This window comes from Chrysoperla carnea, chromosome 3 (assembly GCF_905475395.1).
Source record: "Chrysoperla carnea chromosome 3, inChrCarn1.1, whole genome shotgun sequence".
Taxonomy (NCBI): domain Eukaryota; kingdom Metazoa; phylum Arthropoda; class Insecta; order Neuroptera; family Chrysopidae; genus Chrysoperla; species Chrysoperla carnea.
In genome coordinates this window covers 381882-453970 of record NC_058339.1, presented here as the reverse complement: position 1 = coordinate 453970, position 72089 = coordinate 381882, and the positions used below count along the sequence as shown (strand labels likewise).

Below are 72089 nucleotides of genomic sequence, written 5' to 3'. Positions count from 1 at the left end.
CTGATAATTCCTGTTTCATATTTATATGGTCTTTTGGGTAGGGTGTCACGCATAAAAACACCACGAAAATACGGAATTTTAAATTGTTTAGCATACGCACGTAGCTCCGTATCGTAAAGTGCTCTACGTGGTAGCGTTTCAATTAGTTTTTTAAAGTGAAACTTTTTATGGGACGTTTTGTCATGAGAGTTAACTCGTAGTTAAACATATGCTTTAAATATAATCCCATGCCTCTGTTGTGCGGTCTTAAATACAAGCCTTTACCCATTGCTATAGCTTCCATAGGGAATCCATAGGGAATTAATGGAAGTACACCACCGGACTTTGGAACTGGTATAACACGTGTGGGTGCTTTAATATGTTGACCACGTATAGCTGCTTTTGCAATTTTTACTGCTGCTTTTAAGTCTGTTGGTTTTGATTTTTTCAATGCATTTCTTGCCTTTCGCACTGATGCTGTAAAGTTTATAGTTTTCTTTGTCTTCTTCTTTTTTAATCCCATACCAAGTGAAGTTTTTGCCTTCATGGCGCCTGCAACGAATAGAGCGGATGCTTTTTCACCAATTGTTGAATCAGATGCTTTGGTACGTTTCCAAGCGGCTTCAGCTAATTGTTTATCAGCTTGATGACGTTCCTTTAAGTCTTTACTTTTTGAATATGCACCATACAAGCCTGATCCAATGGGTTTTTTTGTTTATCACCACGCGCTAATCGTTCTGTCAGCTTAGTTCCAGGTCCACAATATCGATAAGTTGGTATGTGTAACTCAAACGGTAATTTATTTATAAGTGTGTTAACAATACCTCTTCCTTTGTGTTGTTGCTTCTGATATGACATACTACTAAATGTTTTAAACAATTAAGTTCACATATATTTAAATGTTTATAAAATAGGTTGTATTGAAATTTTAGTCTTAGTTACATTAAAAATGCGTTTTCATAAACAACAACCCGCTCTGAGTGTTGAAAATTTAATACCAGAAAATACAGACACACAAACATATCATGGTCCTCTATTTTCAGATTCACTACGAACAATAATATGTGGCCCTAGTGGTTGTGGTAAAACCAATGTTATGTTGAATTTAATTTATGATGAAAACGGTTTACGCTTTGAAAACATTTATGTGTACAGTAAATCTCTTTACCAACCGAAATATCAATTACTAGAAGAGACTTTAAAATTAGTGGAAGGGGTTGGCTATTTTCCATTTAGTGATACTAGTGAAATTCTTAGTCCGAATGAAGCTCGAGAAAAAAGTCTTTTCATTTTTGATGATGTGAGCTGTCATTCACAACAGAGAATTAGAGAATACTTTAGTATGGGCCGTCATCGAAAAATTGATTATTTCTACCTATGTCAGAGCTACGCACGTGTTCCAAAGCATAAAATAAGGGACAATGTTAATTGCTTGGTGTTATTCAAAACGGACGAAATGAATCTAAAACACATATTCTACGATCATGTTGGCTCTGATATGAATTTTCAAAAATTTCATGATTTATGTCGACATTGTTGGAGTTCACCAAATGGATTTGTTGTCATAATGGAAAAATTTCTCTATGAATGCTGGTCGTTATAGGAATGGATTTGATGAATTTATTGAACTGTAGTGTCACCCAATGTGTTTTTCAGATTCATAAGAATATTTTTTTTTCTGTTAATTTTTTTTAATGTTAATTTTAATCATTAATAAATACAAAAAAATATTTATAACTTACATTACATCGTATTACATAAAATATAGTCGTAGCAACAAATCTTATCTGCACAAAGTCAAATGTTATCTATTTCAACATATTCTATATATATATATGGTGTATCGGATTTCTAACACAGATTCACATAATAACATAAACTGAATTATTTGAGAATTGCTAACTAATCAGACTCCCGTAATAATATACAGACATGTCTATTCAAACTAATTATTTTTTCCTGGAATTCAGACATGTTCATACTTGCAAATTATTATCTAATCTCATAACACGTGTAAAATTATTTTAAGATCAAAGTCGATTCAAACAAGTTTGAACTTGTAACAGGATGATGATATCTTATTTTTCAAGGTTAGATGTTATCTATTTCAGCATATTCTTGAGAATTGCTGGCTAATCAGACTCTCATAATAATATTCAAACTAATTATTTTTTCTTGGAATTCAGACATGTTCATACTGACGGATAAGGATGACGTCATAGTATCGAAGTCAAATGTTAACGCCCCTTAAACATGCAAACACGCCCAGGCGCCATATTTAAATCAGGCATGTTCATATTTGCATAAGGATGACGTCATAGTATCGAGGTCAAATGTTAACGCCCCTTTAACATGCAAACACGCCCAGGCGCCATATTTAAATTTACCACCCAATTATCTCATCTAACGTCCAATTCCCGCCCCCTTTAAGCCCCACTTCCAAGAAACACACTAACGCCCTGTCAGCCACGCCCACTTTCGTGTACCATCCAAGGTTTCCTTCTCAGTAGGTTTGCCTTTTTGTCTACCATCAAAGCGGGGTTACTTGAGGTCAAACTGCGCCGGAACCGGCATGACTATACTACTAAAAGCATTCCTCTTAGTCGAGGGGTTATGGTAGAGTGGTTCTCGCAATTTAACCTTTTTATCTACTTCTTCGCTCATGATATTTTATCAGCAAGTGAATTGTTTTAATTTTTCGCTCTTGCACACGTTAGTAATAAATATTTACTTGACATTAAAAAAATATTTGTAATAGATATCTTTCGTATATCGACGGCTATGATCCCGTTAAAATCGAGTGTTTCTGCATTCCAAAAAATGTACTTTATTCAAGGTCCGATTTTGGCATCAAAAATTAAAAAATTTCAATTGTTGCTAGAATGATCGAAGAAGTCTAGACGAAGAGCCCCGCAAAAATGTTCTACCATAATCCTTCGACCCAGAGGAGAATTTACAAAAGGTGTTTTTTTCGAAAAAAGGGATATTTCGAAAAATTTTCAAATGCTTAAAAAAAAACTGAAGATTTTTTATCCTATAACTCATAAATTCACCAGTTTTCTGCGCACCTACGCATCCAAATGGAACTTACCATACGTCAATCGATAGGTTTTTTTGAGGTCTAGAATTTTCCCATTTTATTTTTTCGCATTGTTTTTCAACTTTTTTTTATAGCAAAAAAATCGTTTCTTTGACTTTTGCGAAGTTTTTCGGTTAACTTAACCATTGATTAGCCGTAAACAAAACACGATATGTTTCTTGGCTTCTTTTCTTCAATAACAACGTACATTTTATTTTCTGAAAAAAATTTTGTCAAATATGACATTGGGTCTCCTTGATTAATTGGATTATTATTTGTATTTGAAATACCCAAGGCTTTTTTTGCTTTGAAATTCCATGTGCTTAAAGCAATAAACTATAACTAACTATATACTAACTATACAATAAAAAACTAATTTTAAAAAAAAGCATTTTTTTTTTTTTAATCTAGAATCAATTTTATTAATCCAATTTTAATTTTATTTACATTCAAAGGGCTAAAGACTTAACTTTAATTGACTTTGTAAATTAAAAAAAAAATTTTTTTACAAATTTATGTTACGATCCTGTGTGAGGTTATTATTTTTTGTTAATATTTTAAATTCGTGTTTATAAAATGTGAAAACCAAAGTCTTTAGCCCTTCTAAATACAATTTGTAATATGAGTAAGCATTTTTTTATTAAAAATTTCTCGAAAATTCGATAGGAGCTTCGATGAAAACACTGCCTAAAATTTATAAGTTTAATAAGGTTCTAGTATAAACTATTAGTCAATGACCTAACCTTATTCAATGACAGTATAGAATATTGTTGGCGACAAGCCATAGATGGCAGCTCATATACCACATGGAATTAAAGATATTAATATAACTTAGCTTTCAGACTGTTTATTAAAATAGCATATATAAAAAATCAGTGTAGTGAAATGATTGTAAACAATTTAGTTTCAGGGAACACAAATTATGTATGGAAATAATTTAGGAAATTTTGGAGGTACTTTTTCTTGACTAATTGTTATAATTATTTTTTGCTTTATTTAAATTTATATGTAAAAGTAGATTATTACGATCGGATGTCGAATAACATTTTAATGTAAGTTATGATTTGGATAAAATTATTATTACCCGAAAAAAATTTTGTATTTTAATTGAAAAAAAAAAAATAGAAATCTGCACATGACATAATACCAAAATATCTTCATAATGGTTTGTTTCCATATTATATACATATATTATTTGCTTGTCACTAGATGTCAACAATAGGAAAAAAACATGGCCGTGCCCATATGAAAAAGAAATATTATTACCCCTTAAATCTAATACCGTTAAAATATTATTTGTATTATGCATTTAAAAGTACCTAATAAAACTTAAAAGTAAATAAAAAATCTATTCGAATAATTTTCAATCATGGTTTTTAGCAAACTAAGTCGAAGCATTTTTGAAATATTTTTCGAAGATTTGAATTTGGGTTCTAGACTAGATGTTTTTTATTAACGATTCTAACGATACACCTTATAATAATATAAATCATTTTTGCAATAACCAATTATTTTTAATGTAAGTAGGTGTGTATTTGCTTACTGTAGAAATAATTTCAAAATTTCCTAATTTCATTGGCGCATTTTCTTCTCTACAATATTACTTGCAGAGCCCGGCAGGTAGTTAAATTTCCTATAAAATAAAAAAAAATTAAATTATTTAATTTTATGCGAATTTCTTTTTACTGCAGTAAACGAAACAAAAAATGTCACAGTTGTAAAATACTGATCAAAGTGGACAAAATGCTAATATATTGTAAAATGGGAAAGAAACTTATTTAAAAAGGCATTTTCCATCTTAAAAGCATCATAAACCCCAATAAAACCCTTTTTTTTATATATTTTTTTTTTTATAAATATTATACTGCGTGTCTTTTTCCATTTTTCATCTTAAAAGCATCATAAACCCCAATAAAACCCTTTTTTTATATATTTTTTTTTTTTATAAATATTATACTGCGTGTCTAACTACTATGGTCATATACGCAGTGTCAGCAGGTAATATATTGTCAAATTATGTTTATTGCTATTATTGATTAAATTTTCTTAAGATCTACAACTGTAAATTTTCCATTTGCTGTTGAGAAGTGGGTAGTTTTGCCAGTGTTCAAGAGAGTTTTCGATGTCAGAGGAGTGGAGATGTTTGTTTGGTGGTATATATATATATATATATATATATATATTGAATTATTATTCATTTTATATTGAATTGGATTATTTTTGGTGTTCATTGTTGTTCTTTTTTGTTTATTTAAGTTAATCAGTTGTGATTTCGGAGACCGTGAAGACTATTTCTGCGTCTAATTTGTGTATTAATTTGGTTAATTGCGTTTTTGCAATTCTGCCTGAGGACATGGAGTGGATTGTTTGTAACATTTCTGATAGATGATATGGCTGGGTTGAATATTTGGTTAGTAGATGTGAAATATTTGTATTTCCTTTTGAGTCCGAAATAAATTTTTGTAGTTTATCAAAGCTTAGTGGGTAACTATCTGGATCGTTTTCAATATATATTCTTAGAGGCTCAATTAATTCGTTCAGCTGTTCTTAGTATTTACCATTTTTGTTTTTTTTTTTGGTTTTAAGAGAAGGAGCTTTGATGGCTGTTTTTGGTACTGGTTCTATGGTTATTGACTGGGATGGTAAAATCTTATCGTGAGTGACTTGTATAATTTTTTTTGAAGTGGAGAAGGATCAGAGTCGGCTTCTTGAGAACTAGCTGATAAATGTCTTTTTTGTTTTGAGTGAGCAGTTGAAGTGGTTAAATCCATTTCTACGGATATTAATGAAGAGCCGTTTGTGAAGATATGTTTTGAAGGATTAGTTTCTTCTGATTCATTAATATTGCTTGAATGGAGTATTGGGTTTTGTTGAAAATATGTAATTATAATATTGCTTAATTCAATGAACTTACACGCGCTAAGTATGTATGTCAAATTATTATTTATATAATGCTTTGACTGCATTTATTCAATATATATAGATTCACATTTATGACAATAAACCACTTCTAAATATTTAACCACAAGGGCTTTATTTCGATTTCCTCAACATGGTAGCAGAGCGTAGTTTAAGCCTAATTGTTGGTTAATTTAAAATAAGAGGTCTATCTTGAAATGATATAAAACTTTCAATTGGAATAAATTATTTTGTGTTCAAAATAATTTTATGGAATCTTGCAGAAATAATTTTTGGTAATTATTTATTTGATTTGAAGTTAATCAGTGGATTCCTGCAGAAATAATTTTGATAATTATTTATTTGAATTAATTTATGGAAAATTAATAAGTGGATTCTTGCAGAAATAATTTTGGAATTATTTATATGGAATTAATTTGTGGAAAATTAATTATTGGAATCCTCTAAAAATAATTTTTGTAATTATTTGAATATAATTAATTTGTGGAAAATTAATTATTTGATTCCTGTAGAAATAATTTTTGTAATTATTTGAATATAATTAATTTGTGGAAAATTAATTATTGGAATCCAGTGGAAATAATTTTTATAATTTTTTGAAGATAATTAATTTGTGGAAAATTAATTATTGGATTCCTGTGGAAACAATTTTGGTAATTATTTGAATATAATTAATTTGTGGAAAATTAATTATTGGAATCGCGTGGAAATAATTTTTGTAATTATTTGAAGATAATTAATTGTTGGATAATTAATTATTCCATTCCTGTGAACATAATTTTGGAAATTATTTATGGAAAATTAATCTGAGAAAAATTAATTGTTTGATTCTTCTTCGTGGTAAAATAATTTTATTTATTTTTATGAAAAAAATAATTTGAAGAATCATTTTTGGAAAATAATTTTTATGGTAAAATTATTGATTGGAAATAATTTTTTTGGATTTTTCAATTATTGGGTTCCTGTGAAAATTAATTTGTGGAAAATTAATTTATGAAAAATTATTTGGATTCTTCTTTGCGGTAAAATTATTTTTATTATTCCTGGAAAAATAATTTGAAGAATCAATTTTTGGAAAATTAATTTAGTATTTAAATTATTTGTTGGAAATAATTTTTGGATTCTCCCTGGAAATTTTAATTTGGAATTTTTAATATATGCGTATCAATATTTAAAGAAAATGTCGACAGAATTTGGTATCCAAAAATTAAATGGGAGTGAAAATTATCATACCTGGAGTTTTGCAGTCAAGAATGTGATTGCATACAAAGGTTTTTCTGGTTGTATAACAGATCCAGTAACCGAATCAAGGGTGGACAAACTGGAAAGCTGTAAGGCATTGCTGCCGCTGTGTGTTGAATCATGTATTTATGCTCACATTGATTCTTGCGATTCAGCATTGGAAATTTGGAGTACCTTAAAAAGGTTATACCAGGACAAGGGATTGTCACGGAAAATTGGATTGCTTAGAAGTTTGATATCAATCAGATTGGAGGACACCGACCATATGCAGTCGTATGTGGACGAAATTATTTGTTGCTCGAACAAGTTAAGTGGAATTGGTTTCACCATAACAGATGAATGGCTTGGCTTGCTATTGTATTAGCAGGTCTAAGCGACGCATATAAACCATTCATTATGGGAATCGAGGCATCGGGAAGTAACATGACTTCCGATCAAATAATTTCAAAACTGATTGATACTCAGGAATGCCAACAAAGTGGCATCGAAGCGTTTTTTTCGAAAAAACAAAAGAACGCATATCAGAAGAAGCAGTTTAAGAAAAAGTGTTTCAATTGTGGGTCGACTAAACACTTAAGTTACAATTGTGACAAGTCCAAGAAATCTCCAAATGGAAAACCGGAAAAGGAGCATTTGTTTCAAGCTATGTTGTGTGGAAAACAAAACTCAAACGACTGGTACATAGATTCGGGAGCATCAAGTCACATGACACCGAATGTTGATGTATTCAGAGAATTAAGGTCCGCAAATGTGAATAAAGTAATGGGTCCAAATGGTTCGAAAATGAAAGTCAAGAGTGTTGGCAATACTACAATTAGAACGAATGAACATGATATCGAAGTCAAGGAAGTATTACACGTACCTACATTATGTGGCAATTTGTTATCGGTTAACAAAATTGTCGAAAAGGGAAATGTTGTAATCTTCAATAAGGACGGCTGTACAATACGCAATAAATACAACAAAATAATTGCAAGAAGTACACCTGAAAAAGGCATGTATAAGATTCGTTCGATAAGTAAATGTATGCTGAGTCAACAAAATGAAACTACTATGAATGGACGTAGAAAACTGGGTCACATGAGTTTGAATAAAAAAACGCGGAATTATACAAACAGTATAAAATGTGCTGATGACAACAATAAATTAAAGAATTGTAAAACTTATGCTTATGCTAAGCAAACAAGAAATTCTTTAAAGGTCAACGAAACCAAGTGTAAGGAAATCTTGAAATCAATGGAATCTGATTTAATGGATAGTATGGATCGTAAATTAAATCAAATGGTTTTTGTTGCGGAACCAAGGGATATAAATAACTGTAGTGAAGCAGCTGATATGAAAAGGGAATCAGCTAAAAGTTTAAAAGATACAGTTAGTGTCATGGATGAAAGTCTACCAATTATGCCTGTAGATACAGGAAAGTCGAAACGAAACGTATTCGAAGGTGATGAATATGATCGTATGACAAAATTAGTTATGGATCCAACAAGAATATTCCGGAAAAGGAATAATGTAGATTATAGAAATGCGATGGATATGTTGAATGAAAAAACACATATCAAGAAGAAAATTTATGAACAATGCAGTTTGGATTACTATGATGATAACGTAAAGGAAACTGGCTTGACATTAAAAGAAGTTCAAAATATTGAACAACTTCGTAGACCAATAAATCAACGATTACCTGTTGAAGAATATGAAGATTCATCTAAAGACGATGAAACGCCTAAACCAACTACAAATGCATTTTGGGAAGTTCCAATGGTACTTCAAGCACGGGTTAAAGAGAGGCGCAAGCAAAAATTTCAAAAGAAGGGTGATCAGAAACCTATGCAGAAATTGAAGGTTGATATGGTTGGTAATCCTAACGAACAAGCTCAAGATAAAAATGTTTTAATTAGTAGAGCAAAGAAAAGGAGCAAAGATAAATCATCGAATTCTGAAATTGCTTACACAATTTTTAGTGTATTTAAACAGACAAATATTTAAATTAGAAATGTGATTGTTTTATTTCAATAAATTAGATATATACTGTTTTGAAATATGATACCTAATATATTTTTACTATTGTAAGCAAATTTTTATTTTTGTGAATGCAGTGTCTTGGTCATTTTTACACTGCATAATTATATATTTGTAATAATTTTGTAGAATTTATGATTTATATAATTTTTGTTATTTCGGCTTATCAGTTCATTGTTTTTTCGGTAATATTAAATTAAGGGACGGTGTTGAAAATATGTAATTATAATATTGCTTAATTCAATGAACTTACACGCGCTAAGTATGTATGTCAAATTATTATTTATATAATGCTTTGACTGCATTTATTCAATATATTATATATAGATTCACATTTATGACAATAAACCACTTCTAAATATTTAACCACAAGGGCTTTATTTCGATTTCCTCAACAGGTTTGAGGGTGGTGTTGAAATCTGACCTGTGGTATCAGTCAGACTTTGCAAGATTTTCAGATTTACATCTAAGGTAATGAAAACACGGTATTTTTCATTTTTGTGTATCATTTCTATTGAGTCCGGGATCGCAGGATGTTGTTGGGTGAACAAACATTTGCCGTCGAAAACTCAAAATAGGGTTAGTTTTCCTGATGAATGCCAACAGAAAGATGCTGTATTCCAGATTCTGGTTTAATTCCTAGGTTTTCAAGTCCTTCGATTAGTGCATTATCAGGCAGAGTGGGAAAGGCCCAGATAAGGAGTCAGTGTGTTGGAGTGACGTAGTTTATTATAAGTATCATAAGTATGAACTTTTATTGTTTTATATTTTTGGGTTAGATCATCTGCGGTTTTTTTGAATCTAAGTAAATACATATTCTATTGTTTGAAATTCTGGAGGCGAATAAGATTTTTGTCGGTTGAAGTACTTTTCCAAGAGCAATAACATATTCTTTTAAAGGAATTCCTTGGACTGGAGATAGAATGATGGCCTGGTCTTTTTTTGGGGTTTGTGTTTTTATTTTTAATTTATCAGAAAATGTTGCGTTTTGTACTTTGCTGATAGGTGATGGGAAAAGACTGGAAATAACGAACACACTATTTTTCACAGATTTTCAAGTTTATTTGTTGAGACACACATCAAATTATATAATCTGATCGATAGTTCAATTTAATGTTTACTCACAAATAGTGCTGTTACTAGGTAACAGCAACGATTAATTATATTCTTACTTCGGAAATATATTTTGTTTAATGTTTATTTTGAATAATTAAAAATTAATAAGTTAAATTACATCAACGTCGTGTATAATAATTTCCACAGCTAAATGGTTGATGATACGCACATCGAAACTCACTTTCACTTACTTCAGGGGGGAGGGAACCCCAAAATGTTCGTACTTCTTTCAGTTTTTCGCCTAAATCTCGTTACTTAGGCCTATTTTAGACCTAAGGACTTGTTAAAACTTTAAAAGTATTTTTTATTTTTTTATTTTTGAGGCTGTATAAAAAGTTAGTAAGACTTTTTAATACATTAAAAAGAATTTCTTTAAAAAATATATGCGGCTGTTTAAAGAGTTATTTAGAGTTTTTTTAACTTATTAAAACTTCCTGTTGAAAATTTGTGCAGCTGAGAAAAGAGATAATTTGAAATTCTAGTCTATGGTAATATTTATTGCGGATTACATTCCCCGTGTGCAAAATTAATTTAATGCTGGATACTTAACTAGTTAATTCTTCAACGGACGATTTAAAGAAATGCCGACGATATGTATAATGGATAGATTTTTTCAATTCCTTTTAGATAATTTTAAAATTAATATATGGGTTGAAACAAAATGAGGCATTCTACATTTTGGTTTTAATGTTAGCCATACAACCAAGAATCCAAAACAATCCTTTCTGAATGAATGAATGAAAATTATTTATTTATATCGTCAGTTTACAATTGTCAATTACAATACGTCTTAGAATCTATACTTCCTAGCCTAATCTTTACCTATAATACGTCATCATATGAATTAAATACATCGAAATATATAAACACTGTACATCGTTTCTTAAATGGGAAAAACTTATATAAAAAACCATTGATATCTAAAATTAACCTACGTTGGATGGATAAGCCATCCCTAAAACTAGATCTTAAATAAAATATATACAATTTAGATTACACCGAATCAGTTGTAATCGACATCATGTGGCATGCGATATCGTTTCCTGAAAAGCAATGTACGCGGGTCAAATTGGCCCAGTTCATTGATTTCCGGAAAAAGATTTTTGAGGGAAAGTTGGAAATAGGATTTTGAAATGGTTTGCATGAAGGTTTTGATTGTGGATGAACAGTTTTCTATGTAGAGCTTCTACCGGATATCGTAGGGGCACTTTCGAAACCGTCTGAAGCCAATGATTTAGAAATTTTTGCTTTTTCGCAAGCTGTGAAGGTGCAACGTTCGACCAGATTGGGGTAGCGTACGTGCGTACGGGCCGGATACATGACTTGAAAAGTCGATGTTTTAGACGTTCGTCCAACTTACTCCTAGTGTTGGGTAATGGGTGCAACCCAGCAAAGGATGCATTTCCAAGGGCAAGACGTTTTTAACGTTTTGCGTCCAATTCAACTACCTTTGGAGGGTTACACCCAAGTATTAAACCCTTTGAGTCTGCTGAATTTCAGTGTTAAACATCTTCAATTCAAGTGGATATGATGAAAATTTATTCTTCTGTGTGAACAAGACGGACAGAGTCTTCGTAGGGTTGATTTCGATTTTCCACTTCTTGAAATAGCTTTCAAGCGTGGATAGGTGAGACTGAATGCAGCTCGAAATGAGTTTCGGCTGCCAGGAGGTACAGTAGATTGCTGTATCGTCAGCGAAGAAGGCGGTTTCGGTAGCTCGATCCCTCGGGATATCGTTTATGTAATATAGATAGAGGCGGGGTCCGAGCAAAGACCCTTGTGGGACACCAGCTTTGACACAATATTTGTTCGATGTACTTTGTTGGAGATGAATTCGGAATTTTCGGTTCGATAAATAGGAAATCAGGAATTTTAGGATATAGGTAGCTATGTCGAATTTGGAAAGTCTGTGGATAAGTCCATTGTGCCAAACCGTATCGTAAGCCTTTTTGATGTCCAAAAGGACCATGGATTTATTCCAGGTAAATCCTGAAGAAATATGGCCAGTGAGCCGATGAAGCTGTTGAGTTGTTCGATCTAAAACTAAACTGTTGGAGAAATAATTCTCCGTGGATATCTTCATGCAACTGATATCGGTTCAAGACTACTTTCTCCATGACCTTGCTGAGAGAAGACAGCAAGCTGATGGGTCGGTAACTAGAAGGCGACTTAAGTTGTTTTCCCGGTTTCGGAAGAGCTAGCACTTTGGCAGCTTTCCAAATGTCAGGAAAATAAGCAAGTCTCAAGCACGCAGTATAGATAAAACTTAGCTGAACGACCGTCTTCCGAGGAAGATAACGGAGAACAACATTAGTTATTCCATCATCACCCGGAGCCTTCCTACACTTAAGTTTCCTTAAAATGCTTGAAACCTCCTGAGGTGATACGCATTCGACGTCGATTGCGTTCATCGAGATATTTGTATAGTCGGAAACTATTCCTGAGAATACTTCCCGTGTTTTGTTGAGTCTTGTAATTTTAATGATGATGTAGATGATTGCACTTTTAATGGTGAAATAAATGAAATACTTGATTTTTTGGGGTTGTGAAATGAATGTTTATTCCCCAAGAAAGGAAAATTTGTACCAATAATAACTGGACAAAAAAGAACTCCTCGAAAATATGTTTTGGTACAGAAATTACATAAGATGAATTACACAATGAGTATATATGATGGTTTGAACAACAATTAACAGATTGAAAAAATATAATTACTTGGTGTTTCGCAAGCTTATAATAATAAATTATTTGTATACAATCAAAAGAAAATTACTTGGTATTTCACAAGCTTTATTGGGGTGAGCTCAACCGCCGAATTAAATAGTGATCACTTAAATAATAATGCTAGTGTGAGAACTAGTTAAATGTAATTCACGTCTTAGAAACTAGGAATTACTTTTATAACACATGTAATTCACGTTTTATAAACTAGGAATTACTTTTATAACACATGTAGTTCACGTTTTAGAAACTAGGAATTACTTTTATAACACATGTAATTCACGTTTTAGAAACTAGGAATTACTTTTACTGATTATAAGTTATTTTGATAATTATTCGATAAATGAATATAACACAGATTTACACAATTTTGTTGAATAATATTTGATATTTTTAATCAAAAATGGTCAAAAGACGCTGAGACGTTTGTAATGGCTGTTGTCTTAATCAGTCTAGAGACGCTAATAATAATGGCGGTTGTTTGTGAAACAAAACCAATCTATGTATTAATGGCCGCTATGGCGCATTAATACATCATTTTAATAATTAGATTACATGAAATTAATGATTGTATGATAAACAATTCCTCACAAGATTATTATTCAGTTTACAAATAATAGTTAACAATATTTATTAACAAACAATGTTTAGAATTAATGAACAAAAATCAATTAATTAATAATATAATAAGAACTACTTTTTTGTGCATGCGCATTTATAAGAATTTATGAATTAATTATTAATTTAAATCAGAGATGTCACCATGGGTCGTAACAATATTCGTCGCCATCGATTAAGCTGTGCACCTTGGAGAAGGTACCAACAAGAAGTTAAGCTTTTTAAGGGATTCATTTCTTGTGATATTGACATAGCACTAATTTCTGAGACACGTTTCACTTAAATCTAAAAGTTTACTCCCACAAAACGTTAGACAGCTTATCTCAGAAAAGCGCAGATTAAGAAGAATCTGGCAGCAAACAAGATTTCCAAATGACAAAAACAGCTTCAAAAAAGCGTCACAAAATTTAAAACGCTTACTTGAAAAACTAAAAGAAAATTGTATTCAAGACTATCTAGAAACCTATCTCCAACAGAAGCGACGGATTACTCACTTTGGAAAGCTACAAAACGTTGCAACCAACCGCAACAAGCTTTTCCACCCTTAAGAAATCAAGATCGTTCATGGACAAGGAGCAACAAAGAAAAAGCTGATCTTTTTGCTCAAGAATTGAAAGATACATTTTCCAATTCACAAAATGCACTCGACGAAGAAATTGATCAGTTCTTGAGTACTCCTTTACAATTATCCCCACCAATAGAGGCTTTTTCAAGTGTACTTTTGGAAGTAGGTCAAACACCAATAGATGTACTTGTTATAAAAAATGTATTGAATCATTATTTTAGGCTTATAAGTAATGATTGCAAACCGCTTTAACATCACGTGTGTTATAGTAAAAGAATTTGGTATTTACAAGAGTTGGGGCGCAAAAGTGTTCATGCTGGGAAACGAGCTGGGAATATTTCAGGGACATTTCAATAGAAGATTAAATATTGGAGAAATTTTATTAGAATGGGAATTCATGAAATTATTAAAAAAAAGCTGAAGAAAAGAAGAATCTCAGAAATTTTAATCAGCTGGCTCATTATAAGCAAGGAGCAAAATACTTGCCCCATATAGGGCTCGAATGGAGAAGAGAATTGGCTACATACAGTTTGATAAATTATTTTTCTTTATTGTTTTTTTTTTTTCATGTTATTTTCTACTACATAGTTATAAAATTTATTTAGATTGTTTGAGGATTGAATAACCCGAAGGGTACATCAATTAATAAATAAATTAATAACATACATTAACTTCCCTCCAACATAGATGTTGGAATTCACTAGCGTGTTCCGTTTCGTCTCTATGTTCCGGAACCGCTAAGCTGCTTCTGTTGCCAGGAATATGGACACCTTGCATCGACATGTAATAAATAAGAAGAATAATTTATTTACTTTGTTTAAAAAAATATATATATATATATATATATATATTTCCTTTTTATTACATTTCGATGCAAGGTGTCCATATCCCTGGCAACAGAAGCAGCTTAGCGATTCACTAGCGGAACACGCTAGTGAATTCCAACATCTATGTTGGAGGGAAGGCTGGTACCATCAAGTGTTAGTATAAGCATTGGTGAATCCACCAATGCTCCTCCCATCCGCCACTTGATTCGTTGGGCCGCACGTATACCTTGCGGACCCAACTCGTCTTTGATCTCGTCAATTGTAAAGTTGAGGAGATCACTGTAAAAGACTACACCTATAGTACAGTTCATGTTTGGATAAGGTATGATCATCTCCCAACCTTGATACGGACGATAATTTTTCTACCTGCTTGGCGGAAAATACCTCGATAAGTAGGTCGCCGCGAACCTTCTGGGCGCTTTTGACACGTCCAGCCGATTCTTAGACGATCCTAGCGATAAGGAAGGGACTCGATTTTTCGAAGGACCCTTCCTTGTTTTTCACACGAGGAATCCTTTATGGTTCGTCGTTACACCATCGGTTGGCAGCAAATGACATGGGCTTGCAACCCTTAAACCTTTTTTGTCTAGGTGAGCCTCCTCCCCCCGACGTTTCTGAACTGACCGAGACGTCGCTGGGGGCCCGTAACGGGGACTATATCTTCGACCACTTCTTGCCTGGTTTCGGACGGGACAGGTATAGTGTTCCACCTGCAACACCGACCGGTACTGGAGATCCTACTCCCTGCACCGTATACTTTACATTCTTTGGTTGTACGATCATTAATATGTTGGTTTGAAGGGGTTTTCCTTCCGCATGCACAAGAGAATTTGGCCCGGGTGGAGTAAGCTCCTTACCTATTTGTTGAGTAGTTCTAATTTTTTCAAAATTTAGAATTTTAACTTTAACAGTACCAATTTTTTTCTTTGGAACCTCAACTCAACGATGAATTCATATATCAGGATGACTAAGATACCAGGCCGATAAGACGTAACTTATTTTAAAAGAATGAAACTTTACGTTCTGAGCATTGTTTCATGTACTCAGAAAGTTGAGTCTGTGACAAATGAATAGGTACAAGGTGAGTAAAAATAAGAGTCACTTTACTTAAATTTGTATGGCCGATTTTTATATATGTTTTGTAAAAGATGTCTTTTAACTAGTATCACGTGTCCGCAGACACTTTCTGCTAACCACAACTTCTGACAGACGCTTTCAAATGCAGAGAAAAATTAATGAACTTCACATATAAAATTATGTTTCATCAGCCAGGCCAATTGCAAAGACCAAACATACCTCACTCTCAGACGTAAAGAATAGTTAGTTTGTGTGTGAGCACGCCATTTTGTGTGTGGGGTTCAGCATCAGGCGAAAGAAAGTGGAATTGAAATGACTAGGTAGGGCAAGTAGTTTAACGTTATCGATCCATGTTTCTTTGCCTAGCTGTTTTATTGAATATCTAAACATAGTTCATGCTGCTAGTTTAACGTTACCGTTTAGTAAAGAGGCTATAGCCTGTTAATTTAACGGCTAAGTAAGCTACTTTGCTTCGACGTATATTTCTCTTAGTCTTTTTTACTTATTTGAATATGTTATGGAAATTTGTGTGTTAACTGATATTAGCCAAATGCAACCCGCAGCTCCGCTGGATGATGCTTTACTGTTTAAATGACTTTCGACTGACTGTTGCAAATTAAGCTTCTTAACTACATTCTTAACAAAAGGTAAAATACGATATTGGATCATATTGACCATATAACATGGTCATGGTCGTACTCGTTAAGTAGCTCTAAAGATTCATTTAGATTAAAAATTAGAAAAATTTCATGCGATGTTGAATTTTTCAATATCTCCATATATTCCACGGCCAAGGCCGTGTGCTTGCTGGAGATAAACCGAGTGCATGGTTGATGGTGTCTACTTAGGGATGCAAAACTTGCGTAACGGTCATCTTGCTACTGAACGTACTCTAAATAAGTTTCTTTGGTAAAAAGGGTGTCAGTTTTTCATTCCTTAATGTTATCATATCGGGCTGATTAAATCTCCTATAGTTACAGAAATGTACGTAGTCTGAAACGTAAAAATGTTTAGAGGGTTTACAATTTCTTTCCTGGCTCAATTACATTAACCATTTATTTAATTATTTTTTTTTTTTTTTTACAAAATGAAAACAGAATTTTTAAGCAGCGCTATTCGTACTCGGCATAAATATTTTCCCAAAATAGCATTCTTTCTTTATCTGGATCAACTTTTAATTCTAATGTTGGATTTATATATAAATAATTAAAGTTAGTAGATTTTATCGGAAGCCAAGTCACATTTAGTAATGGATCCTCTGGTGAATTCGGATTTCCAGTTTTAGCAAATGTTGTCCATAATTTTACCAGTCGGTAAACACCCAATTGAATATTCGGATCTTCTTTTGTATATTCATTAAAGGGGTTATAAAACAAATATGCTATGTCGTCAAAATGTGTGACCAGTTTTTTAGTGGTCTCTAGTTTGTATACATTTTGCATATTCAGTTTCGTCCAGTAATCAAATTGATAAAAGTACACGTTCTCACTTTTTGTGGAGTATAATTTTGCAAATTTGTAGATTTGTTGTACAAACAATGAATCGGTTAGGAACTGCAATAAAAAATCCGTATTAAGTAAGTAGAATAAAAAATAAGAAAGTTGAAATAATAAATTTTCAAATAGGGGTAATAATTTTTTAATTATATTCGAATTATTTTGAAATATTTTCCTCTAAAACATTTGTATTTTTAAAATAGTGGAAGGGGGGTCATTTCAAAACAAGTGTACTGTATTTTGTAGTATAGCAAAAAAAAAAAAAAAGAAAGAAAAAAAGAAAATCGACTAAAATCAGAGTGAGTAATGTACAATAAAACCATATATTCAATTATTAAATACAAATCACGAATCCTATAAATCTAAATTGAGGGATTTTTACAATAATTTGTCTACCGATCATATGTCTAACAAATTTTTTCAGTCAATTATGTGTCTAAAATGTACGGCATTCGGGCTAGGGAACTTTTTAATCTAATTAAATTTAATTTCAGAGAACATTACGCTAAAAAATTATGATACACTTTTTGGTGTGCTCATTTCAAGAAAAGTTTCCTCAAGACGTTCCCTTTCTAAAAATGTTTAACTGTAACGAGATTCATACTGAGAGGTACCAAATATCGTTGAAAACACTGTATTTACATTATTCGTTGCAGATTAGTTTAAATCTATATATATAAAAGAAAGTCGTATTAGTTACTCCACTTATAACTAAAGAACGGCTGAACCGATTTAGCTGAAAATTGGCAGGGAGGTAGTTTAGAGCCAGGAGAAGGATACTTTTTTTAGAACATTCATGTTTTTCCCATGGTCAATTATACGTGGCATTCACGGGTCGGAAGACCATCTGCGTTGTTTGTTTTTGCGCCTGATAATAAAACAAAAAATGTCGTGTATCACAAGGTACTTAAATGAAGAGCAACCTATGTACTAAAATACAGTGTTAGGAATTTAACGGTCATAAACTAACTAGGACGGTATCCGATCGAAGCGGATGCAAAGTTCGCCGGGTCAGCTAGTTTGTTATAAACAATAAATAGTTTGAAGTGTATTTAATGATTTGTAGAGATTAGTAAATAGAAATAAATGCAATCAACGGCTGTATTTGTTAAACTGATATTACAAAATAAAAATAAGAAATTGGGATAACAAATAAAGTAAAGCTAAAAAACAATTTGTAAAATAATGGTTACAAATATAAAAATCACAAGGAGTTAAATTTGGACTCGTTACTACCTAAGGAATTGGATCACTTCGATCGAGATGTAGTGTGTTAGCCATCCTATATGTTGATAAATTAAATTTCTTCTAGTGGCTAGAGGTTGATTTTTTAGATTTAGAGTCAAAGAATGGGAAATCACTCATTCAAAATACCGGACAAGAAAAATGGACATATTAAATTTTTATGAATTATATTCATTCAGATATTAACGGAAAACATTCTTTGTTAAGAAGTAGGTAAGTGAGAATTTGAATTTATTTTTGCACATGCGCAATAATTTCCTTGTTTCTGTTAGATAATTGATGCGAACATTTGCAGAGGGCCTTCACTTTAAATTGTTTTTTTACAAGTTTATTAACTTTGATAATTTACCGCAATAACGCTTTGATCAATTTTCGTTTAATTCAATCATTTTTCAATGAAATTTCTTACGAATATGAACTTTAATGTCTTGAAGAAAACAATTCAATTTTCCATGAACTAAAATTATGTTATTTTCAAGATATACCATTAATTCTTTGCTGCGACCGCTTGTTAAATAATTTCTTATCCCCCTTTTATGTATTTTGTTAACTTGATATTTTGATAATATAATTAGCCTTTGTCCCCCAAAGATTAAAAAAGATACGCTAGATGGCAGCACTACGGGGGGATATTTCAAAGCATTTTCCATTTCCGTATGACAGAATTTAAATCCTCTTCCACACTAAATCAAAATTAAATATATTGAGCTAATTTCATATATTTTTTTAGATTCCCAATGATCGTAAAAATAAGAGTTGTGTTGAAGAGGATCTAAATTCTGTCTTACGGAAACATCAAAGGCCTTATACCCCCCCCCCCCCAAACCATTGTTGCCATATAGCGTATCTTTTTTTAATCTTCAGAGGAAAAATGCTAATTAGAAAATTTTTAGTTAGTAATTTTTTGTTGCTAAATCAGTATTATTTTAAATTTAAAATGTCTTTTCTATAATAAATTATAATTTCTTTAAGTCTGCAGAATTATATGTTGGGCAATTAGTGTTTATTGCCAGTGCAAATACTTTTTCCAAATTTTTCTATTTTAAATGGTCAGTAAATTCCCATCCAAGTTAAATTACCTATCCATTTTTTTTTAAAATAAGGTTTAGTACCACTATAAAATCACAGAATGCTGATAGGTTGCGGTGGAGCATCAAGCGTCGCCTTGAAAAAATGTTTTTGGCCGATTTCTCAGTATTCAGTATTCTCACTTCAGATTTATAGCTCTATAATGAACAGGTTTTTCTATCTCAGTCGATAACTCTTTTAATATTGCATTAATCCATATAAAGCATTTATCTATCATATGGGATCAATATATTCTCCCTTTTAACTTTAATTTGAATTTTTTTTTTCAATTCCCATACTTTTCGAGCTATAGGACGTTTGGTGTTGGACTATCAGGTGCAAGATCTCAAATTTCAAATTATGCATTGAGTATAATAGTACAAATCTAAAAAGTAAATTAAATAAAATATTCCGATTGTTAATGTACTCAACAATCAAAAATTCATCTCCTTACCTGGAATAGTAACGAAATTTTCATTTATTATACTCGTACAATTAAAAAATACTAGCTGTTAAACCCGCTTTGCTGGGTTGTTTTTGCACATTTAAATATCAAAATTGTTAAATGAAAGACTTTTTTGTTAATTCTCTCTGTGTGTACGGAACAGTAAGATTTTTTTGGCCGATCCCAATATTATGTCTACACTCTCTTTGTGTACGGAAAAGTAAGGGAAAGATCGATAGAAACCCATGGAACATTCCAGAATATTCGAGAAAGTTCTAGAAAATTCGATAGAAATCCATAGAACATTCCAGAATGTTCGAGAAAATTCTAGAAAATTCGATAGAAATCCATAGAACATTCCAGAATGTTCGAGAAAATTCTAGAAAATTCGACAGAAACCCATGGAACATTCCAGATTGTTCGAGAAAGTTTGATAAAATTCAATAAAAATCCATACAACATTCGAGAATATTCGAGAAAGTTCTAGAAAATTCTATAGAAATCCATAGAACATTCCAGAATGTTCGAGAAAATTCTAGAAAATTCGATAGAAATCCATGGAACATTCCAGAATTTTCGAGAAAAATCGAAAGACATTTGCGCCAGTAGCGCCATCTAGTGAAAATTGTACTATTGACAGTGGGGCCTATTGTACTATTAGAACTATTTTTTAAATCTATTTTCTATGAATTTCCAGATCATTTTTAATTCCACCCCCACCAAACTCCGTTATTCACAATTGGAGCCTAAGGGCTACCCAATGACATAATCCCCTACCGAAGGTCAATGGTTAGTTTTAGGGAAAATCGGGGACATACAAACAAACACTCTCTTTTTATATATATAGATTGTGCTTTGATTTGATCCTGGATTTTTTAATATTTATTATTAATTATGTTCAGATGCCATAATAAAATGAAAGAAAAAGGGAATGTTTATCAAAAATGGTGGATCTTTTGTCCCCAGATTACGAAATTATATTATTTATCGATTGGAATAAAAGGTAATTTCGGGAAAATTTGTATACACTGGTAATGGAAAATGTCATTTATAATTGATATTTTTGACCCCTACCGTGTAAATCCTTTATCGCCCGAATATGAACTATTATATTTATTCATTTTGGTATTTATTAACGCTTTCCGCGTGGATCTTGTTTTTCCCGTAATAGGAAATTTCATTATTTATTTACTTTAATTAAAGAATGCTCATTTTGAAATTTTTATACAACAGTAATAGTCAAACAAGATCTTGTTAATTGAAATTATTGTCCCTTTCCATGCAGATCTTACGGAATAAAACCGGACTAGGTGCGAGCCGAACGGTCCACACGATTAACTTCCCAGTGGAAAGGATAAAAATTTATCTTTTTTTCTTCTTTGGATCCCCCAGCGGGGGCTTTATGATATGCGGGGGCGGGGCGCTAAATGATAAGTGATAATAGTGGCAATTATACAATTTTTCAATCGGTACAAAAAACGGCCATAAAACAACCATATTAAAGTTTTTTTTTTTTTTTTTAGAATAATATTATTTTTTTTTTTTTTTTAGAATAATATTAGTTCTTACTTAGTTCTTACGTATTTTTGAACGCCTTTTTGTTATAGTCGCTGTACGATACGATATTCAAAGAAATAAACGTTTTTATTATTATTAGTAGCCACCTGTTTCGGACTTGTTGTCCAACTAGAGATCAATGGGGAGACACTAACGTCAATTTGACGGTAGCAAATACTCTGGTTGGCACAATTAAGGTAAGTGGAAACTTGTAGAGAAGGACGCTGTATGTTGTGCTGCAGAAAAGAAGAATACTCCTTTGCCCTGCAACTCATGATCATATTTATATAACAATCTTGTCCTGGCGACATTCGATGAACAGAACATTTCGTCCTCTTTAATATCGAGGGAGGTAGTTTCAGGATACAGAAGTATGTGAGTGCAATCTACCAGAGAGGATCTTGAGTTTGTGTCACTGTAGAGACCCTCCTTACACTGACTGACGGCACATTTATCGAGACGAAATTCATATAGAATACATGAGTTATCTGCTGCTTTCTATCTGTCGGGGACCACAACAGTAATTGGGTTCTTCTTGCAAGCGCAAGGAAAGTAATAGAAGCGGTCTAACGTTATCGACTTGTTAGTGTACCAAATCGAATGGTAAATTTAATCTACCAGATTGGCAACAGTTCTTCGATGCATCTGATGATATCGGGGTGTATTTTCTTTATCTACCCTGGTCCTACTCTGGCCGCGTTGATAATGATAGATCCTTGGACCAGTATATCAGTCAACAAGAAGATTATCATTTCAACCGGAAATACCTCACGTGGCACCGTGTTGCTCTTATATGATCTGCCACACAGGTTCTATGGTTGTAAGTATGGTTGTGAGTATATGTGCATGTAATTGGATGATAATTTTTCGGAAATGAAAGAGTTTCTTTCTTGGAGATCGAAATGGGTCGCCCGTCTGCGTTAACTTGGAGTCAAATCACGCTTGCGTGGTTTGCCTACTGCAGTACTTTAGGGCTTCCATGTATCTATTTAGGAGCTCAGACGGGGATTTGAGTCTACCTTACGCTTGCTAAAGTGATTAAAAGTGGGTGGCGGTATCTCTGATCTGGCACACAGGTAAAAATTGGAACAATAGGGTTTCTGATAACATCCTAAATATAAATCTATAAGATTTGCTGTCCAAGTTACAATTGATCAAATGTGATATTTTCATTTTGCAAAACCGAATACTTCAAAAAAGTTAAATAATTTATAATTAAATAAAGAATACAAGTAAACCCAATTAAACCACTTTATAGTTTTTTGAAGGTCTCTTCCATTTTCTGACTAATATTGGGTGATAGAATAAAGAAATATTTTAATTTATTCCATAACCATGTCTCCTAAATTAAGCCTCCAATCGAAAATTGGAAAATAACTTTTATCTTCGTCTTTATGAGCTGATTGAGAAAATCAAACGTTCTGCAATCAATTATAGAACACCGTGTTTATATTCGATATAGTAATAAATGCTAATAATATTTATAAAATATCGATAGGTGATGATATATATACCTACGTTCTTCCTTAATATTTTATTTGTTTTTGGATGAAATCTACTTAAAAATCATAGTGTATGCCGTGACCTTGAGAAATCTTTGTACTTACATCAATGTATGGGTCAATATTTTCATAAGATTGTGTGGTATTTCCATAATAGAACTCTTTTATTCGTTTTCCCAAATTCACTGCTTCATTTGAATTTAAATCAATATTTATATCCTTTGGAATTAAATCCCTAGCATCGATAAAGTCTGGTTTTACTGGATTCATTCTTGCAAATAAATAACCTTCATAGGCCATATAACCCATCATAATTGGTAAGTTGTTAAACTCTCCATTTTTTGCTATCTCTTGTGGATTTTTAGTAATTAAGGCAGACTTCGAACATCCATTTTCAATTGTCAATGCAGTAAAGACAAACATTTCCCCATTTCTGAGATGCTGAAAAAGTCAAACGATTATAAAAGAATTTCGCTGGTCTACTGACTTTGACGACATCGAAAAACATTGAAAGTTGGATTAATTTTATGACTGTCATTTGATATTTCCCTCAGTTTTTTCCGTAAAGGTGAGAAAACGATAAAGTTTACAGTGAATTTTGCCAACTTGCACTATGTATAGAATGGTCTTTGTATAGTTTCGATATAAAGTGCAAAAACTGGAAAAAGTGTATTTTTCATTTTGAAAAATGTGTCACATAGGATTAATGCCTCATTATATCGAGGTAGACTTTTCACCATCGTTGTTTGCAGAAAAATTTCAAAAAGAATCTACTCACCGGAACTATGATTAGTTTTAGGTGTTGTAATGAATTATACCTACCGCATGCTTCATTCTTGCTTTCAAATTACGTAGCCCAACAGATACTAAACGATCCATGGATGTACTATTAATACAATCAACGATCTCATCCACGGTTCCATTCGGACAGTTTAACACATTAGCCAATTCAGTTGCTTTATTCGGACCTGTTACCCATGGATTGGTTGGTGCGCCACTTTGAGCTATAGCTCTGTGAAATAGCCCTTTACCGAGCGGTGATAAGTATAATAAATTAACAGATGCTGCACCAGCACTTTCACCGAAAATTGTCACGCTGTTTGGATCACCACCGAATTCGGCTATGTTACTTTGAATCCATTTTAATGCCATTATCTGATCCTTTAATCCGGCGTTACCAGGTATACCAAATTTTGAATCATTAAAGCTCAAAAATCCTATAACATTATCGCAAAGCTTTTACTATAAATAATTTGAAGCTCTGCAAGACAGAAAGGACGAGTGAGTTGCGCGCATCGAAGTATCTAATAAGAATTTAATATGGATTGCATTTTTGAAAAAAAAAAGTTTCGAATAAAGGTTGATTCATTTGTAGTAGAGTGAAATTACGCCTTGTGTATGGATTAAAAGTTCGAGCAGCGAAACTTTGGAGTTTTTCTTTTCACATCAAAATAAGTATTTTTTACTTTCGCGGAGTGTTGCAACATGTCTAACCAACAAAATGGCTATTCAAATTAAGATGAGCATTTCTGTGGGCTGTATTATGCATTTTGTTAAAATATATCCCCTTAAGGACCCACAATTAAAATATTTAGCTAGATTATAAAATTATTAATTAGCTAGACCGGTTTCGATTGCTTTGGCAATCCTCTTCAGTAGCATTAAACCTCTTAAAATTAAAAAGTCTTAAAATTAAAAAATATTTACAAATCCGAAAAAACCGCATCAACCTGAAACAAATAATAATAAAATATTACCCTTAAAATTAAAATATAATTATTTACCCGATTATAATAATAATAAATCTTTATGTTACACCCTCTAAAATAATGTAACTGCCTGCTTTCACCTAAAACACAATAAAATATTAAGTTTTAATCCTAAGATAGGATTATCGTTATGAATATATAAAAAAACCAAGGGATTAAGCCTGAAAATAAAATATAAGATAAGAAAAGTTGTAAAAATAAAATAAAAAACACAGAAATAAAAATAAAAATAAAGAGAAAATTAGATTACCAACAAATTAAAAATTTTTATCCTCGGTATACCTAAAACAGAATAAATAATTAGAATTTAGAAAAACCTTTAACAAACCAAAATAAAATTAAATTAAAATAAGCAAATTAAAAACAAAAATAAAAAATAAAAATAGAATTAATTAAAGAACAATAGAATAAGTATTACCAAATGAAGTAAAATGGTGTACCTAAAACAGAAGAAATTATTAATTAGCGTACCTAAAACAGAAGAAATTATTAATTAGTGTACCTAAAACAGAAGAAATTATTAGTTAGTGTACCTAAAACAGAAGAAGTTATTAGTTAGTGTACCTAAAACAGAATAAAATATAAAATAAATAAAAAAATGAAATTGAGGTGAGCAAAATTATAAAGAAAAAATATAAAACAAATAAAAATACAGGAAAATAAGTTGAAAAAATAAAAAATTTTTACCAAATGACAAACTGAAACAAACAAAAAATCAAATTAAGTAAAAATGATAGACAAAAATAAAAAAAAAAATAAAAATTAAATCAAAAAAATAATAATAGGAAAGATAAATAAAAAAGTTGAAAAATAGCATAAAATATCGTATCTCGAGACAACACAAATGAAACAGGTAACTAAAAGAAACCCTGCCCAAATTGTGTTGTTTTTCGATCATCATTCAAAATAAAACAGGTAAAAAGTGTACACCACAAGTATAATTAAGCAATAAACTTAATCGTCACATGTACTCTAGTTAACTGTTAAAAATTTGGTGATTTTCGCTTGTCTTATATGCTTCGTTTGTTGAGGTACCGGCCCTTGATTGGTTCTTTTATTTGAATCCAATGGCTGGCCGACCTTTGTTGATTCGCTGGCATCTACACATAGGCTGTACAGGTCAGAGAATGGTACTGGACCTTTGTCGCTATTCAAAGCGTTCTTTCCCATTCTGTTGATGTACAAACTTTCGCAGGCATCAAGTTTCGATGGATTGTTGACTAATTTTAACAACTTTATCTCACCGATCTGATGTCCCGTTTCCATGCCACTGATGACTTTTCCTTCCTTTTATTGTTGAAATGCGCTATATGCTCTTTGTAGCGTACGCTAAGGGAATGGGCTGTTTGGCCAATATAACCTTTCAAGCAATCTGCGAAATCAACTTTATATATACCTGACTTTTTGTTGTTTGGAATACGATCCTTCGTATTACATAACATTGACCTCAATTTCCCTTTCGATGTATATGCCACTTGTAGGTTTGTGTTATATTTTTGCATGGCCTCAGATACTTGGCTGGTTTTTTTGCCATAAAAGGTCAAAGAAGTTCTTAGGACTGGTTCTTCCGTTGACAATGTTGTTGTTTCTTTAAGGGACTTCCGCCATTTCGCCTTTTTCAATAATTGGTCAATTACGTTCGTTGAATATCCGTTGAGTACCGCCACATTTTTTATGTAATCCAATTCCTTCTTGTAGTTTGTTGTTGATAATGGGTATGTTGTTAACCTGTGAACAAGAAAATTAAAAGCGGCCATTTTGTGGCTCCAATGAGAAAAGGAGTCCTTTGGAATAAACCTATCTACATTTGTCGGTTTCCTGTAAATGTTGAACGCCAACTTATCGCTATCTCTGGATATTTCGAGATCCAAAAATGGTAATTTTTCATCCTGCTCCTCTTCAACGGTGAATTTGATGCTGGGTTCCGCTTTATTCAAAAATTCCAAAAAATCGTGTACGCTCGTTTTCTTAGTATCTATAATTGTAAATATGTCATCTACATAACGATACCAATGTTGTGGGAAATACTCCGCTGCTTGTTTTAAATTCCTTTCCAATCTTGACATGAATATGTTTGCTAAAAAAGGGCTCAATGGGTTGCCCATACTGGTTCCATGTACCTGCTTATAAAATTTTTTTTTTTTTTTTTCATTAAATTGGAAATAAGTTTGTTCCATGCATAATCTGGTTAATTGGAGATATTCTCCTCTTTCCAGTTCAGGCACATTGTTCTCCGTCAACCATTCCTCCAGGTGGTCCAACGCTTTATTAATTGGCACACTAGGAAAAAGGGCCGTTACGTCAAAAGATACAAACTTATCCCCATCTACTAAATTTACACCCTTAAGTTTTTCTATGAGTTCCATAGAATTCAAGACACTATCACCTGTCGGCTTGTTGAATTTATTAAATTCTGACACAAGCCATTTCGCGATCTTGTATGTTGGTGAGTTGATCCCGGATACAATGGGCCGCATACCATCTCCTTCCTTGTGAATTTTCGGCAATCCGTACAATCTAGAAGTTAGTGGGTTTGATGATTGTAACTTCAAACGATCTCTGCTTCCAATCAGCGCCTGACATTGTTTGATCACCTCTTTTACCTCTTTGATGTTCTTTTGGAGTGGATCCTTCTCAACACGTTCATATGGTCCTTCCCGTAATAGTTTTTCCATCCGTCGAATGTAATCTTCTTTATCTAAAACAACAACAGCATTAGCTTTATCTGCCTTGGTGATCGTGACTCCTTTTTCCGTAAGCGATTTTACAGCTTTGTGATGAGTTATATGATGGTTGATTTCTTTTTCCTCTGGTCGTAGGATGGGTAAAACGTTTCTCCTGATCTGGTGCTTTACACTTTCTGGAGCTCTTTTGATGGTTGTTTCTACGTCGGCGATAATGTCAATGATCGGTGTTTTTAGGGGTTTCAAAGAAAAATTGAGACCTTTATTTAATAATTGCAGTTCCTCCGTTGAAAGTTCCTTTGTTGATATGTTTTTAACTATATTCAGTTGATCATGCATGGCTGTTTGTCTTGGTTTATTATCATTCCTCCTGTCATTGCTGGTCATTTGTTTTGCCCTGGGTTGTTGAATTGAAATGAGCGATAACAATTTCTTGTTGTGTCGATCATATGTCTGCTCCATTTTGTGGTCAATGATTTCGTTGATTTTCCGGTACCATAATAGCCAATTCTGGAAATCCTTTTCGTTAAGATCTTTGATCAGCATTAAGTGTAGTTTGTATTTTTCCGTTTCAATATTGCTGCGTGATTTTATATTTACAACTTTTCTTATCTTATATTTTATTTTCAGGCTTAATTCCTTGGTTTTTTTATATATTCATAACGATAATCCTATCTTAGGATTAATTTTAATATTTTATTGTGTTTTAGGTGAAAGCAGGCAGTTACATTATTTTAGAGGGTGTAACATAAAGATTTATTATTATTATAATCGGGTAAATAATTTTATTTTAATTTTAAGGGTAATATTTTATTATTATTTGTTTCAGGTTGATGCGGTTTTTTCGGATTTGTAAATATTTTTTAATTTTAAGACTTTTTAATTTTAAGAGGTTTAATGCTACTGAAGAGGATTGCCAAAGCAATCGAAACCGGTCTAGCTAATTAATAATTTTATAATCTAGCTAAATATTTATATTGTGGGTCCTTAAGGAGATATATTTTAACAAAATGAACAAAATGGCGTCAAAAATGGAATTTTTTTCAGAAATTTTATCATTTTTATTTTATATTCGCAAGAGGAGACATCGGTACATATCCAAATTTGGTAGGTTTGTAGTCAATGTTAAGAACTACTCCTCATATTTTTGGGGGGGGGGTTCGTCGCTTCCCCTCCCAGTTATAAATATATGTATACATACATATGGTAAAACTCATAGACAACTAATTATAATATAGATAAGAAACTTGAACTGTTTTTACCATGTGAGTTCCAAAAACTTATCACTCTGTTCAACAGATTTCACTACTGTAGATCAAGTTCTTAATTTATACTGTATAGGCAATGAATATTACAAAAACGTTGTGTGTATCACATAAACTTTCTAAATTTCTACAATCATTTTGATCATAGTTGCCTGGTCAAATTTGACAGACTAATACAAAAATTTATCTGAAATAGTGTCAAATAAAATATTAATTAAAAATTAAATAAATATTAAGATGGTTTTTCATTGTTGTGTGAAAGGTTGTGTAAAAACACAGAAGGATTAGTTTACATGTGATTCCTAAGAATTTTGAAGTAAGTACAAAAATTGTTAACTTGGATAGAAATATTCTTGAAAGACTTAATTTTTCAGAAGTTTAAAAATTGGACAATAGCAATTGGTCGAACGGACATCGAATACTCGAAACGTGAAAACTATCGTGTCTGCGATTTACATTTCGAAATGAAACTCCAGGCATCAACAGGAAAATTGCGAACTAACTTAAAGCCTAATGCTTTTCCTGGCCTTCACTTAAGTAGTAAGTTAAAATCCTTATGTAACTAACGTATGTTTAATTTATTATTGTATGTAGGTCTTATAGAGGAACCACGAATGTAGACACAATTTGATTATAAGGTAATTTTTATTTATTTTAGGTTCACAATTTTTACATGCAAAGACCTCGAACATAAATTTGAACAAAACTGCATCAAAACGACCTGGTGAGTGAATTTAATTGTTAGATACTAACAATTATAATTTAAAAAGTAAATATAAAAATATAGTTATGAGAATAAAAATAAAACCTAAAGAGATATTAAATATTCATTAATGAATTTTTTAACTTGTTATGTCTACTGAATAAATCGCCATGAAACACAAGTTTATTTCCTTAAACGCTTGGAAAATTTAGCTTTTATTAGCGTTTATTTTAAAAGAGAACTTTTGATAGCGAACCACCATCCAATTCTGTATGATTTTTCATGAGAGGGCATATTTTGTGCTCATTTACAATCTGTTTGGATTCAATTATACTTTATTAAATCACAAAAAATGGAATTGTTATTGAAATTTAGGAGCTTTTGTACTTTTTCACTATTTGACACCTAAAATCATAATATTATGTATAAAGAACATGAGTTTTTTAGTTGATGTTCAAAAAATTTTTAATTAATTTTTATCAATAACGGCAAATTTAAATGAAATCAATTTTTAGGATCGCCTATTGCTTCTACGAGTCGAAAGATTATGGCCATAAATATCGAAGAAGAACAAATTCGACCTGCGTTTCAAATAGGTTTGTTGCCAACCTTGTTTCTTTTTTTTCTATTTTATCAAAAATCTATATTTTATTTTCATAGATTTGAAGAAAAAAATGTATTTACTAAAAGAAGGAAATGTGAGAAGGGTGAAAGAACTATCGAAAACAGTAAGAAAATATTACCATATTGCGAAAGATATGTTAAAACTTGCTCGAAAGTTGAAAGATAAAAATGAAACATATCTTAAAAGATTGGAAAATGCAAACACGGATGCAAACATTTATTAGTTTTAATTTTAGTTGTAAGAAACACGATTTAAAATTTTTAATTGTAAATAGAATGTTTTTATTTTATACAAGGGTGTGGGTTCGGAATGTAAATGATATTTTGAGGGGAATAGATTTAAGATTTGCTACTGATAGGATTAAAAAATTAGCTTTACGTAAATATAAGAAATATAAAATTAGACATAAAAGTATAAACACAATTAAAGATTAGTTGTTTAATAAATTTATTTTATAATTTAAAAGCGTTTTTTTTGTCTTTAAAATATTTAATTATTTTTTGTTTTACTGTTTTAAGCACATGATTTGGAAAAAAGATATTTGATAGCATTTCAAATAAAAATTTGATACCAAAACATGTTCTAAAACAGTAAAACAAAAAAAAAGTAAAAATTTAAATTAAATTTAAGTATTTAGAATTTGGCATTGAGTATTTTAAAAAAGGCGGTCAATTGATTGAAGCGCTGTCTGGTGAACAGAGTGAGAACTAAATCTCAAGTTTCCTTGGTGATGATAGAGATGCCTATCTATAGTATAATATAAATATTTATTATCTATGGTAAAACTGTTCATTTGACTGTAACTTGAAAAATATTTGATTGATTTTAATGAAAATAATATCAATAGTAGGTTTTATTACTTACAACTTTCGGTTAAAATTTTAGCGAAATCAGTTTAATAGTTCGGCCGAAATTTCCAATTTAGTGAATTATTTAAAATGGCTGCCATTTTATGCCATTTTGTCCTACGAGGTTAAATTTTTTTTTAAATTGTAGCATTTTTTATTATCTTTCGATTTTATAATAATTGGCTTACCCGTAAAATGACTCCTTGATCCATATTTCTGCGAAAAACGGAAAATTTAACACTTTCTGGAAATAATTGTTTGGAGGGTGTATGGACTGGCTTGGGGAGATCAGCGACCTCAAAAACTCCTTTATACGTCATACAAATTTTGAATTTGCAAAAAAAAAGAAAGCGGAAGGGGGAGGGGTGGATGTTGTAAAAAGGGCTATATTAATAAAAACATCTGTTTTCGATTACTTTAGCATTTTAAACTATTTTGACCTCTTTTTAAAATCTTTTAAGATACATTTATTCCATACACCCCTTCCCCCTAACAGCGCGGGGGTTAAAACTTAAAAATTTTGCTTTAAACCATATAGACCTTTTTAAAAATAGTTTTCTGAAGCCAAAGCAAAAACCCCCCCCCCCCCCAAGCCAGTCCATACACCCTCCAAACAATTATTTCCAGAAAGTGTTAAATTTTCCGTTTTTCGCAGAAATATGGATCAAGGAGTCATTTTACGGGTAAGCCAATTATTATAAAATCGATAGATAATAAAAAATGCTACAATTTAAAAAAAAATTTAACCTCGTAGGACAAAATGGCATAAAATGGCAGCCATTTTAAACAATTCACTAAATTGGAAATTTCGGCCGAACTATTTAACAGATTTCGCTAAAATTTTAACCGAAAGTTGTAAGTAATAAAACCTACTATTGATATTATTTTCATTAAAATCAATCAAATATTTTCAAGTTACAGTCAAATGAACAGTTTTACCATATGTATGTATACATATATTTATAACTGGGAGGGGAAGCGGCGAAACCCCCCCCCCCCCAAATATGAGGAGTAGTTCTTAACATTGACTACAAACCTACCAAATTTGGATATGCACCGATGTCTCCTCTTGCGAATATAAAATAAAAATGATAATATTTCTGAAAAAAATTCCATTTTTGACGCCATTTTGATGGTTAGACATGTTGCACCACTCCGCGAAAGTAAAAAATTTCAAAAAATACTTATTTTGATGTGAAAAAAAAAACCCCAAAGTTTCGCTGGTCGAACTTTTAATCCATATAACAGTCTTTTTTTGCTTAAATTTACTCCAGTATTGTAGAGAAACCTGCATATAAATTTTTTCGTTACTGAAGGTTTTCAAGGGTTCAACATGAAATAAATGTGCGTAAATTTAATTTTTTATAATTGAAAATAAAATCTATATATATATATATATATATATAAATGTTATGTTGGTTTGTTTACGTTTCTAAAACTCTAAAGTTCTGCATCGATTCAGCTAAAATTCTTACACGATATACAACCCGCTTACAAGATGGTTTTTATCTATTTTTGCCCTCGGCGCAAGTGGGTTATGGAGGGGGAAGTGGGGATGAACAATCAATTATTTTCAAATATACCCAAGTAAGGTATCGAGTAAAAGAGCATGATATGTACATTACCTACATAACTATAACCCCCGACGCAAAGGGATATGGGAGGGGAATGGAAGTGAGGATGAACAATCTGAACTCTTTTATCGGGAGGTTGTCAAATTTTATAAAATTTACAAGCTGTTAAACTTCTCATCTTCATGCAATCGTAATGTAGCTAGTTCTTTATAAGTTTTGTTTTCCTTGTAAAAATTGAAAAATTATCTTCATTGATTTCAATTTTTTACGTAACTTTTTTTACAAATTGGATAAAAATTTTTAGATGCTTAAGGGGTTATAGTCATATGAAGATTATTGACATTTTTTGAAACAAAGTATTTTGTATGTTGCCCTCAATAAAATGACCTGCATGTTCATTTGCAATTTGCATGCATGTTCAAAATGAGGTTACAAAGGGCTAAAGACTTAAATTTTGTAAATTTTAATTTAAAAAAAAATGTTGCAAATTTATGCAACGATCCTATGTGAGGTTATTATAATTGTGAATATTTTAAATTCGTGTTTATAAAATGTGAAAACCAAAGTCTTTAGCCCTTCTAAATACAATTTGTTATATGAATAAGCAATTTTTTATACAAAATTTCTCGAAAATTCGATAGGAATTTCGATAAAAACACGGCCTAAAATTTATAAATTTAATAAGGTTCTTGTATAAACTATTAGTCAATGACCTAACCTTATTCAATGACAGTATAGAATATTGTTGGCGACAAGCCATAGATGGCAGCTCATATACCACATGGAATTAAAGACATTAATATAACCTAGCTTTCTGACTGTTTATTAAAATAGCATGTATAAAAATTCAGCGTAGTGAACTGATTGTAAACAATTTAGTTTCAGGGAAAACAAATTATATATGGAAATAATTTAGAGAATTTTGGCGTTAATTTTTCTTGACTAATTGTTATAATTATTTTTTACTTTATTTAAATTTATATGTAAGAGTAGCTTATTACGATCGGATGTCGGGCTACATCTTTATATAACTTGACTGATTTGAGTAAAATTATTAATAATTTTATCTCAAATTAAGCCAGGTTGTTGTTTGTTGAAAATTTTTAAATTTATATGTAAAAGTAGATTATTACGATCGGATGTCGACTAACATTTTAATGTAAGTTATGATTTGGCTAAAATTATTATTACCAGAAAAAAATTTTGTATTTTAATTGAACAAAAAATTAGAAATCTGACCCATGTCACCCTAGCCCCCCCTTTTGTGCTATTTATGTGCTAATTAGTTGCTCTATTCCCGATTTTTGTGCTCCAGCCGTTTGGCAGGAATCGACGATTGAAATTGGGGGGGCTAGGTTGACGTCACGCTAGCCCCCCAAATCGTAATGACGACACAAATTGAAAAAGTGAATACATGAGAATTTTGTGCTATTTATGTGCTAATTAGTTGCTCTATTCCCGATTTTTGTGCTACAGCCGTTTGGCAGGAATCGACGATTGAAATTGGGGGGGCTAGGTTGACGTCACGCTAGCCCCCCCCCCAAATCGTAATGGCGACACAAATTGAAAAAGTGAATATATGAGAATTTTGTGCTATTTATGTGCTAATTAGTTGCTCTATTCCCGATTTTGTTGCTCCAGCCGTTTAGCAGGAATCGACGATTGAAATTGGGGGGGCTAGGTTGACGTCACGCTAGCCCCCCCAAATCGTAACGACAGCACAAAACCAAAAAGTGAATATATGGGAATTAGTTGCTATTTATGTGCTTTAAGAAACCGGTAAAACATTTACGAAAATGTCTACCGTTTACAGTGAAACCTATACATGCCCTTCCCCTACTACCACAAAAAAAATTCGTTCTATCCAAAAAATTTAGTGCTATTTATGTGCTAATTAGTTGTTCTATTCCCGATTTTATTGCTCCAGCCCTTTAGCAGGAATCAACGATTAAATGTGGGGAGGCTAGGTTAACGTTACGTTAACTCTGCCAAATCGTAATGAAGGCACAAATTCAAAAAGTGAATATATGAGAATTTTGTGCTATTTATGTGCTAATTAGTTGCTCTATTCCCGATTTTTGTGCTCCAGCCGTTTGGCAGGAATCAACGATTAAATGTGGGGAGGCTAGGTTAACGTTACGTTAACTCTGCCAAATCGTAATGAAGGCACAAATTCAAAAAGTGAATATATGAGAATTTTGTGCTATTTATGTGCTAATTAGTTGCTCTATTCCCGATTTTTGTGCTCCAGCCGTTTGGCAGGAATCAACGATTAAATGTGGGGAGGCTAGGTTAACGTTACGTTAACTCTGCCAAATCGTAATGAAGGCACAAATTCAAAAAGTGAATATATGAGAATTTTGTGCTATTTATGTGCTAATTAGTTGCTCTATTCCCGATTTTTGTGCTCCAGCCGTTTGGCAGGAATCAACGATTAAATGTGGGGAGGCTAGGTTAACGTTACGTTAACTCTGCCAAATCGTAATGAAGGCACAAATTCAAAAAGTGAATATATGAGAATTTTGTGCTATTTATGTGCTAATTAGTTGCTCTATTCCCGATTTTTGTGCTCCAGCCGTTTGGCAGGAATCGACGATTGAAATTGGGGGGGCTAGGTTGACGTCACGCTAGCCTCCCCAAACCGTAACGACAGCACAAAACCAAAAAGTGAATATATGAGAATTTTGTGCTATTTATGTGCTTTAAGAAACCGGTAAAAAATTTACGAAAATGTCTACCGTTTACAGTGAAACCTATACATGCCCTTCCCCTTCTACCACAAAAAAAATTCGTTCTATCCAAAAAATTTAGTGCTATTTATGTGCTAATTAGTTGCTCTATTCCCGATTTTTGTGCTCCAACCGTTTGGGAGGAATCGACAATTGAAATTGGGGGGGCTAGGTTGACGTCACGCTAGCCCCCCCAAATCGTAACGACAGCACAAAACCAAAAAGTGAATATATGAGAATTTTGTGCTATTTATGTGCTAATTAGTTGCTCTATTCCCGATTTTGTTGCTCCAGCCGTTTAGCAGAATACGACCATAACTTAACACGATGGGACCAGGTAAACGTTAAGCTAGCTTCATCACCATGTTAAACACAATACAAATTCAATTAATAAATTTTTGTGATTTTGTTGATTTTTCGTTGCTCCGAGTATCCACTGTAACATTTTCTCAATGGCACTACTTTTTACAGTGAAACATTTACATACCTTAAAACTATTACACAAACTCTACATAGGTTACTCGTATAATCGAGTTGTATAGAATGAATTTAAATATCTGTCTATCTAAATTAATTATATAGAAAATCCAACAAGTTTAGATAACGTGTACTCAAATTAATTTGATTTTTATAATTTGTTTTGAAATCTACCACTAGAAGTGTTGTCATCAAAGGGTATGTGAGAAACGGCTGTGATTACGCAATTATTCACGAATATCTGTATTGCTGTGATCCGAGTACCCGTAAAATTGATATTATTTTTATTTAAAATTGTATCGATTTGCAATAGAAAAATCCTCTCGAGCTATGTTTCAGCACCCGACACATTTTTAATTTTAACTGGTTCGAAAAATATAAATTTATTCAATAAAACATAAAAATTTTACATATATACATATATTTTTTTTACAAAATGTAATAGTTATGAACTTATTCCCACAAAATTTGGGAATGTACGAAATTATCGTGCGGATTCAATTTTAAAAGAATAGAGTTATGTAGGAACGCGCAAATTGGGTTTGCACGTGGTACATGCAAATGCGGGTCATTAATAAAATGTTATATCGATAACAATGAAAATATAATTACCAAAATAAAATGTAAATTTATTAAAGGTGCAGGGAATCTTTGCGGAAAACGCTACCTTAGAAATCCAGTTAGGGAAGCGGTTGCACAAAAATTAGATGAAATGAGCGTTGCAAAATTAATGGTCGATATGGCAGAAAATTTAATGGAATGCGGTGATAAAATTGAGCCTCCGCATTTGTTTAAATCAAATGTTTTACGAAATGCAAAAAACAAATCAAAGCAACAAAAATATTATCATAAAGATCCGGTTAGTTCAATAGAAATAATGAAAATGGGACCAATGAAAAATGTAATTCATAACATAGGATTAAATCCATTTTTTGTGCATTATTGGTCGAATTTTCAATTAGATGTGTATCGTTCATATGCATCAAATGAAACTGTGTCTATTTACATCGATGCTACAGGAAGCATAATAAAAAAAATTAAAAAGGCTGATAAAACAAAAACATGCGAAATATTTTTGTACAATTGTGTGGTGAAGAAATGGACTATTTCCTGTCACACAGATGATATCTGAAAGGCATCATACGGGAATGAAGCAACTAATTAGCACATAAATAGCACAATATTCACATATATTAATTTTTTTGAATTTGTGCCGTCATTACGATTTGGCAGAGTTAACGTAACGTAAACCTAGCCTCCGCACCTTTAATCGTTAATTCCTGCTAAACGGCTGGAGCAACAAAATCGGGAATAGAGCAACTAATTAGCACATAAATAGCACAAAATTCTCATATATTCACTTTTTCAATTTGTGTCGCCATTACGATTTGGGGGGGCTAGCGTGACGTCAACCTAGCCCCCCCAATTTCAATCGTCGATTCCTGCCAAACGGCTGGAGCACAAAAATCGGGAATAGAGCAACTAATTAGCACATAAATAGCACAAAATTCTCATATATTCACTTTTTCAATTTGTGTCGCCATTACGATTTGGGGGGGCTAGCGTGACGTCAACCTAGCCCCCCCAATTTCAATCGTCGATTCCTGCCAAACGGCTGGAGCACAAAAATCGGGAATAGAGCAACTAATTAGCACATAAATAGCACAAAATTCTCATATATTCACTTTTTGAATTTGTGCCTTCATTACGATTTGGAAGAGTTAACGTAACGTTAACCTAGCTTCCCCACATTTAATCGTTGATTCCTGCTAAACGGCTGGAGCAATAAAATCGGGAATAGAGCAACTAATTAGCACATTAATAGCACTAAATTTTTTGGATAGAACGAATTTGTTTTGTGGTAGTAGGGGAAGGGCATGTCTAGGTTTCACTGTAAACGGTAGACATTTTCGTAAATGTTTTACCGGTTTCTTAAAGCACATAAATAGCAACTAATTCCCATATATTCACTTTTTGGTTTTGTGCTGTCGTTACGATTTGGGGGGCTAGCGTGACGTCAACCTAGCCCCCCCAATTTCAATCGTCGATCCCTGCTAAACGGCTGGAGCAACAAAATCGGGAATAGAGCAACTAATTAGCACATAAATAGCACAAAATTCTCATATATTCACTTTTTGAATTTGTGCCTTCATTACGATTTGGCAGAGTTAACGTAACGTTAACCTAGCCTACCCACATTTAATCGTTGATTCCTGCTAAACGGCTGGAGCAATAAAATCGGGAATAGAACAACTAATTAGCACATAAATAGCACTAAATTTTTTGGATAGAACGAATTTTTTTTGTGGTAGTAGGGGAAGGGCATGTATAGGTTTCACTGTAAACGGTAGACATTTTCGTAAATGTTTTACCGGTTTCTAAAAGCACATAAATAGCAACTAATTCCCATATATTCACTTTTTGGTTTTGTGCTGTCGTTACCATTTGGGTGGGCTAGCGTGACGTCAACGTAGCCCCCCCCACTTTCAATCGTTGATTCCTGCTAAACGGCTGGAGCAACAAAATCGGGAATAGAGCAACTAATTAGCACATAAATAGCACAAAATTCTCATATATTCACTTTTTGAATTTGTGCCGTCATTACGATTTGGGGGGGCTAGCGTGACGTCAACCTAGCCCCCCCAATTTCAATCGTCGATTCCTGCCAAACGGCTGGAGCACAAAAATCGGGAATAGAGCAACTAATTAGCACATAAATAGCACAAAATTCTCATATATTCACTTTTTCAATTTGTGTCGTCATTACGATTTGGGGGGGCTAGCGTGACGTCAACCTAGCCCCCCCCAATTTCAATCGTCGATTCCTGCCAAACGGCTGGAGCACAAAAATCGGGAATAGAGCAACTAATTAGCACATAAATAGCACAAAATTTTTTGGGTTGAGCCAATTTAGGTTTGCGATGGTGGGGGGGCTAGGGTGACATGGATAGAAATCTGCACATGACATAATACCAAAATATCTTCATAAAGGTTCGTTTCCATTATATTACATTATATATATTATTTCCTTGTCACTAGACGTCAGCAATAGGAAAAAACATGGCCGCGCATGAACAAGAAATATTGTTACTCTTTAACAAAAGAAATATTATTATATTTGGCCTTTATAAATTTTAACGTTAAAAACCGAGTAATAGTATTGGTATAAACAAAATTTGGTAGACGAAAATTACCTGTTTTTCGGTAAAAAATGAGAATCTGTTGAAGGTCGAAATTCGGTGTTTAAAAATGTTCATATTTTAAGAAACAAACGAGTTCCTCCTTTTAAAAGAGGGGGGCTCTTTTTTATAAGTTTTTATTTAACTTGCAATGTATCACATCCCCCTGCCTCAGAAATTGATTTTTTGGTACGAAGTTGTAACAACCTAATAAGCAACTGTGGTAAATTTCAAAGATGCAACCCTTTCTCCCTTTTTGATATTTAATTGTAGTGCATTGATTGGATTTACGTTATAAAAAATTCAAATTTTGACCTTTGCATGAAAATATAAACAAAATTATTTCGTTTATGTCGAAAATGTATTCGAAAAAAAGACAGAAAAAGCTTTAAAATTATATACTATTTTTGGCGATAGCTACGGAGCTGTGTTTAAAACAAAATTGGCTGTACAAGATTTTCCTGAACAAAATCGTTTAATGCCATATCGAATTTATGACTTTCAAATTGTTTGGATCAAAAAAGATCCAAACAATCGGATAAACATGAAAAAAATACAGTAAACCGAGCTACCATGTTGATGGAAAACAAAATATTAATTCTTATCAGTTTTTTCAATTAAAAATTCTACATGTACGATTGCTATAACGACTAGACTTTTATGGTCGGTTTCCCTAATTTAATAATAATACCTTGGATAAAATTATCGAACAGAAAGACACAATAGTTATAACAAATAATGGCTTACAAAACTAAGCCGTCCTAGGTGACATACATTTGGAAATAAATAAGACATAATTTATTTAAGTCTTCGCAGTTTTTATCAAAATATGCTTGTGACCATTGATAAGTTTTGATGATTGGCCAACATTTTGAGACCATTTTTAAAGAAAACTCGAATTCGTAGGACTTTCAGCCCTACAGTAGAAATTAATTAAGGCCTTGATTTTTCCTGCAAAATGCTTTCTTTTTTTTTTTGTCTTTGCGTCAAAAATAACGGAGCTATGTTTGAAGATCCAAATCTAATTTGAATGCACGTCTCTATCGGGAAGATTATTTACTCGGGAAGAGTATACATCAATTTTAATATCGAAATAGGAATATTTAACGTCATTTAATTCTTAATAGTTATTTACATTGGTATTCTTATGCCTAAACCGAAGGTACTTTATAGTATTTCGATAGATATCTATTTGCACCAAGTGCAAGGTTGGCCTTTAACTGTTTCCAAACCATTTAAAATTTCTCATTTTTTCTATGTACTAGCTTGATGCCCGCCCGCTTCACTGGGCTAAAAAGTAAAAAACATCGCTTTATACCCTCGACCTCTCTTGATGTGCACAGTTTTCAAGTTTGTTAAATGTAAAATAGTCATAATTCATTGATATATCAGAAAAGTTGGCCATGAATGGTTAGACATTTACTATTTTAAATTAAAAAAAAAACCTAAATGGCCGAGCGGTCTAAGGCGTTTGCTTTGCACTGTTTGTGCATTTAGACTTAGGTTGCGGGTTCGAATCCAGGCAGCGGCAGTGTGAACAATTTTTAATTAATGGGAGTGCAGAATTGATCACATTGTCGTCGCTTGGATAAGAACTAAGTAACTGACTCCACCCACATCAAAATTTAGAGAAACGGAGGTTAAGCCCCATTATTGTTATTAATATTATTATTATTATTATTATTATTTTAAATTTTCACAGAATACATTAATTTATGATTTAAAATGTTGATTACAGATCTGCTCCATCTATAATCAACATTTTAAACCATAAATTACAGGTTTGTGTAAAAACTTAAAATAGTATGTATCTAAATGTCAGATTAAATTGTATTTATTTTTATATTTTGTAATATATCTTTATAAATTATTGCTCATGTGTTATTATGAAGTATGAGCTATATTGGTGTACAGTTTCATTAAAAGCCATTCGCTAGTTTGAGCGTGAAAGCGTAAGAAACAAACAACAAACAAACAAACAAACAGACAAACATCCTTACTTCCGCATTTATAATATATAGAGATTAAGACAAGATCTTCGGGATCAACTCCGTATAGCTCGGGACTTGTTAAATTCTTTAATAAAGTATATTTTAATGTAAGGTATCAAACTTTAAATGTAGACAGATTCAAGCAATACGTCATTTTTTTATTATTTTATGAATTTCGACTTATTTTTCAATACTCGGAATTCGGGAAGAGCAAGGCAAATAGACGCAGATAAGTCCAAATTTTTTAACTTGCATTAAAATATACTTTTTTAAGAGTTTACCGAGTCCCGAGCTATTGATTCCGAATAGCTTGTCTTAATACATAGGTAAATGACCCAATATTTGTTTTGAAAGATTCAAAAATGTAAATAATTTGCAAATGGTTAAAAGCTACCCCCCTAAAGTGAATAGCTATCTATCGAAATACTATGAAGTATCTTAGGTCTAGGAATAAGGATAAATGTAGACAGATTCAATCAATACGTCATGTTTTTATTATTTTATGAATTTCGACTTATTTTTCAATACTCGGGATTCGGGAAGAGCAAGGCAAACAGACGCAGATAAGTCCAAATTTGTTAACTTGCATTAAAATATACTTTTTTTAAGAGTTTAACGAGTCCCGAGCTATTGATTCCGAATAGCTTGTCTTAATACATAGTTAAATGACCCAATATTTGTTTTAAAAGATTCAAAAATGTAAATAATTTGAAAATTTTAAAAAGCTACCCCCCTAAAGTAAATAGCTATCTATCGGAATACTATGAAGTATCTTAGGTCTAGGAATAAGGATACTTAGATAAGTAATAATTACTAAGAACTACATGACGTGAAATATTCCTATTTTGATATAAAAATTGATGTTCATTTTAAGTAAGTTATATCTTCCCGAGTGAGACATTCATTCAAGTTATGTTGTAAAATTATAAGCAGCTTAGTGGTAAAATAATTTAAAGACAAAATTTTACACTTTTGCAACCCTCATTGCAAAGCTGTAGGGGATGATAGTAATTATTGAACAATAAATTATAAAATTAGAAAGAACAAGTTTTGAAATGATCGATTTTGTTCCCAAGTGCGATGATGGTTTCAAAGCAAAAATGTGAGCCAATAAGACTAACTTACTGCGGTCGAAGCGTCATTTTTAAACACCAGACATCGGTGACCTCTCTGAAAAATATTTCTGCCGACATCATCTTTATTGTTCTACATTCGATATCACGATATTTATGTTTATTTGTGTATTTGTTCAAAATATTTTATTATTGGAACATACTGTTTATTGTGTTTCAAAATCACTATTCTGGCTAGTAAATTGGCCAATTTTTTTTCGTTTTGGCAACCAAAGCTGGTTTAAGTGCTTTACGGTCGCGGTTAATTTTATTCTTATATCTAAAAAGTTTAATTCGTAATACTTTAGCGTGTAGGCTCTAAGTATTATTTTAGTATCTTGTTTTAGAAAAATGATCTAAAAAGAAATTCTTCTTTTGAAAAAACACTTCATCGCTAGCCGTTAGAACAGTTTGCTGCGCGTCTGGTTTTAAAAACAAACTACTTACCAAAAATATTAAGTCGATATTGTATTTCGACTAAAACTACGTCATTCTGAACAAAAAACTGTGGTCCATAAATAAATGAGTAATTCGAATTAACACCTCCAAATTCAAAACCACCTCCATGTATAAAAACCATAACAGGATCCAAATTTTCCTTCTTAAAATCAATTTTAATTTAGAAAATTATATATAGTATTCCTCTTCTGCTATCTAAAGCTCAGCTCAAAATAAACCAATGCCTTACATAGTTGTTTTTTGCGTACATTATTTAAAACGATGTAAATAGCAAAAACTACCTCTTATAATATTCTAATAGCATTATTATTTACATTTCTTGCATTCCATTTATATCGAACTTACATACTGTATATAAAAAACAAAAGCTCTCTCTCTCTATTGTGCGCTTGGACACCCTTGTTAAGTTTATAGTGGAACAAACCAGAATATTTATAATAAATTATTTTGTAGTTGAATTGGCACTACTGATATATAGGCGGCAATCTAAAGAAGTGATAAAAATGTCTTTTCGAACGAGTTTGTTTTTTTGTAATGAATTTGTAAAATAATATTGAAAGAATAATAATTTAAATAGTTTTATGTGAAAGTATTGGAAAAATTACGTTGCATTTTCAATTTATTTAATAAAAACGATTTTAAAATTTCAAATTTAGAGCCAGTCATCTCCCAAATGGACCAACTTAATAAAGTACGTTTTACAAAATCTGCTTATTTTAAGCTGAGTTCTACCTGGTATGGCATTGTAAAGCTATTTAAGTTTACTTGGACAAATTGGCACAGGTGTTTGTAAGTGAAGGTGGTGAAAAGTCCGATAAAATTCAACGCTGTGAATAGTTATAAAATATAGTATAAAACAAGTTAAATGAATTCAGTTTCGTATTTCACCTTATTTGTTAGTGCTTTACCATTTTTTAATTGAAACTCATTCAAAATTTTGAATCAGAAAAAATAATTTGAACAAATTCCAATTAAAACTCAGTATATTCAAATTTAATAAGAATGAATTGAAAAATGTACTTCTTTTACTAAAAAAAAATTCAGAAAATTAAAGATATTTGGCAAAATCATTTGTGAACTTAAGCCCCCAACTAAAAAAAGGGGTGTTATAAGTTTGATCGCTATGTGTGTGTGCCTGTTTGTCTGTGTGTGGCATCGTAGCGCCTAAACGGATGAACCGATTTTGTTTTTATGTTTCGTTTGAAAGGTAATTTAATGGAGAGTGTTCTCAGTTATGTTTCCGGTGAGAGTTGAGAGTTCCGTACCCGAAAAAAATGAAAAGTTGGTGATGATCTTCAAAATCGTCTCAGTTTGGAAAAGGCTTTAAACAAAAAGGTAATTTAATTGAGAGTGTTCTTAGCTTCGTTTCAAGTGCGAGTATAGGGTTCCGTACCCGGAAAATTTGTCTGTGGCTTTTTAAATTTTTTAAATTTCATAAGTGATTAACAAGAGCTATTTTACCATTTTTGAGTAAATATTCAACAATAAACAATCTTCGCTATTGTCTTTCTCATACGATAGCTGTGGGCAAACTCGCGTTGTTCCTGTTGCATTTAGAACACCTGACCATGGTTCAGGTGCTACAGGATCTCTGAATCGCAGGTGCCCGATCGGTGATTTTGCATATGGTATGCCTTCAAAACTGTAATAAGTTTTGTTTTCCAAATCGACATTACGTTTCCCAATTAATATTCCTTGATTAATCGTTAAAATTACATTTTCTGGGTTGAAATTTTTACCATAAACAGTTGTGAAAAATATTGAAAAAAACGTCAACTACGAAAATAATTGTTGTTTTAATTTTCGAATTCTTTCTGAAATTTTATTAATTAGCGTAGCGTGAGCTCACAGACTACTGGATTTTCTACAATTTTTTGTGTCTGTTTGAATTCTATAGGATTTGAAAAACTGCACATTTGTTGATGCATTTAACATATCTTAATAAAAAATAACCGCTTTTGAGTATAGCCCCATAAAATGTGTGTAAAAGCAAACCGTAATATATATTTTCAGCTTAGAAATAGTTTGGCATAACATTATTCGTCAGGGTGATAAATAGAGAACTTACATTAATTTTTTAACACGCCACAAATTAATATACATGGTGTGTATTTAGGTGGGCTACATATGGAACACTTTTTCATTATAAAGTTTTCGAAAAAAGTTATTCTTTATAAAAATCTCGAAAATAGTAACATTCAGCTATTCACTCTTGACATCGAATGTACAGGGTGCATAAATTGAAATAGTTCGAGAGAGTTGTTAATGCTCGTTTAGAAATATAGAAATTTTAGAACAGATAAGGGAAACGATTCGATATATCACTTCCGAGTTATGTAGGAGTGTATTTATTATACAATTACGTGTATGAAACGCGAAGGTGGATACGTTGAGGCAAAAAGAACTAAAGATAACAGTGTTTACTTACGTCAACAAAAATTACTACGATGACTGGTTGATTTGGAACAGATAACGTGTTTTATAAGTAGGATTTACAAAATTTAAGTTTAAATTGAAGGAGCCAAAACAGTCCCATCGTTAAAAATTCATTCCTAAACAAATGTCTTCAATTCGTTTTTGCCTCAACGTATCCACCTTCGTGTTCCATACACGTAATTGTTCTTTTACAAAATTGTTTAAATACACTCCTATATATCTCGGCAGTGATTTTTTGAACCGTTTTTCTTGCTGTCTGTTGTCTACATTTTAAACGACTATTATCATTCCAATGGACTATTAACATTTGACGTCAAAAGTGAATATTTGAATGTTTACGTTTTTGAAAGAAGAGATTTTAATGTAGAGAGACTTGTTTTGGTAAACCTTATAATATTATTGTTTTATATTTTTTCTTAGTAATTATTAATGTGTTGGAAGTTGGCAGGGTGATTTTGGAATTCAAAAAAAAGCGGTCTAGGTGCGAACCGAAAGGTCCACACGACTAACTTCCCAGTGGAAAGGATAAAAAAATATCATATGTTTTAATATTTATAATTTTTTTGTAAAATTTTTTTTTTCATTTTTCCGTAGACCTTTCAGGGGGGGCTTCGCCCATGAAACCACAGCAGTGGCTTCGCCCCCTGCACTCCCCATGACGTTAAAACTATATAAATGATAAGTGATAATAGTCACAATTATATAATTTTTCATTCGGTACAAAAAACGGGTTGAACGATTTTGCTCAAAACCTAATAGAAGTCTAAGTTACATAATTATGCGTTAATTATGGAAATGATTATCATCATTTGTTCTCGAGGTATGCGAGACGAAAATTGAATCCGAACATACATACATACATACATACATACATACATACATACATACATACATGTGCTCACACGGACATTCTTTTAAAAACCATACTTTTTGACTCTAAAGGCCTTGCAACGTGGAGATATGTCTAGATTTTCAATTTTCAAAATCGAACCCATTACAATAACTATCCCTCTGGGAAGTTAAAAAACAAAAGTTGTGCTAGAATGTGCTGCAGTTGTGCTACAATGTGCCTTCGACAATATTTAAAAATCGGGAAAATACAGAAATGGGATCCAAAAATTAAATTGTTTAATACGAAAGTTAGCAGAGAGATTTTCGTATTTTAAAAAATCAAAAGTTGTGCTATAATGTGCTAGGGTAGTGCTACAATGTGCCGTCGCGAAAATTTAGTAGAATACAGGAATGACAGCCAAAAACAAATTTTGCGTTAGCAAGGTAATTTCGTTTTTTCGAAAAAATTAAAGTTGGGTAATATTGTGCCTTCGTTGTGCTACAGTGTGCCGTTTAAAAAATTTCATTACTTTTACAATTTCTAAAGCTTGAAGCGAGAATTTATTTTGCTTAAATGCATTTTATCGTCATTTTTCGTCGTAATCAAGGGATGTGACAAAATGACAACACAATGCATTTAAGCAAAATTTTCTCTTATAACTTTTGCAATTTTCAAAGCAATTAATTTTTTTAAACGCCACATTGTAGCACAACCAGAGCACAATATGACCCAACTTTTCTTTTTTCGGAAAAACGAAATAACCTTGCTAAAGCAATATTTTTTTTTCGTTGTCATTTTCATATTTTCCGAATTTTGTAATTTTCCAACGACACATTGTAGCACAGCTGTAGCACATCATAGCTCAACGTTTGATTTTTTTAAATTCGAAAATCACCATGTTAACTTCCAGCTCAAAAACTTAATTTTTGGCTGCCATTTGTACATTTTCCCGAATTTTTCCGAATTTTTAATTTCCTCAACAGCAAATTGTAGCACAACCCAAGGACAAATTTACCCAAAATTTTTTTCTTTGAAAAAACAAAAACACCCTGCTGACGAAAAATTTAATTTTTGGCTGCCATTTCTGTAGTTTTAGGAATTTTCAATTTTCTTGACGGCACATTGTAGCACAACCCTACCACATTCTAGCACAACTTGTTTTTTTTGTTAATTAAAAAATCACCCTGCTAACTAAAAGCACATTAGTAAACTTAAAAAAAAAAAAAAATTAAAAAACATGCCTTTCTCTATTTTGAGTTCCTCTGCTCACGCTACGCATTTAAATCAGATACTTACGATGTTAATCAGCTTTGATGAATTATGCATTATTGAAGAAATGAATTTTAAAAGTTTGTTTGAATTGAATGTGAAATTTATGTCCAGTCTATACATCCTTGAAAAATTAATTTGGATTTAGGTGAATGGGAAATATATTTTAATTATATTGTAAATCAACATCAATCTATAAATTGAAAGAAAAAACAATGTTTACTGTTAGTAACTGTCATCCATAATGTTAACCTTTAGAAAAATTTTTAATTTTTGTCATTAATGCTAGAGTAAAAAGTTATTTGAATGCAGAATAAAGCTTGAACCCATTTTAATATTTTGTGATTATTATAGTAGGTATCATAAAAAATCAAATCTGTTTGTCAATTCTATTTTAACCTTACACAACGTAACAATTTAATAAAAAATCCACCCTCCTTCCAAATTGCAAAATAATTATTGTTGAATTACAACATAATTAATGTAGCGTATCAATCATGAAAATGAAAGGGATAAGAAATGTAATAAACTTATTATAAGGATAAAATAACTTTTGTATGAAACTCTTTTGTATAATATTTAATAGTATGGTCATCAAAGGCGCGGTTCTGGAACTTTTTTTCCGGAGGGGGTCACAAGATCATAGAAAAAAGTCAAAAATAACCAAATAAACTTCACTTGAAACTTGTAAACAGATGTTAGTATGTATATAAAGTATAGCTACAATTCAAATATAGAGTAAATAATAAAAAAGTCAGTATTGAGTAAGAAAATCAGTCAATTTTCTTGATTCAGTTATTTTTAAATTCCAATTTTTCCAGAAGTGCAAAAAAGTGAGTGTAGTGTAAAAGCGGGCTGTTTGGGGGGGGGGGGGGTGACGCCTATGACTCCGCACCCACCTTGCATCTTTGAAAATGAAAAAAAACTTTATCGTATCTTCTTTTTTTTTCAGAACAAAACCACGGTGAATTTGCCACGGGAACTAAAATTAGTGCTTGCCGCTTTCCAATTTACTTTATTTATGTACCGAAAACATGCTCGAAAAGTTTTAACTATTTCGGAGTTTCCAAAATATTGCAATTTAAATGCAAAAAAAATTTAGAAAAAAAAAACGAAAACACTGTCTTCATCGTTAAATGACTCGAAAAATAATAAAGTAACAAAGAAAAAAAGTTTAGAAAGAAAAAATGTAGCTTTTTTGCCGCAAAATATTTTACCTCTGAAACATTTTTTGTAACTTTATTATTTTTCGAGTTATTTAACGATAAAGGTATATTTACGAACTTTTTTTTTGCAATATTTCAATAAATTCCAATATTTCAAAAAATATATATCTCAAACATTATGAGCATGTTGTCAGTACCTTAATAAAGGAAATTGGAAAGTGGCAAGCATTAATTTTAGTTTCCGTGGTAAATTCATCAGGGTTTGTGCTGAATAAAACATAAATAAATGGTACGAGAAACTTTCTTTTCATTATAACTCTGTTAATTTTCGTGCAAATGACATTATATTTATACTTAAATGACACTTTTTGCTTAGATTTCATCACTCTATCGATTCCCGTTGCCATTTTAATCATATATTTTTCTATTCCCTAGAAGGGTTGTTAACATTTTGCGGGGCTCGTACTAAACTATTTCTTTTATGAAAGAAATGGTCCTGGCATAAATTGTAGGAAATTTTTTCTAATTTAATTTTGTAAGCAGATTTTTTCCTCGTAAAATGCCTCGGATAGGAGATGTCTTCAAAAAACTGCTTTTCGACGTAACGAGGCAGCAAAGTGGAAATTTGAGAAGAGCACCTCAAAATCTATTAAATCACTCATTTTCAAAACTTTCGTAAAAAAAATCTAACTGCTTATAAAGAACATTAATCAGAATATACGAATAAAAATGATTTAATACACTTAGTTTAGTCCACTAAAAGTAAAAATTTTTCAAACATAGTTTTTACATATCTCATTTATAATCACCATACTTCAATCTTTCATATCTCGGTCAATTTTGAAGCTAGAAAGTCGAATAAAAACGAAAATAAGCAAAATTACTCAGTTACAACTTTTATTTGAATTGTTTTTAATTGATAGCACAAATTTTTTGTAACTTGTACTGATTGTGTTAAACGCCCCTCCCCCCCTCCAAAAAAAAGGGTTTTAGCCCTCTTCTGAGTAGTCGAATTTTTGGCACGAAGTTGTTACAATTAAATAAAAAACTGTGTCAAATTTCAAATATGCAACACATTTTTCCTATTACCATGATTTTATTGCATCAAATAATTTTATTGTACTATTTACACAATATAATTATATGTGCATTATAAATTATTTTATAATGAGCTTATTTAGAAACTGTCTGGTTTTCGAAATAAAAAATTAAAGTTGTTTTTAATTTTTTGACAAACAATACCCTGGTGGAAAAAATATTTGAAGAAAGAATAACAAATTCTGAAAAAGGAACTTTGAATTTCTCAACGTTTTCGGACTAGTCTAATTCACAGTTATTCAGAGTTCTTAATACTTTTTTAAAGTTTCTAAGATTTTTTCAGAGTTTCCTAAGACTTATTCTTCTTTCAAATATTTTTTCCACCAGGGTAAACTTAAACAATTTTTCAAAAACCGAAAGAATTTCTCAAAAAAGTGCTAACTGTAAAAGTATGAATAAAATACATACGTTTAAAATCACTTTATTATTGTCACTTTTTGGTTGCAATAGTACATTGTATTATTACAAATCAGACTATTCGAATTCCATAAATTGTGAATACCAAATTTCAACAATTTTAAATTTTAATTTAAAACAAAAATTATATTTTAAATTGTCTTTTATATTGTGCGAAAGCTAATAGGTAGGATACTTTAATTCATTTATTAATTTAATTACAATTAGTGAATGACAATGGTTTACATTAGACCAGGTGGTGTAGAACTAAAACTACCGGAATTAAAAATTTACCTAAATATCCTGAAAAACAAAACTGTATGTTCACAATAATGTTCTTGTTCTTATGAAAATTTATGATTGCGGGGTGGAAATAGATTAGTTTCGTGAAAGTGAAGGTTTTGAGAAAAACTGATATCCCACTCTTTTCAAAAATTGAAGCTTATCCAAATAAATAATTTTTGCATAGCGAGGCGAAATAAATCCTTGATAACAAAAACAGACTTTAATCTTGAATGCTAGAAATAAAACAATGTAAAGATATATAAAGTTTACCAACGAGAAACACGTTTTTGAAATTAAGGTTGTTCCTTAATAATAATAATACAAACTCCTAAAATAACTTACTTGAAAGTGAAAATTAGATTACAGAGGTCGAAAGTAGAAAAAATTAGGATATATTGGAAGTTCTATAATGGTTAATTAATAATGTTCTTGGAAGCGCAACGCCATTCTATTTTTTAGATTTATTTTTCGTTTCAGTTGAACAGTTTTTACTGGAATTAAATTGTTTCAAATTTTTTATTGAAGAATTCAACTGATTCATAAATGATTCACCCTATATGAAGGTTGTAAAAACTACTGGTATTTGACATTGAAAATGTTTGACGCTCTACTTCAAAGCCTTAACAAATTGAAGTATATTTCAAAGGATTAGCACAATTTCTTTATTTTTAAGATAATTTTTTTTTTGATGTATTGAACCAGGATAATGATTTTGAAATATACCTGAGACGCGATCTTTAAGTCGATTTTGCTACACTGTTTTTTAACTATACATGTTTTGGGCTCGATTCATTTCCGATGTCAAACTCAAAAATGACTGATTCTCTTTAGTAAAAAAAAACAACCTTTTCAAATCAACTACAAGATGAAGTTCATTAATCAGTCTATTTTTATGTGAGATTTTTTGTCTTAAAAATCCTGCCACATACAATTTTAGCAATTCACAATTTTTTTTGGAAAACGTGTCTTTTAAACGTAAATGTATATTGAATCTGCTATTTACAATTTTCAAAAGCGCACTTTCTATCGCTAAATTTTAGCTATTTTATCCAGCAGCTACTTGTATTTATTTTGTCTACGTTCTATCTGTTATGTCCACCAATACATAAAGAATGCATATTGCCCGATACAAAGGATTCGAACGGTGATATAATCAGTAATTTTTTCAAGCGAGGACAAAAAACCCCCTTTCTAGCATAAAGTTTAAATGGTAGCTTATGGGTACTTTTCCCATTTTTTAAAGGATGTTGCAAGTTTTTCGAATAACCTTCTTAGTTTGTAGCTATTTAGCATCGAATGAAAAAAAAATCGCACCTTTCAAGCATGTATGGAAGAAAATGAGTGTTTTTGGGGGTGTTTTTCGCAGTTTTGAAGATTTTGCGACGTAAGTAATAAAGTATACTGTTTATTTGATTTGATTTTGAGCACATTTGTGTATAGAAATGAAAACGTATTTTTAATTTTTTTTAACGAATTTCGGGTTTTCTTACTTTTCGTTGAAAAAAATTCGAACTGCATCCTTCTAGCATGTCTGGAAGTGCCTAAGAATTTGAAAAAGTCAGTCGGTGAGTGAGTGAGTCAGCTTCATTTGTAGGTATATATTATATGGGACTGGCTTTGCTCGCTAGGGGGTTCCTTGACCCCCGTGGCTACCTCCGGCTATGGTATCGTATCACAGAAAAAATTATTTCATGCACTCCCTGGTGGAAAAAATATTTGAAGAAAGAATTAGAAGTTCTGAAAAAGTCTTAGGAACTTTGAATTTCTCAACGTTTTCGGACTAGTCTAATTTAGAGTTATTCAGAGTTCTTAATACTTTTTTAAAGTTTCTAAGACTTTTTCAGAGTTTTCTAAGACTTGTTAAGACTTATTATTTTTTCAAATATTTTTTCCACCAGGGCTGTATGGAAGCTTTTAATATTTAGGATATTTGTAAAGATATTGTGTCGAACAATAGTAATTCCTTTGGTGGTATGTCTCATGACCGTTCTGGCAACAATCATGGGACAAAAAAGGAGAGTATACATTAGAATGATAAAACACTCTACATATGGCGACTTCTGCGAGTTTTTTGCAGCCCTTCAAATATAGCCATTGTATTTGAAATGTATCGAAATGGCAATCTGTTTGAGAAATTTTGTGAAGAAAACCAACCCATCAAAAGGTTACGTTTTTCTCAAGATCTTTCTAATGGTCACTTTGATACTGTTTACATATGAAATACTTTGTTCTGAATGACTGGTTAACTGACGAATTGACGCACAGTCTAAACTGCTGAACGTAGAGATCTGAAACTTGGCAGGCGTGTTCATTGTATGGCGTAGAAATCTGATAAGAAAAAGTTGGTATCGGACAACGTGATTCCCTGATCGAACCTACTTCCAATTTTGCACAAACATACTCTAACAGAATTTATGGAAGACGTGTTTCGTATTTTATTGAAACTCATCGTCTAACGGGCTTAGAAAGGGGTAGAAAGTTATTTTGGGGGTGATATGCATTGAAGTTAATATTCGACATTTTTGAATAAAATACTTAACCGATTTTACAAATTATTTCACCTGTAAAGAGTTACTTTATCAGCAAAGTATCATGAGCTAAATTTTATTTCCAATAAATTAAGGTTTCGAACCAAAAAATTAAAATCCATAAAATTGTGAACAAAAGGGTGGATAAATTAGGGCTATAACACGGTAGTCTTTGCTTTTTAAGTTGAAATTGTCCAGCAAAGCAGGCGGGTGTTTGCTAGTGGTTATGTAATATTTTAGGTAAATAGGTACCTATACAAAAATAGTTAACTGATAATTATTCTTCAAAATTATACCTAACGTTGATAAAGTATTCACGAAATTCATATTAAAAGAAAATCATATGTTTGTGAATTAAATGCATGCGTATTTAATTGACTACCTATTTAATTTAATTGATGCGATTTTAATGAGGGTTTATCAATTGAATACTTCAAGCATTTTAATTTATGATCATTTTTATGAAATAATTTCCTATAAAAGAATTGGCAAAAACAAAAAAATAATTATAGAGCAGTGCTATGACCTTGCTATCAACCATGCTAAAATTTTTTCAATTTTTAGTATAAAAAACAATGAGTATGTAGGTAGGTGTAGGTACATAAAACATACAATTGAAATAAAATTGTGTGTAAAGATAATTTTAACATACATAAGTAGTATTAAAATATCTACTGGTCTAGTTAACATCTACGATTTTTTCTAACTTTTTTGTATATTCTCCGAAAATTACGAAACAGGTGTCATCCGAAATGGCGCTGAAAAAAATTGCAAAAGTTATAAACAATTAAGTGAAAAATAAAATAGGGGGCTCAGTTTTTTTTGAATAACTCAAAAAATATTGAAAATTTTCAAAATCTGAAAAAAGATCCAAAAACCAAAAACCTCACGGAGGGAAAAAAATCTGGGGTTTTAATTTAATAATTATCGGAGATTTTATGTTAACATTCTGTATAGAAAAAATTGTTAGTAAACAATTACATAACTAATGGAAAAATTGGGAAAAAAAATATTTAAACCACGGATTATTGTTTATTCATGTATCTCAAAACTACATTAATTTTTTTATTTATTAATATTCATGTTTTATATGTTTAAATAATTTTTTTTGTTAGTAGGTCTCAGAGACAGAACGCGCGCGAGAGCCAAACTTGCCGTATTTTGAGCTATTTTTCACTATAAATATGGAGATAAAATTTCGGCAGTTGGAACTTTATTTTAGGAAATTTCTTCATCTTTTTGGATCTTTTTTCAGATTTTGAAAATTTTTAATATTTTTTGAGTTATTCAAAAAAAACTGAGCTCCCTATTTTATTTTTCACTTAATAGTTTATAAATTTTGCAATTTTTTTTCAGCGCCATTTTGGATTTTTCAGTAAACTTTCTACATAAAATTACGAATCGAACGACACCTGTTTCGTAATTTTCGGAGAATATACAAAAAAATCGTAGATGTTAACTAGACTATACACTCGGATCAAACTCTTGGTTGTTAATGAACTTGTCTGTTAGTTTTCGTGGTTATTAGCAATTGTTTCATTTTGATTGAAAAATTCATGGTCAAAAACTTGTTTGCAATACACCAAAATTATAGGACATCATGTATGTATATCAAAGAAATAGGCATCTAATAACATAGATATGTCACTTACAGTTTTTATAATATGAGCTTCAACAACTGGGCACTCAAAACAATGGGTAATAATATAGGCAATGACTGTTACAGGAACGTTTTATGCAAAATATAAACTTTTCTTCTTATTTATGCTTCTTATTTACTAGTTTTTGCATACACTATTTAAACTTTTTAAGTTTTTATACCATGTATATGAAATATACCAAGATATACTAAGTTTTATCCCGAGTTTGTAATGCTTAAAAATATTAATACTATGAACAAAATTTTGGTATAGGTGTTCATAAAATCACCTATTTAGTCCATTTCCGGTAGTCTGCCTGTCTGTCTGTCGTCTGTCTGTCCGTCTGTCATTACGGTTACTCAAAAACGAAAAGATATAAATAGCTGAAATTTTTATAGCGTGCTTAGGATGTAAAAAGTGAGGTCAAGTTCGTAAATGAGCTACATAGGTCAGTTGGGTTTTAGGTCCGTATGACCCATCTTGTAAACCGTTATTAATAGAACAAAAGTATAAAATGTTCCTTATAAAAAATTAAACAACTTTAGGTTGAAACATTTTTTCGTAAACATCACTGTTTACCCGTGAGAGCGCAAATTATGCGCAAATTGTATACATGTGTAATGTGACAGAGTAATCAACACTGTCTATACCTCCATGGTATTTCAACAATTAACTCAGTCAATTGTTTGTTTTCACTTGTTAAGATTATAATTGATGATTATTTATGATACAATGGCTTAAACTATAAAGAACAAAAAGCGGTGTAGGCGCGACCCGAAAGTCCACACGATTAACTTCCCAGTGGAAAGGATAAAAAATATCATATGTTTTAATATTTCAATATATCTGTCAAAAATGGTTCCCAAAACCATTCGCTGTGGACATGGGAGGAACAACATTAACGTCAACAAGGGCCCTGCGCTATCTGGGGGTAATGATAGACGAGAAACTATCTTTCCGCGAACACCTCGATAATGCATGCCAGAAAGCCAGCAAGACGGTGTCTAGTCTAGCAAGAATTATGACGAACACTATGGGACCAAGAACCAAAAAGAGGAGAGTCCTCCTGGAAGCAATTCATTCAGTACTGCTCCATGGAGCAGAAATATGGGCAGACATACTAAAGCAGAAGACCTACCGGCGGAAAATGGCAGCAGTGCAGCGGCGAGGCGCTCTCAGAGTTGCCCGTGCCTACCGTACGGTTTCCGAAGCTGCTGTATTAGTCATTGCGGGAGCTGCGCCCATCGACCTACTAGCGTTCGAGAGAGCTAAAATCAGTGGCGAAAACATGAAGGAGGCAAGAACGAGGATAAAAACTGAAACGCAGCAAGAGTGGCAGGACCGATGGACTTCGGGAGAGACGGGCAGATGGACGGCGCGCCTGATTCCAGACATAAACGTCTGGCTCTCTCGGAAACACGGAGACACGGAGACACGGACTTCTTCTTGACCCAGTTCTTGACGGGCCATGGCCAATTCAATGATTATCTTTTCAAGATGAGACTACATGACAAGCCGGCATGCAAATACTGCCCGGACAAAATTGACAATGCCGAACACACGTTCTTCGAGTGTGCACGGTGCCAGGCTATCCCCCTATAGCGGTTGATTTATTTATATTTTAAGTCTCTTAATTACTGTTCGCATAAACCTAAAAAAACCATTAAAAAAGGCAATTTTTTAATATTTCCATTAATTTAACAAAAATCAATTTATAGAGTAAATAGTCAACAAACACATTTTTTTTATTAATGTAGTTTAAAGGCTGTATGTTAAACAGCTTAGGTCATATGTAAAGCCATTAATATACAGTGTATTAATGTTATAATTTGTTAATTTTGTTTCTTTAAGGTAATGTTTGAGTTTGGTGAGTATTGTGTTGTTGTCGGAGAGAAGTTGATTTAGAGTAGGTGGCAGGTTGTGTTTATTTCTTGTTATACCATGTATATATGAAATATACATAGTATATTAAGTTTCGTCCCAAGTTTGTAACGCTTAAAAATATTGATGCTACGAAAAAAATTTTGGTATAGGCCATTTCCGGTTGTCCTTCCGTCTGTGGACACGATAACTCAAAAACGAAAAAATATATCGAGCTGAAATTTTTACAGCGTTCTCAGGACGTAAAAAGTGAGGACGAGTTCGAAAATGAGCATCATAGGTCAATTGGGTCTTAGGTCCGTAGGACCCAACTTGTTAACCGTTGGAGATAGAACAAAAGTTTAAATGTAAACAAGTGAAAAGAAGCAATTGACTGAGTTAATTGTTGAAATCCCATGCATAGTCAGTGTTGATTTCTTTATCACATAACACATACTAACATGTGACACATAGATAACTGATAATCAAGTATAGTACATATTATAAAATTTCCGCCTAATTGGCGCCCTCACGGGTAAACAGTGATGTTTACGAAAAAATGTTTCAAACAAAAGTTGTTAAATTTTTGATAAGGAACATTTAAACTTTTGTTCTATCTCTAACGGCTTACAAGATGGGTCCTACGGACCCAAGACCCAATTGACCTATGATGCTCATTTACGAACTTGACCTCACTTTTTACGTCCTGAGTACACTGTAAAAATTTCAGCTCAATATCTTTTTTCGTTTTTGAGTTATCGTGTCTACAGATGGATGGACGGACGGACGGACAACCGAAAATGGACTAATTAGATGATTTTATAAACACCTATGACAAAATTTTTTTCCTAGCATCATTATTTTTAAGCGTTAGAAACTTGGGACTAAACTTAATATACTATGTATATTTCATAGATGCATGTTATAAAAATTTTCCTTATAAAAAAATAAACAACTTTTGTTTGAAACACTTTCTTAAACATCACTGTTTACCCGTGTGGGGTCCAATTGGGCGGAAATTTTATAGTATGCACTATACTTGAATATCAATTATGTATGTGCCACTTGTATGTATGTGTTATGTGATAAAGAAATCAACACTGATTATGCATGGTATTTCTACAATTAACTCAGACAATTGTTTGTTTTCACTTGTATTTTCTTATTTTTTGCAGTGGATTAGTATGTGTTCTATTGTTAATGTTGTATGACATGTTGTGCATTGTGTTGTTGATTTTTTGTTAGTAAATACGAGTGGGTGAGTTTGGTGTGTCCGATGCGTAACCTAGCAAGGGCTATCTCAAATTTTCGATGTTGTTGATAACTGGTATCCCATTTTTCGGTGTCGGTTTTGACCAGCTTCAGTTTGTTTGGTGGGCTGTTTTCCCAGTTTTCGTTTCGAAGCAGAATGAGTTTTTGTTTTCCTTGGACGATTGCGTCCTGGGCTGTGGATTCATGTGTTGGTGTGCCGTTGTCTTGAGCTTGTTTTGCAGCATTATCAGCCTTTTCGTTTCCACTTATTCCAGTGTGTACAGGAATCCAGAATAATTTTGGGATTGATTTTATTTGTTTGAGATCCATGTATATATTTTAAATTTCTTGTATTATAGCATTTTTTGTTTCTGAGTTGCTAATGGCTTGTAGTAGCTGTTGATGTAATTTGTGTTTGTATATGTTGTTGTTTTTTATGAAAGCTCATCCTGTCGCTCTGTTGTTTTTGGAACTGTCAGTGTATATTTGTTTGTATTCACTATAAACTGTATTTGATTTTTCTCGGAATACTTGGAGATATCTTTGGAAATTTGTTGTTAATTTTCGAAGTTAGTTATTATTATGTTAGATCTGTATCTATTTGCCATTTTATCCATGGTGGTTTGTTTAGTGGGATTTCTAGTTTTGAGAGGTTGAAATTGTGGGTTTGTGTGATTTGTAGTATTTTTTGGATATTTATATGGAAACGTTTTGGGTAAGATTTTTTTGTTGTTGTATTTGTGGAGAAACAATTCTGAATGGACAGTGTTCATTAGATCGGGAATATAATTTTGTCGCGTGTTGAAGTAATATTTAATCATTTGTTGGTGTCTGGATTCGGTGAGAGTAGGGAATCCACCTTCGCAATATAGGCTTGTTATTGGTGATGTACGAAATGCTCCAATTATTTTTCGAAGTGCTGAGTTGTTGATTGTTAGTTATAATCGGTCTTAAACCGTTAACAATCAATTTCCACCACCAGTCTGTTGGATTTTTTGAATATCTCAGACAAGTAGTAATTGACAGTACGTTTTATATACACGTTGTTCTGCGGTTCCAGCTTTTGGAGGGAGACTGTCTTATCCAAATGACGATTTTTTTGTTTACTTGAAGAAATTTTCATATCTGAGCTGAGTCAAGTGACTTGTTTCATTAGCTGTGTTTTGTTTGCATAAAAAGTCGATCTAGGCTCTATCTCGGTTGTCGGTCGGAGATAGTAACTTTTTTTTTTAAATGTTACTATTTTTTTAAATAGTAATGCGTAAAGATGTAAGCTACACGATTACAAAACTTTCGTGTCGATAGAGCTACAATTAACTAGGTTATTTAAATTTTACGCTATAAACTATGTTATTTTCTATTCGCTTTTTAAACAAATCAATTATTATTTTTCAGTCTGGTTTCAATTTAATTTCAGTTTTCCACAAGAGAAGGTGCTTAGTATATTTGAAATATGAATTTCTCAATTCGGACAATTGCTATTTTACAGTAACGGATATTTTCGAAAATAATTGAATTTTTCGACAACTATACATTTCTCAGAATTCCGCTTGAAGCCACTATTTAGGAAATCAAGCCGCATAATTTTTGAGATTGTTTACTCCATATATTAATTATTGTTAAATTAATTGCAAAATTAAAAAATGCCTTTTTTAATGGTTTTTTAAATTTACGCGAACAAAACTAACGGACGTTGATGCTAATAATGCCATTTGGTAAAAAAAAAAAAAAACTTTTGCTCTTTACTTTTTTGCGATACAAACGATAGATCAGTCGCTAGATAAGAAAAACCGATTTTTTCATGTTTTTCGGGCGAAAAAAGATCCGCCATTTTGTTCTGCAACTTTTATTTGGATGCACTACCACGGACATCAATACTCAATCTATACTCGGCTTTATAAAAGTACTTTCAATCTAATATAATTTAATTTGTTAGATTTGATTCATTCAATTAGAATATATCTGTGTCCAGAGCCCATATAGCCCAATTGGGTAAGGCGCTAGGCATGAATCCAAGAGGTCCGGGTTTGAGTCCTGGTATGAGTGTGTTTTTTCAATTCTCTTTAATAAACTTTTATATAGCAAAGTCTAGAAAAACTTTTAGTAGGCTGTGAAATCCTCTAAACAAGTTGTCTATCCTCGACAAATATAATAAACGCACCGAAACATCGGACAAAACTTTATTATATTATAAAATTGATATATAATTCTTGCAATATTTTGACTGAAAGCAGCCAATTGTAAGAATTATTTAAAAACAAGGAAAAGCTTTAGTTTCTTAACTTCACAAATTTGGCTTAATTAAGTTTTATTTATTTCTTTATTTGATTTATTTGATTATGTGAACAATTTGAATAATTATACGATTTTATCATGCGATTTTTGCAATTTTTGAGGTTTTATTGCACTTGCAGTTGAACACTTAGTTTTTACTTGAAAATTGATCCTCCGTCATTACAACAATGCAGCGATTTTTTACATGTTAATTACCGAAAACCATCAGTAATGAATTTATGGAAAGATGTGTTGTATGGAAGGGTAGTTATATCAAACCTACGACCTTGTTGATATCAACCCTGACACGAAGTTTCACTGCTGCCCCCTCAGCCTCTACCTAGAAAATCCAATTTTTCTGTATTTTGAAATGTATTTCCTAGGGTGTGGCCTTCTCAAATTTTCCCGGCTATGTGGCTTATACTAATCCTAGGAACACTTTGTGCCAAGTTTAATTAAAATCGTTAGAGCCGTTTTTGATAAAACCCCAAAAAAAAGTTTTTCTAAGGATGTGGGCCTTCTCGACTTTTCCCGGATATGTGGCTTATACTAATCCTAGGAACACCTTAAGGTTTAGCCTTGTGTCCAGTTTAATCGGAATCGTTAGAGCTGTTTCTGCGAAAACCCCAAAAATTCCGTTTTCGCCTAGAGGGAAGTATCCTTAAAAAAAGGCCTAGGGAAAAAATCGTCTGGAATTATGACCAAACTGAACCTATGGACCGAGTTTGTGAAAAATTGATTGAAAATTGAAGGCTCCAGCTTGGTAACAGACATACCGACATACCGACATACCGCCGGACGCAACATTTATTAAAAACCACTTTTTTGGAATCAGGTACCCTCAAAACGTGTATTTCCGTTGAAACCCCGATATCGATTTATTTTTCGATCACAATACTTTATTATATTTATAATATAATAAAGTAAAAATTCGAAATGAAAATTTTTTTTGAAGTGTCAATCGGTTTTTTTTTTTTTGTAAATTAATGATTAAGTTTTTATTTTATTACAGAAACTTTAAACATTACAGTGTGCATCAAATCCGATAAATTTAATTTTCTGCAGACTTGTTTATGATGTGATTCCAATGAATAGCCCAAGTTTGTGACCTCGAACGCCAAATGCAACTTTGTCAAAAATCGAAAAATTCATGGAAATTTCGGATTTGGGCGATTTTTTGATAAATCCTTTTCAGAACGTTTTTAAAGTAGATTAAATTTGCTACAATTTGAGACGAAAATGGACTTTGTGACCCCATACATTCCGAGATAAATTCTTTCAAAATTTATCACGTAATTTTATACATTAGAGCTAACGTCAAATCCAGTAGTTCTGACTTCAAACAGACTTATTTAAGATGTTTTTCAATGAATAATCCAAGTTTGTGACCTCAAGCGACGAACGCAGCTTTGTCAAAGGTCGAACAAACCGGTGAAAATATCAGTATTTTTTCAGGTTTTTTCGATTATAACCCTAAAGTGGTTTTTGAAGTATCTTTTTAAGATGTTTTTAAAATAGACAAAATTTGCTATAATATGAGACTTGAATACTTCTCAATTTTTTGAAATATTTCAAACGTCACTCCAACTACTCTAGCGGGAAGTATTTCAACTTGCCTCCGAAGGAGTGTGCTAGAGTTGCTCAGGGTCAAAATTCATACAAAATGACATAATATATTGCAGAAAATTGCGAAGTTACAAAAAATTATAAACTTTGAAATAAGTTATCTCGGAAACTATTGTGTCTACAAAGACGATTATAGTACCATATTGCAGCAAATTTAGTCTACTTTAAATACGGTAATATGAAAAGAATCTATCAAAACACTAGTCCTTTAGGGTTATAAGGGCCAAAATCCAACATTTTCTCGGATTTTTTGGTTTTGACGAAGTTTTGTTCAGCCCTCGAGGTCACAAACTTGGATTATTTATTAGACCAACATCATAAACAAGTCTGCAAAAAATCGGATCTACCAGATTTGATGCAGACTATTCCGTACTTTTAAACGACAAGGTACTGTATTATTTATGTTGTATGGAATAAAACATAAAAAATTAAGTCTACGTGTGATTCCAAATAATAATTTGGTAAGTTAAAAAAATTATTAACTTAAAGTTATCTTCTTGCCTGTGTAGTCAATCGATAATCAAAACAAAATTTTTATTTTCCAGGTTTAAAAAAATCATTTATAATTTTTGATCGCATAGAAATTGCATTTATAAAAAAAATCGTGTTTACGAATGGTTAGGGCTTTTCATTTTAAAATCACGATTCACATTTGTTTCGTACTAAATGATTTATAACCAATGTGATAAAATGAATAACAAATATCTTCTATCTTAGTCCTACTTATTGCTGTCAGTACGAAAAAATAAACTCTGCACTTGCGCTTATGACATGATGAAAAGGCCTAATACGAAATGAATAATCTAGGTTTGGATACAAAAATACTTTGGTAAGTTAAAAAAATTATTAACTTAAAGTTATCTTCTTGCCTGTGTAGTCAATCGATAATCAAAACAAAATTTTTATTTTCCAGGTTTAAAAAAATCATTTATAATTTTTGATCGCATAGAAATTGCATTTATAAAAAAAATCGTGTTTACGAATGGTTAGGGCTTTTCATTTTAAAATCACGATTCACATTTGTTTCGTACTAAATGATTTATAACCAATGTGATAAAATGAATAACAAATATCTTCTATCTTAGTCCTACTTATTGCTGTCAGTACGAAAAAATAAACTCTGCACTTGCGCTTATGACATGATGAAAAGGCCTAATACGAAATGAATAATCTAGGTTTGGATACAAAAATACTAATTAAAAAAATTATTAACTTAAAGTTATCTTCTTGCCTGTGTAGTCAATCGATAATCAAAACAAAATTTTTATTTTCCAGGTTTAAAAAAATCATTTATAATTTTTGATCGCATAGAAATTGCATTTATAAAAAAAATCGTGTTTACGAATGGTTAGGGCTTTTCATTTTAAAATCACGATTCACATTTGTTTCGTACTAAATGATTTATAACCAATGTGATAAAATGAATAACAAATATCTTCTATCTTAGTCCTACTTATTGCTGTCAGTACGAAAAAATAAACTCTGCACTTGCGCTTATGACATGATGAAAAGGCCTAATACGAAATGAATAATCTAGGTTTGGATACAAAAATAGATTAAGCGTACTACCTGAAAAAGGAGTCAATTTACAAAACAATTCGCTACAGGTCAGCAGGAAACGATCGATAAAGGGGTTACAAATGTGGGGTAAAGAATCCAACAACTGAATGTTTGCCGGTAAAGAGGGGTGGCGGTTTAAAGGGGATGGTAAACGGTTTATTGCGATTTGCGGCCTAAATATTAATCCTATCAAAACAACTTAAGTGTAATAGTTCTCGAACGTAAAAAAGTCTAGAAATTTTATTATTATCATTTTCTAAGATTAAAAACCATTTTTTTGATTTTTAATTTTTTATTCCGCGAAAAAAAAATCCAATCGTTATGTAATTTGGTACAATTGAATCTATTTGAATGTCTAATAGCCTTTTTTTTTGTTATTTACAAAGTTAAGTAGTTTTTGAGAAATTAACGATTTTTGTTCAAGAGATCTTTTTAAAGTAGCTCAAAAATTTTATTTTTTGTTTAAAATAGGCAATTTCTGCGGCGGTCATTTTTTTCACAAAAACATCAAAATTCATATACAAAAATAAAAATATCTTACTGTATGCAAAAACCATTCATAAAATTGCAAAAAAACTGAAAAATGATATAATAACCAAATATCATACCCATTAGCATTTTGTAAATTTGTATGCAATGCAAATTACTTGATGTATTATTGTGTAGAAGTTGTCTCATATACGTATGAATATGAAATTGTATGCCAATTGAAATCTTAAAATTTAAAAAAAAAAAAAAAAAAAATGAAAAAATGAAAAATTATGTTTTTTTACTAAAAACCACGTTTTATTCTCTTTCTCGGCCTGTAGCGTTATTTATGTATTTTAAATAAGTTAAAAACATATTTCAACGACATCTTTACAAAGAGAAAATTTTCTAAATTTTAAGATGTATGCAAATATTATTGTCTTAAAACTTTGGCAAATATATTGTTTTGATATACTATTATTAAGGGTAATATATTATATTTCCGTTCAATCCAATTAAATATAGTTTCAATTAATTAAAAAAAGCACCATTATTAAATTGTAATCGCTCTTATTTCATATTTTAAAAATTAATGATATCAATAAAAATGTTTAACATATGAATCTTGCTTTATACGTACAAACTGTTCTTTGTCATCTTCATTATCTTCTTCTCCTTCTTCCTCTACCTTTTCTCTTTCTTCTTCGTTTGTTAAATGTCTAGCACCCTAATAAATATCTGTGATAAGAAAGTCGGATTAAAAATTGTATATTCATGCGTATATGAGGCAACTTCTACACAATATTACATCAAATATGTAATTTGTATTGCATAAAAAATTATAAAATGCGAATAGATATGAAATTTGACTATTATATAATTTTTCATTTTTTTGCAATTTAAAGACTTTGATGAGCGCCGCAGAAATTACCTATCGTTAAAAAAAATCTTTAACTTAAATGAACAAAATACTTAACTTAAAAGAACAAAAAATACCAGTCTATGAGAAATTCAAATAGATTCAATTGTATCAAATTACACAACGATTGCATTTTTTTTTCGCGGAATAAAAAATAAAAATAAAAAATTTTTCCTTTTACTCGAAAATTTTGAGGTTATGTTAAGCTAAGAATTAAAGTTATAGATTTGTTTACTGTCGAGAACTATTACATATAATTCTTTTTGATAGGACGAGTATTTACGCCACAAATCGCAAAAAACCGTTATCCCTTTAAATCTCCACCCGCCTTCACCGACAAATATTAATCTGCTGGATTTTTTAACATTTGTAATCCCTTTTTTCAACCCTTTCCTACTGAGTTTGCTCTGTAACAAATTTTTTTGCTAAAAAAAGTAGTAGGCTTAGAATGTTAAAAATATGTTTTTATTATTCTTGCTTAATTTTGAACATGCACGCGTTATGTATGTATGCCAATTTATTACTCATATAATGCTTTGTGTGCAATTTAGTTTTGTATATTTGTGGGTATTTGTAAAGATCCACATTTTTTATAATAAAAACCTACTTCTAAATATTTAATCACAAGGGCTTTAATTCGATTTCCTCAACATGGTAGCAGAGCGTAGTTGAAGTCTAATTGTCGTGGTTAATTTAAAATTAGAGGTCTATCTCGAAATAAAAAACTTTCAATTGGAAAAAATTATTTTGTATTCAAAATAATTTATTGGAATCTTGCAGAAATAATTTTGGTAATTATTTATTTGGAATTAATTTGTGGAAAATTAGTTATAAGTTGCTCGAACAAGATAAGAGGAATTGGTTTCACAATAACAGATGAATGGCTAAGCGACCTGTATAAGCCATTCATTATGGGGATCAAGGCATCGGGAAGTAACATGACTTCCAATCAAATAATTTCAAAGCTGATTGATACTCAGACAAGCCAAGAAAATGGTAACGAAGCGTTTTTTTTTTCGAAAAAACAAAAGAACGCATGTCAGAAGAAGCAATTCAAGAAAAAGTGTTTCAATTGTGGGTCGACTAAACACTTAAACTACAATTTTATGAAGTCCTAGAAATATTCAAAACCGGAAAAGGAGTATACTTTTCAAGCCATGTTGTATGGAAAATCAAATTCATACGACTGGTTCATAGATTCGAATGCATCACACTCAGAACGAATGAACATGATAACGGAATGAAGGAAGTATTACACGTACCTACATTATGTGCAAATTTGTGATTGCTTAACAAAATTGTCGAAAAGGGAAATGTGGTAATCTCCAATAAGGACGGCTGTACAATACGCAATAAATACATAAGATTCATTCGATAAGTAAGCATGTATAAGATTCGTTCTATAAGTAAGAAATGCATGCTGAGTCAACAAAATGAAAGTGGCAAGAGTCCACATAGAACAATAAAATAAAGAATTGTTAAACTTAAGCTGACGCTAATCAAATGGTTTTTGTTGTGGAACCAAGGGATATAAATAACTGTGGTGAATCAGCTGATATGAAACGGGAGTTAGCTGAAAGTTTAAAAGATAAAGTTAGTGTCATACAAGTCAAAACGAAACGTATTCGAAGGTGATGAATGTGATCGTATGACAAAATTAGTTTTTGAGCCAACAAGAATATTACGGAAAAGGAATAAAGTGGGTTGTAGAAATGCGATAGATATGTAAAATGAAAAAAAAACATATCAAGAAGAAAATTTATGAACAATGCAGTTTGGATTACTATGATGATAACGTAAAGGGAACTTAACTTGACAGAAAGAGAAGTTGAAAATATTGAACAACTTCGCAGACCAATATATCCACGATTACCTCTTGAAGAATGTGAAGATTCACCTGAAGACGATGAAACGCCTAAACCACCAACAAATGCATTTTGTGAAGTTACAACGGTACTTCGAGCATGAGTTGAAGAGCGGCGCGGGCAAAATTTCAAAACAGTAATTATCCGAAACCTCCGCGGAAATCGAGGCGAGATATGGTTGGTAATAATAAAGGACAAGCACATGAAAACAATGTTTTAATAAGTAGAGCAAAGAAAAGTTGCCAAGATAAATAATCGAATTCTGCATTTGCTTACACTATAGTTAGTGTATTTAAAAAAGCAACTATTTAAATTTGGAATGACATTTTTCGATTTCAAATATAGTTTATTTAAATATAATATTATGTTTACACTGTTTTGAAATAATAAATAAATGATAATAATAATACTGTATTCAAACCATAGGTTATTACAGATGGTTGGTACACAAAATAGAGATGGAAGAGAAAAAAAAGCAATTAACAATAGTAATAATAAAAATACTGAACGATAACAAGAACAAGAACAAGAACAAGAACAAGAACAAGAACAAGAACAAGAACAAGAACAAGAACAAGAACATGAACAATAACAATAATTACAGTAATAATAATAATGATAATTACAATAAAACATCGGTAAAATTAAGTTCGATCGTATTTTATTGAATTAAATTTACAATTTTGAAATTTAAAGAATTAGACAATTTTACAAGTAAGTCAACTGTTCCAAATTATGATCAAATCAACTCTGATTAAATTAATTGAAAATCGTTTTAAAGAAAACTTTATTGATGAGCTTGTAAAATTGTGTCATTCATTGTACATCCTGCCTCGTGCCTACTTTTATTAACAAATTTATTTGTAACATACTAATAAATGATTATTAAGCATTTTGCTGAAAGTGAATATTTGAATTTGAACATTTATTGAAAATAATTTGAAATAAAAATAATTTATAATAATAATAAAATAATGAATAAAAATATATTAATTATACGTATATCCTTTATATATGAAAGGATGTAACTCCCCCATCGTTAAATGGGCGACGACCAATTGAGCTTGAATTTGGGCTCAGTTGTCGGAGCTCCAGAACCAGTGGCAGGATCGTTGATTTCGACTGCGTCTTTTGGTTGAAATTTCTTCTTGAAAATTTTACCAATTCCATATAAGATGATTAAAAGTAGTATTGTTACGGTACTAAACAGCAAGTAGTCTCTATGTTGTCCTTTTGTTTGCAATAGGTCGATAGCATGATAGTTTGCTATGTGGTAATTAGATAATTTTTCCAGGCTTATTGGCTGGATTATTTTTGTTGCGTTAATTGCGGAAAATGCTACAGGGACGAGATATATGGAGTCCCAATATTGATTCCATTTGTTTGTGTACTTTATCCCATTTATTGTTATTGAACAATTAACGTAGGGCAGTAGTAATGTTCCCTGGATTATTTTATTTTTGAACCCACAAGTGGTAAGAATATCAGTTTTGGGTATATTTATTAGCAATATGTAATTTTCTTCTGGTTGCGATATGGTTTGTATTTTTGTATATTCGGTTAGAGCACAATGAGCTTTTTCGCTTTTCAGTATGTTTCCAATACAATTTGATTCGTTGATATTTTCATATTTATGGAATTTTTTGCAGATAAAATTTTGTTCAATTTTTTTACATTTTTCAGTCAGATAATAAATTTGCTGTTTATTGTATAGGATGTAAGGATATGGGTTATTTATGAGTTTTGTGGAATTAATAGGTGTTAGTATCGAATGGATGAATTCGAAGGAGCTATTGTGAAACTTAGGTATTTTAACATTGAATATAATTTTGTTATCTAGATAACAAGCTTCAAGTTCTAATAATTCATAAATATGTTCTGTATTTTTAAGATGAAATGATTGATTTTGAAGTATAGAATTAATTGATTCTAATTCGGAGGGGTGTAAAATTTGTTTTGAAATAACGTTTAATTTTGCTAGTGTTATTGAATCTAATATGTCATTTAAATGATTAGTAAGCATATCTATATTATAATTTACTTGATAAAGGTATTGCATGTATCTGAAATTTTCTTCTTCTACTTGAATTTTATTTGTGATAATTTTACTATTAAGTTTTAAATTTTCACTAATTGTTTCCTGTTGACTATCTATAAAATTTGTAATATTCTTAAATCGATCTATCATTTGTTGGTTTAATGTGATTTGTGATTTAAACTGATTGTTTAAGTCATGTTCGCTAAGTTTAGTTGTTTCTATAAAATTTTTTATATTCTGAGCATCTGTGTCATCCATGTTTCCTGTAATGCCTTTGATAATTGATCCAAGTCCGTTAACTAGTCCTCGTCTAGTCCTTTTGTGGGGATATAACATTTTAAATTTATTGCACAACTCAATAAATTTCAAATTACTTAATTCTTTTATACTAACCTACCTAAGTTATCATTGTTATTTGCTATTTTTAATGAATTTTCGATTTTATTTATAGTCAGCTTATATGCGTCTAAATCTACAATATGTATTAGCTTAATAAAGTCTTTAATGAGCGTTGCTTGGCCCAGCTTCATTGGGATCATACCTTGGGTGTTCGTCAAGTCTATTATTTCTATCCTCTGGGAGTATGTTTTCGCCAGGAGGACGAATGATCTGAAATGAACGTTTCTTTTTAATTTTGGATTTATGATTTTTGTGTTGTTTGCTAATTTTAGAGTTATACGTCGGTTTTCAGTTACTAAAGATTTCCGAAATTTTGGGTTTGATTTATTGTATTTTAGTCCTTTTCGAAATACGTTTTCACCTGGTTCAATGTTCGGTGGGTCTGTCCTGTTAGCGTTTAGTTTTTCTAGTCGTTTTGCTTTTAATTCTGCCTCTTTTTGTTCTTGTCTTTTAAATAGTTCCTTTTGATGTTTATTATAGGTTTTGAGGTACTCATGGTAATTATTGGGTGTAATATCTTTATCGAAAGTGTATGTTCTATCCGTGAATAGTTCAAATGGTTAAAATTTTGTTGTGGAATGGATTGAATTATTGTAATGAAGTCGGTAATCTTTGATTAAGTGGTCTTGTATGTCCTCGTTTTCGATATCGTCCAATAGAGTTTTACATCTAACTAATTTTAATTTATTATTAAAGAATTCCGTATATATGTTTTCGATAAGCTTTAATATTTCATCGCTACAATATACACCTATTGTTTTCTTTGGCGAAAAATATTCTTTTCGTATATTTATTATATTTTGCTTAGTGAAGTTTTTGCAAGAGAATATTTGTTTATGTTTAGTTTTGAATAGCACTTTTAAAATTCGATTTGGTGTATCATTTTTATTATCGATTTTGAAAATAACTTGTTCTGTAAATTCGTTCAGTGATTTTTCTGAAATGGGAATTAGATTCAAATTATCTTCCTCAGCACAGTAACATGAATTTCCGGGATGCGTGAAAGTGCATCAGCAACAACATTTGATCTACCTTTAATGTAAATCGGCGTAAATTCATATCCGTCTATTATATCTTTCATTCTCATTAATTTATTGTTGGTATTTTTCATTTTATAAATATTTTGTATGGGGAGGTGATCTGTTAACAAATAAAATTTGGATCCGTGTAAATAAGGTCTAAAATATTGCATGGCCCAAAATTTCCATTGCACAAAAATTCTTTCTCAGTAGTACTATAGTTTTGTTCAGTTTTGTTTAAGGTACGAGAAGCGTAACAAACAGGCTTATCATTACCTATAGGTCCTTGAGAAAGTACAGCACCAATGGCATAGTTACTGGCATCTGTTGTTAAATTAAATTTTTTTGAAAAATCGGGGTATTGCAATACTGGATCGTTGATTAAAAGTTGTTACATTTTTCAAACGCTTGAATGTAATCCGGTTGAAAATCTATTATTGCACCCTTTTTTAATTTTGCTGTTAGTGGTTTTGTAATTTTTGCTAAATTATGTATAAATTTTCGGTAGTATCCTATAAGTCCTAGAAATCCTTTTATTTCTTTAGTTGTTTTTGGCAATGGATAGTTTTTAATTGCCGAAATTTTATTTGGGTTTGGCTTGATGCCGTCACTAGATACTATGTGCCCTAAAAATTCAATTTCTTTAGCCATAAAATGGGATTTGTCCAATTGTACTTTTAGGTTCGCTTGTCTTAGTTTTTCGAAAACTCTAGTTAATTTTTCGACGTCTTCTTGAAGAGATACACTGTATACAACTATATCATCTATATATACTAAACAGTCCTTTCCTATGAGATCCCTCAGAACGTTATCCATGACACGTTGAAACTTACTTGGAGCGTTCTTAAGCCCAAACGGCATACGAACGTACTCGTAATGGCCGTTATCTACACTGAATGCTGTTTTTTGGATATCTTTAGGGTCGACTTCTATTTGGTGAAAGCCTGAAGCCAAGTCAAGGGATGAAAAGTACATACATCTACCAAGTTTGTCTAAGATCTCCGAAATGTTAGGTAAAGGATATTTATCGTCTATAGTTTGTTCGTTTAGTTTGCGGTAGTCTATCACCAATCGCCATTTTTGCTTTTTTGATTGGTCCAGTTTTTTGGCGACAATCCAAATTGGCGAATTCCAAGCGGCAAAACTCGGCCTAATTATACCCTGTTCTAACATTTTTGATATTTGGTCTTGTACTTGTTGTTTGTGTATGTAAGGATATCTGTAGTTTTTACTGTACACAGGTATGTCGTTTTTTGTATGAATTTTATGTTTCATTTCGTTTGTGAAAGTCAAGTGCTGGCCTTCTTTGAAAAATAAATCGTCGTATTCCGTATATAGTTTTAAAAGTAACGATTTTTCTTCCTCGTTCAAGTGATCGGTTCGAATTAAATTAGTAATATTTTGATCAGCTTGTATTGATTCGATATTACCTATTTGCATATTAAATTCAACATAATTTTCTAATGGTTCAACCTTCAATGGTTGATCAACAAAAATAGTTTGTTGAATATTTGAAATATTATCAACAGGTAATATAGCGTGCCAGTTATTAGTTGTCTATAAACCTCCGGATTCTTTGTCTACAGGTAGTTTGTGAAAAATTCGGGTATTTGGTTCAACTAGGGTTTTTTGTGACATATAGCATGGTTTCTCAAAAATCGGAAGCTCTACGTATTTTATTATAAATTTTTTATGAACCTTTGCGGTGTGAATGGATTTTTATTGACATGTTTTGGGTCGATAAAACAATTACTTGAACCAGTATCTATTAAAAATTTGAGTGTCTGGGGTCCGAATGATTTAATTTCGATATACGGTAAAAAATGTCCTTGAATATTAAATTCTAAGTTTTCGTTTGGTTCGGGCAAGGTAATTGAAAATTTACGTCGTCTATTTCAGCTGTAGTATAATTTTCGTCAGTTTGTGATTCAGGATCATAATATTCGTAATTGTAATTATTTTCGTCATAATCGCAAGGTAATTCATATTGTTCAGTATTATGTAATTCCCTACTAGTAAAGTTCGAGTTACCGTTTGATTTTTAATATTGATTATTTGAATTTATGGGTTTGTTAGATTGTCTAGTCTGTACGCTTATGTCCATGGGTGTCGGATTTGGTAAGTTTGGTTTGGATGTGGACGCTGGATTATGTGGTTGTGTAAAGACGGGTTTATTATATTGTATAGATCTATAATGGTTGGGATTTTGAAAGGTGTTCGGTTTATGGAATTGTTGTGGTGAATAGGATGATACATAGGTGAATTGT

General features: G+C 31.6%; 2 protein-coding genes and 1 long non-coding RNA gene across 3 annotated transcripts; 2 read left to right on the top strand and 1 right to left on the bottom strand.

Moving 5' to 3' along the window:
• Window positions 1-17277: 17277 nt before the first annotated feature.
• LOC123294654 (juvenile hormone esterase-like) lies at window positions 17278-44633 on the bottom strand. The gene is made up of 5 exons (XM_044875754.1): window positions 44355-44633; window positions 42882-43035; window positions 24301-24695; window positions 23584-23919; window positions 17278-17718 (listed from the first exon to the last, which is right to left on the bottom strand). The coding sequence occupies exons 1-5, from the start codon at window positions 44355-44357 to the stop codon at window positions 17278-17280; spliced, it is 1329 nt and encodes a 442-aa protein (XP_044731689.1). The 5' UTR covers window positions 44358-44633.
• On the top strand, window positions 29878-30624 carry LOC123294951. Its single transcript, XR_006535136.1, has 3 exons — window positions 29878-29920; window positions 30415-30495; window positions 30560-30624. It is a non-coding gene; the product is annotated as an uncharacterized LOC123294951 (long non-coding RNA).
• A 21371-nt stretch (window positions 44634-66004) lies between the features above and the next one.
• On the top strand, window positions 66005-66958 carry LOC123294652 (DNA-directed RNA polymerase III subunit RPC7-like). Its single transcript, XM_044875751.1, has 4 exons — window positions 66005-66132; window positions 66304-66454; window positions 66793-66805; window positions 66885-66958. Exons 1-4 carry the CDS (start codon window positions 66005-66007, stop codon window positions 66956-66958), a joined length of 366 nt encoding a protein of 121 aa, XP_044731686.1.
• The last annotated feature ends 5131 nt before the right edge of the window (window positions 66959-72089 follow it).

Bases quoted from the DNA above. Each gene is read 5' to 3' on its own strand.
- LOC123294652 (XM_044875751.1), top strand. From the start codon at position 66,005: ATGGTTTTTGTTGTGGAACCAAGGGATATAAATAACTGTGGTGAATCA. The intron at 66,133-66,303 runs GTGATGAATGTG...GATAACGTAAAG, and splicing joins AAAACGAAACGTATTCGAAG to GGAACTTAACTTGACAGAAA.
- LOC123294654 (XM_044875754.1), bottom strand. The intron at 24,696-42,881 runs GTAAGTAGTTTG...ATAATGTTATAG, and splicing joins ATATCGACTTAATATTTTTG to GATTTTTGAGCTTTAATGAT. The intron at 17,719-23,583 runs GTAAGTACAAAG...TTTTTATTGCAG, and splicing joins ATATTGACCCATACATTGAT to TTCCTAACCGATTCATTGTT.